At 55.2% G+C, this 69,913-nt stretch overlaps 2 protein-coding genes and 1 long non-coding RNA gene across 6 annotated transcripts in view; 1 reads left to right on the plus strand and 2 right to left on the minus strand.

The window, feature by feature from the left end:
* Window positions 1–7,380: 7,380 nt before the first annotated feature.
* Window positions 7,381–56,992, minus strand: LOC123353531 (cAMP-dependent protein kinase catalytic subunit alpha). Of its 4 annotated transcripts, none has more exons than XM_044994661.1 (10): window positions 56,869–56,992; window positions 18,483–18,544; window positions 16,883–17,011; window positions 16,605–16,703; window positions 12,967–13,049; window positions 12,210–12,336; window positions 11,870–11,965; window positions 11,629–11,751; window positions 10,288–10,452; window positions 7,381–9,523 (listed from the first exon to the last, which is right to left on the minus strand). In XM_044994661.1, exons 1-10 carry the CDS (start codon window positions 56,963–56,965, stop codon window positions 9,398–9,400), a joined length of 1,107 nt encoding a protein of 368 aa, XP_044850596.1. In that variant the 5' UTR covers window positions 56,966–56,992; the 3' UTR covers window positions 7,381–9,397. The 4 variants fall into 4 exon arrangements, with proteins under 4 accessions (XP_044850596.1, XP_044850597.1, XP_044850595.1 ...); XM_044994662.1 differs by lacking the exon at window positions 56,869–56,992 and adding an exon at window positions 56,540–56,748; XM_044994660.1 differs by lacking the exon at window positions 56,869–56,992 and adding an exon at window positions 33,909–34,430.
* On the plus strand, window positions 30,320–47,750 carry LOC123353533. Its single transcript, XR_006574523.1, has 3 exons — window positions 30,320–30,594; window positions 42,745–42,967; window positions 47,188–47,750. It is a non-coding gene; the product is annotated as an uncharacterized LOC123353533 (long non-coding RNA).
* A 9,328-nt stretch (window positions 56,993–66,320) lies between the features above and the next one.
* LOC123353341 (histone chaperone ASF1B-like) overlaps window positions 66,321–69,913 on the minus strand; it is a 6,972-nt gene continuing 3,379 nt past the window's right edge. Inside the window, exons 2-4 of the mRNA XM_044994347.1 lie at window positions 69,589–69,704; window positions 68,631–68,807; window positions 66,321–67,937 (exon numbers count right to left, since the gene is read on the minus strand). Coding sequence (XP_044850282.1) covers window positions 67,740–67,937; window positions 68,631–68,807; window positions 69,589–69,704 — 491 coding nt within the window. The 3' untranslated portion in view covers window positions 66,321–67,739. The remainder of the gene's footprint in view (window positions 67,938–68,630; window positions 68,808–69,588; window positions 69,705–69,913) is intronic.

Below are 69,913 nucleotides of genomic sequence, written 5' to 3' on the forward strand. Positions count from 1 at the left end.
CCCTGGGCTGAATAGGTGCCGCTCCATAGCCCAGTTATTACCATTTCAGAGACTGTCAGACAAGGGGGTTTCCATCTAAACCATCTCTCCACTGCCAGGGAAAGGGACCAGGGCTATTGTGGAAACAAAAACCCAGCTTAATACTTCACATCGCAAATGTGGTCACTGGTTTCCCTTCTCTTCTTTATCATTACAACTTGGTTCCTGGCCACTGGGAGCTGCAGGGGTGGTGCTTGGGACTGGGGCAGCATGCGGAGCCTCCTGGCTGCCCCTATGTGTAGGAGCCAGAAGGGAGACATGCCGCTGCTTCTGGGAGCCGTGCGGAGTGGGGCAAGCCCTGGACCCTGCTGCCCGGTGGGAGCTGAAGGACCAGATTAAAATGTCTGGAGGGCCCGATGCAGCCCCCGGGGCATAGTTTGCCCACCCCTGCTCTAGACCACCACAGTAAATGGGCTCATGGCTCTAGAATGCCATCCAGGCCTGTTTCTGTGACCTCCATCACCCTTTCCTGTCTCTGCCCTACAAACAGTCCCCCCCTTGAGTGTTCAATCCAGATTGGATGCTGTTTTAAGAGATCTGCTCCAGGAATCATTTGGGGGAAATCCTAGGGCTTGTGTTCTCCAGGAGGTCAGACCAGATGATCCCACCGGTCCCTTGGAAGCTTGGACTCTATTTTGTCCTGTTCTCACCATGCTGGCCTGTTCCGCGCCCTTCTCTCCCCGCCCTGCCCAACTGGCGCCCCGGAAGCCCTGACTCTCCCTTCACAGACGCCTGGCCTGACACACTGGGCTCTTTGATGCCAATTTTAGTTCTCCGATTTCCCTTAAAGGGCCTGTACAAGAGTTCACTGGGGCTCGACCCTCTCCGGGGCGGTGGGGAGCCACACCGGCTCGCTACACACTGTTGTTCCGAGGAATTAGTCTGGCCAGGGGGTCTCCCTCGGGAGCCGGCTGAAATGCGGTTAGCTCAGCCCTGGTTTGGGGAGGGGCAACACCGCTAAGTCGGGGTTCGGGCCCTCCATCAGGGCTGAGCAGTAACCATAGGCTCCAGCCTCCTCAGGCCAGGGAGAGGGGGAGTCTGCCAGGCATTGGGTGTCGGGGGGGGGGACGGGGACAGGCCCTCCCACTCCACTGCGTCCCAGCCCGGGGCCCTAGCAACGGCTGAAGATCCGCTAATTAGTCAGTGAGGATCCTGGCCGCAACATACCGACAGACTCTGGTAGTGCTGCGGCCAGACTGGGGTCGGCTGCCCCCGGGCTACTTCCACACTCCCCCTCAGGCCCTACCTGGGTCCTGGCATTGGCCTCTGGGGGATCCAGGAGCAGAGGTTCATAGGGACAGGGGTTGATCAGCCGGTCTGGCAACTCCTCCAGGTAGCAGGTGCAGGGCAGGCCTGGCCAGTCTGGGCGACCGCCTTGGGTCACAGGAGCTTCCCAGTCACGGGCTCCACTAGGGACATCTGCTCTCTCCAGCAGCTGAGCACCTACTGAGCTCTGAGGGCCGGCCTTTATAGTTCCGGGTCGCCGCCTGACCCTCTGAGGGGCGGGCTCAGAGCTCCCTAGCTCCACCCACTCCGGCCAGGCTCTTCCCCCTCCGGGGCCGCGGGGAGCCACACCGCCTCACTACAGTGCCATACATTGCTCCGAGGGTGACTCTTGGGGGAGCGTGGCAGCCAGGGCTCTCGGAAACAGGCAAAGGGAGGGGGAGGAATAGCTCCATTTGGAGTAGGAAAAATAATCACAGCTTCTGACAGGTGATCTGTTAGTGACGGGCAGTGTGAGCAGGGAGGGGCCCCTGGCCCTTTAAAACCACCACAGAGGCTGGTGAAATTCTGGGCTTGATTTTTGGTGCCTAGCTACTGACACAAGCCTGGGAATTAGCAGAGCTCTGAAACACTCCTGGGCTGCACAGCTCCCACCCACACACCCACACCGAAGGAGGAGCCTGCATCCTGTCCAAATGGCTGAATGGAGTCGTTCTGGATCAAGCTCCAGCCAGGACTGATGTGGTCCAGTGGGTAGCACCTGGGGTAGGAGTCAGGACATTGGGGTTCTGGCTGGGCCTGCTCTGGGCAAGCTGCCTCCTTTCTCTGTGCCTCAGTTTCCCCTCCCAAACAGGAGATTATAAGTTCTTTGGGGGCAGAGGCCATATCTCAGAATGTTTCTCTGCAGACAATGGGGCTCTGATCTCGGCTGGGGGCTGTGCAGCACCTGACACAATGGGGCCCTCCTCTGGGGCTTTCTGTACAACACTGGGGACAAGCAAGCCCTGATTTCAGCTAGGGCCTCTAGGTTCTGGTGTGTTATTAATAACTCACAGTTTGGGAACACGCGGCAGAGAGAGAATTATTCGGATGATGGTTTGGAATCATGATTGGCTTTCCGTGCTCTAGCTCAACCATCAGATATGGGCTGGAGGCAGGACTAGCTGGGCGGATTCTCTGGTGTCTGCTATACAGTGGGTCAGCCTGGAGGGCCTGAACATCTAGGAATCTATGAAAGTTGCAAACAGAAAGAGAAGGGAAATTCCTCCAGGACAATATTTGTTGCAAACTTTTGGCCCCGTTCTAGCCAGGACACTGTTATCCCCTCCCCCCCGACCGCCCCATTTCTGTGAGCAGGGTGTCAGTTTTACGATACACATAAAAGGCAGCACTGCTATTCCATGTAGGGTATTGGGGTCAGCGCTGACAGGTGGGGGGAGAGGGCTCCCTGCTGAGCCCACACCCGGCTCCCTGCAGCACAGCACCCCCTAGTGCTGCACTGGGGCATTGGGGTCAGTGTTAACAGAGAGGAGAGCGCCCCCTGCTGACCCCTCACCTCGCAACACAGCAGCCCTGGACCCCCCCACCCCCCAATTCTTTTCCCTCTCTGTGCGCCAGGCATCCCCTGTGAAATGGCGGATCACGCGGTGTCGGTGGCTCGGCTTGTTCGGTTCCCCTCCCCCACTCTTGCTCTGTCTCATTTTCCCCTTATTTATTCTTCTTTTTCCCCCCCTTGAGAGAAAAAACGTTGCTCTCAGCACGAGGAAAAATAAATAGCAGTGAGCAGCATCTGAGACAGATGCAGGGCTGGGGCGGCGGCAGAACATCCAGTGGAAGAGCTTAATGATATGATGCTTCCTCACTAATGAACTTCTCCTGTGTTCACATGCAGCCTGCTGTTCTAGCTCCCACTCCAGCCCCCCCAGCAAACAGCCAGCCCTGCTGAGGGGCTGAGCTAGTCCCCATCACCCCACTTCCCGCACGGGGGAGCTGGGCCCATGTCCCTGCTTGCAGCTGGCTTGGGTGGCGCTGCAGAGTGGCAGTGGTGGAGGCTTGGTCGCCCCTTTAGGGGATGGGGGAGGTCATGGGCTGCTTCCATCGCTCCCCCGACAACCCAGGGCTCAGGGTCCGGGCGAAGTAAATCTGGGTCCATCCAGAGGGGCGCAGCTAAGCAAGGGGGGAATAGAGCCCGGAGCCTTTCTCCTCTAGGGGGCGCCCGTCTGGCGGGGGATGGGAATGGGACAAGGCGCCTTTCTCCCCTAGGGGGCGCTGCTGGTAGCAATTGAACTCTTACCCGCTGCCCCCCATTCTGCTGCCTCAGGGGGCCCCTTGCTGCAGTTCATTCCCAGCAGATGGGCCGCCATAGCCTCGGCTGCAAGCAACTCACATTAGCGCTCTTGGCTGCAGCCTGGTTAGTCACACACAGGCTCAAATGACCCAGGGAGCCTGAACTCCTAAGGGCTTGGCTACACTTACAAATTTGCAGCGCTGCAGCAGGGTGTGAAAACACACCCTCTCCAGCGCTGCAAATTGCGGCACTGCAAAGCGCCAATGTGGTCAAAGCCCCAGCGCTGGGAGCGCGGCTCCCAGCGCTGTCCGTTATTCCCCACAGGGAGGTGGAGTACGGACAGTGCTTTGACTACACTTAGCGCTTCAAAGCGCTGCCGCGGCAGCGCTTTGAAATGTAAGTAGCCAAAGCCTTAGTGGGGCACGTGGGGGCAGCCTTCTGGTGAGACACAGGACCACAGGGCTCAAGTCCCAGCCAGCTGCCAGGGCCCAGGACTGTGGCAGCAAAACCCTGGAAGCCCTTGCAGGGCCCTTGCTGCTTGCCTGCTCCCCTGGCGGCAGGCGTTTGCAGCACAGCTGGCAGACCCGCATCAGCCGCTTTGCCTCTCTGCACGGCTGGTCGGCGCCAGCTGAAAATGCCACTGAGCCGTTCACCCTGAGTGGGCAGCCCCATGGCTGTTGGGTTGGATTTGCAGATTTGGAGCTACCTGGCAGTCAGACCTGGCTCTCAGATAGCCCAAGCCCAGATTCCCAATTGACATCATGCCATTGGCATCACCTGGTGTTAATCGGCACCACTCCCTTAGAGTCAAAGGAGAACAAAGACTGATGCCAGCTGAGGATCTAGTTTCTTATCTGGCTACCGGCCTCAACCCACGGGCCCTGGTCTGAGGGATGGTGCCAGGCACAGCTCTGTGCAGGACATCTTGGGGTATGAGGCTCCAGCCTGGCACAATGAAGGAAGTGGGGGGGGCTGGGGTGAGAACAGCAGCCTTGGTTATCATCACTTTATAGATGGGAAAATGAGGGAGGGAGAAGGGCTCAGGTCACACAGTTGGTGGCACAGAACCCAGGAGTCCTGACTTCCAAGCCCCACCCTAACTCCCAGAGCCCACTCCCCTCCCAGAGCCAGGACTAGAACCCAGGAGTCCTGACTCCCAGCCCCAGCTGCCCTGGCCTTAATCAGTAGATCCCATCCCAGAGCTAGGAATAGAATCCAGGAGTCCCAGCTCACAACCCCACCCCCACACTCATGCACCCCACTTTAACCACTAGAGCATGGTCCCTTGGCATTGCTGGCAACAGTAGCCAGTCACATGATCAGTCCTATGCCCTCTGACATGGGAGGTGGATTAAGGAGGGGCCATGCTTGAAGCCACCCTGCTGGGCTAATCATGGAAGGCATCCAAAATGGTGGACAGAGACCGTCTGCAGTGATGTAGCTGATGCAGACAGGGTGGAGAAAAGGACTTGGAGAATCCAGACTCCTGGGTTCTATTTCCAGCGGTGGGAGAGGAGTGGTGTCTAGTGGTTCGGGGAGGGGCTGGAAGCCAGGACGCCTGGGTTCTGTGTGTGCTCCATTCTGTAGGAGGGGGATAATACCTGACACACACAAAGACAGTCAATGTGCAATCTCTTGTGATTTTTTAAAAAAGGAACTAAAAGTAGTTTAGGGCCAATGCCCACTCCACCCCAAAATCCTCTGCCAATTTTACACCCATGTTTCCCTTTTTAGGCTCCCCACTCATTCAAGACCCACACCAAACAAACAGGGGGATCTGCCCATAGACAGACAGCAACAGAGACCAGAGAAATTGCTGCAAAGTGGAAACTGAGCAGCCTCTTTGCTTTGCTCCGGTAGCTGCAGTGATGCCAACCCCAACTGGTGAAAAATAATGATGGGCCTCAACCAAATCTTGAGATTGGCTTCAAAATCATGAGATTTTATAAATACCTGGCAGGGTGTTTTTATTCACTTTCTACTATGGGGACTTTTAAAAGGTCACCTGGTTCAAGCTTTTCTCTGCAGTGAAGAGGGCAAGACAGGGAGGGTTTTTCCACCTGAGGAAATTAACTGGAAGAGCTACAGTAGCACATAGCGACTCCAGTCAAATTTCCCCATGCAGACAAGGCTTGATTGCTTTTTAATTAAACTCGCATGATTTGGTGACTGGTACTTTAAGAAGAAAAAAATCCCCCCACACAAATAGTGTCAGCCTCATGCCCAAAGCACAAAGGTTGCTACAAGTAACAATATGAAGGTTACATTAAAAAATTGCAGCCTGTGTACAGGCAGTGGCAGCCAGAGGCAGAGCTGGGCGGGAGTTTTATTGCCAGAAAATGGGGATTTATACACAACAAAACTTTTCAAGGACAGATTGGTTTCAATGAAGGTTTCTCAGGTCAAAAGGAGACATCCTCCCTCCAGTAACCCAGTGGTTTGGGCACTCACCTCTGCTGTGGAAGACCCAGGTTCAAGGTCCTGCTCTGACTCACTCCAATGCAGAATGGGAACAAATTTTAAACCCTCCAATTCTTTCACAAAACACAATCAGTTTCCAGCCCGATCGCACTTGGAACCCCCTTGTGCAAGGGGCTGTACAGAAGGGCTCATCACTTACATTTTATTCCTTTCATTACCAGGGGTTTCCGCTCTCTCCCCCGACACCAGGAATTAGCTGGCGTCTCATTACCTGATCCCCTTTGGAAGCAGATTCACACACATGGAAGGAGTTTCCCTGCAATAAGGAAGGGGCGCACATATCCACATTTAGATGGAAATATTCTGCTTCTGGCAATCCCCCCGCTGCTAGCGCACTGCATTCCTGCACACCGGGGTCAGCCTGGCTGTTCACCTCTCCTGCCCCGGCCTCATAAGTAGCTAGATTATCAATTCAGACAGGACCATGGTGAGCACCTTGTCTGACCTGCGTAACACAGGCCACAGGACTTCCCTGAATTAACTCCTGTTGGAATTGGAGCAAATCGTTTAGAAAAACCTCCCATCTCAATTTAAACACTGTCAGTGATGAAGAATCCACCATGATGCTTGGTGAATTGTTCCAATGGCTAATCAAATCCCAGTTAAAAATCTGCCCTTTTTCCCCAGTCTGAATGTTTCTAGTTTCAGCTTCCAGCCACTGGCTTTTCTTAGACCCTTGTCTGCTAGCGGGACTAGCTCATTATTCCCCTAGGCACTTCGAGACAGGGATCACGGCACCCCTTAACCTTCGCTTGCGTCTCAACATAAGGCAGGTTTCTCCCCCCATTTAATTGTTCTCATGGCAGCTCTCTGCCCCTCTCCAATTTTTCACCTTCCTTATCAAATTGTGGGCACCAGCCCTGGCCATGGCATTCCAGCAGCTGTCGCCCCCCCCGCCCACCAGATACAGCGATAAAATAACTTCTCCGCTGCTGCTTGCGATGCCCGTTTATCCATCGACCAGATGCCACCTCCCCATTTAAGTGCGGACACTCGTCTCTTTGGGCTTTCAACTCCAGGCGAGTTCAGGTACCGTTTATGGCAGTCGCCGACCCCCCCGAACCCACATCCCTGAACTCCTTGGGCCTCCGGGGAGAGGAACAGCTCCCGACTCATCACAGCAACGACAACTGTCCCCTAGAGCTGAACAGCCACATGCCAGTCTGATTTTTTTTTTAAACAAAACTTTATTGGTAATTGTTTCAAATATGTTTACAACAAAGCACACTGTTAAAGAGGAAGTGGGGGTGGTGGGGGGGGTTGTTTTGTTTTTTCCAGTGAAACAAGTGTTGTTGGAGGACACAGATGTGTTTCCCGGGGCGGGGCAGATGATATCCTCACCCTCTAGATGGGACTCTCGCTTCTTTATGGAAAAGGGGGATTTGCGGGGAGGCCTAGCCACAGGGCTCCCCCTCTCCGCTCCGGACAGCGCTCATGTATTTATAATATATATAATTTATCTATGAAACCAAAAGAAGCTCACACACCTCCGCCCCCGAGAGAAACAGGAAATTCAACCGGCTGGTGAATACACACAGTGGGAGACAGGCTGCGGGGCTTAGAACAGGAGCACCACACGGATGCACTGCACTGGGGGTGGGGAGGATATGTTAAGAATCAGACAGGAGGAAGAGTAAATGAATAGAACAAGAGCCCCCCCCCCACGCACCTTCCCCCTTCAATAAAGCAGGATCATGGCTAGGTATCAGCCCCCACCCCAGCTGATCTCTCATTGGAGGGGCTAATCATGCTTTAACGCCCCTCCAACCTGACCACAGATCTAATGGGGTCGCTCCCTGGGGGGGCCGTTAGGAGTGTGGGGAGGGGGGAGATCAGGGCCTAGTTGGGATCCTGTGTTCCTGCCCGCCCTCCCCCACTTTCTGGTTTCTCCTCCTGCCTTGTCATCTTAAAATGTAAATCAAGAGCATAAAATCAGAGGTGCAGAATGGAGCCCCAGGAGGATTGTGGGTAAGGGGAACCCTTCCCCCCCCCCCACCAGAAAATTCTTTAAGGCTATTTCTGCAGGGCACCATTTGGCCTACGGGGGGAGGGAGAAGAGTGTATAAGCCCCCACTGACCTGGGGGAAAATAACCAAAGTGCCCCAGAACCAGAGCCTACCTGCAACCCCCGCCCCGACACACAAGAGGACAGGCCAAAGAAGGGGTGGGGGGGCTGCTCACATTCATAGCCCAGATTCGAAAGGCAGCATTTTATTTCCAAAGGGAGCTAAAAATCCAGAACCCACTGGGGACATTCCCTCTCCCAGCACCTCCATTCCAGCCCGTAACCGACCCCCAGATCTCCCCCCGCCAGTGTAAGATACCCCCAAACCAGACACCCCGCAGAGAGCTGCGGGGGTGGGGAAATACTGTCAGTTTCTACCTGAAAAAAACGGCTTTTTCCTTGCTAAAACCTGGACACATTCAAAGCTTGGAGAGTTAAAATTCCTGGCACCGTGGGGGGGGAGGGGAAGGGAGGTGTCACTGGGGATGGCAGGGGCTGATCTAGGGTAAATTAGCCCAGCCCAGCCCCACGCCTGGATCTTTAAAACCTCTTACCCCTCCCCCTCCGCGTTCCCTAACGGAAAATAAAGTTTATTTTACTTATTTATTTTTAATTAAAAAAAAAAAGGAGCCCCACCTCCAAGTTTATAAAATGAGACAAGATTTCCCTCCTTCCTCTTTCCAGAGTGGCGGGGGGGATTTTGTCTCCCCCTGGGGGAGGCTGGGGGGATTCAAAGCTATTCTGGATGCCAGGATATTGATCTGTCATGTCAGTGGGTATTGGGGCATCTTTGCTCCATACCCTGCTCCCAGAAGCCTTTGCAAATAGCCATGAAGATCTGGGGGGAATTTGATGGCAAAATACGCCCCACGCCCCCTCCTTCAAAAACTAAAAGCCACCACTAAAGCCGGCCAGGATTGTGGGGGTGCCGCACGTGTGGACTGAGAGGCAGTGTGGGGGTAACCGGATCAGTGAGGGGGTGGAAAGTAACCAGTGGGAGCTGAGTGTGTGTGTGTGGGGAAATCTGTTTAAACCCCAGGTGAGGGGGGGATGAGGAGAGCTGCTGGGGTGGGGCTGCAGGCTTGTGATGGCGGGGGGGGAAGCATGTGCAAGTGGGGGGGGATCAGGGGTGCGCATGGGAGAATTTAGACTCCTGCCCTTCTCTACTATCGTTTACTTAGTACAGGTTTAGAATAAGGGGTCTTCTGCTCCCCCCCCCAAACCAGATCCAGGCAAATCCCTACCCCCCCGCCCACAAAAATAAAACACACAGGCAAGGAACTCTGGTCTTTCTGCTGATCAAATCCAACCCCGCCCCCACCTGCTCTGCACGCGCCCTCCCGGTGGGGCGGCTGCTGGCCCTAGAACTCAGCAAACTCCTTGGCGCACTTCTCAGTGATCGAGACCCGGATCTCCTCCTCCTCATAGTCGTCGAAGTTACTCGTGTCGCCAGGGCCTTTGCACTTTGGTATAAAGGGAGCTTCCACCTGCAAAGGGAGGGGAGCGGGAGGTTGGGGACGAGGTGAGGGATCAACATTTGTATCCCCCCCACCCCACTCCTCGGTCTGCTAGGGGCGCACGATCAGGCCCCAACTTTGTAACAAGGCAGGCAAGGATCAGACCCCTCCCCCACATCCAGCCAGAAACCCTCACACTTTGCAATCATGGAAGGGGGAGACCGTGACCCCGCTTAGGAGCCCAGAATCAGGGCCCCCAGCACGCTTAAGGGATACAGGATCGGGCCCCTCAGCAACCAGGTGAGGGATGCAGGGTCAGCGCCTCCTCAAGCCCCCGTTTATCTACCCAGAACTCCCGCCTCTCACTTTGCAATCAGGGAAGGGCAGGGGGTCATGAGCCCCTTGGATCCCCCACTTGCATCATCAGTAGGGTTTTAATCAGGACCTTCAGCACAGCCCTCTCCCACCTGAGCTAGAGGAACAACGCCATTAGCTCGCAGCAGCAGTAGTAGGCTGTTATCCTCAGGGGGTGGGGACAGGACCATGCTTTTGCCACCATGTTACAAACAGGTAACTGAGGACTCCCTACTTTAAACCAATGCTGGGTGAGCATATCTCCCCCTAGTGGCTGGACCCAGCCACAACATCCTGCTACAGAGTCCCAGTAACCAATGCGCTTCTAGAGGCCTGGGCACTGATGATCCCAGGTTCAGTTCCTGATGACGGAGGCTGCACGCATGTGGAAGTTACCCAGGCTCTCCTCTGCCCGTAGCCACCCACCGCCGCCCTCCTACCTTCCTCTGGTAGACGGCGATCCAGTCGGTGGTAGCAAACCACTTGTGGTTCTTAATGTCGTTGACCCCGTTCTTGAGGTTGCCAAAGCGTTTGGTGAGGTCCACCTGCAGCAGGTTCCGGAGCAGGTCCTTCAGGTCTGAGCTGAAGTGAGACGGGAACCGGACCTGGGGTGTGGAGGAGAGACAGAGGTCTGGCTTTTACCTGCCCTGCCCTCGTGGCTAGATTCATAGATACACCTAATAATGTACAGCCCCTAGCACAGAGGGGTCCTGGGCTATGCCTGGCTGCTGAGGCACTACTGTAATACATCTAGTAATGTACAGTCCCTAGCAGAGGGGATCCTGGGCTATGCCTGGGGCGCCTAGGCATTACCATAATACACCTAATATGTACATCACCTAGCACAATGGGGTCCTGATCCATGACTGGGGCTTGTAGGCACTATCGTAATACATCTAATAATAAATAACAAGCCCTTTAAAAACACTCCAGGACAATGAGTGGATGAGAAGTGGGGGCACTACTGAGGACTGACACAGGAGCTGAAATGGTTAATTAGCAGCAGCCCGCCCAGCTCTTATTGAGCATTTTTCCTCCACAGATCTCAAAGCAGGGCTGCCGCACCCCCTTATTTTACATAAGGGGAAACCGAGGCACAGGGAGACATGACTTGCCCAAGGTCACTCAGGAGGCTGGTAGGAGAACCAGGAACAGAACCCAAGCCTGTTGAGTTCCCCACTAGGTTTAAAGCTGACCGTGTCCCACACGAGTGCTTGGAGATCCCTGGCGAGAAGGCGCTGGGGTGGGCAGAGGAATATTATGGGCTCTTGGTTACTATGGCGATGAGTGCTCTACCAGTGCCTGGAGATGACTGATGTGTTTAAGGAATGTTTAGTCTTGCAACATAGCAGGGTTGTGGAGGGTTTTGCAACTCAACAGTGTATACGAAAACCAAAGGCACCTGTTCCAGGAGTCCCCATGAGAGTTACAGGGGGCACAGTGGTGGTGGGGTCGGGGACGGAGTCCATGTGTTGGGGAAATAGGGGTATGTGGTGAGGGAGGGTCCATGTGTGGGGGACACAATGGGGACGATGTCCATGTGTTGGAGAACGGGTACGTGGCAAGGGAGGGTCTGTGTGTTGGGGTGCAGGGGGAATGGTGTACATGACAGCGAGGATGCCCACGTGTTGGGGATTGGGGGAGCATGGGAGGGCATGAGCATGTCAGGGGCGCAGCATGTGAGCATCACTCTGATCAGTCGTTGAGACTTGGCACCCCTCTTTAGCTGGGGAACCCCCCAAAAAATATCACACAAGTGTCCCCTCCCCCAGCCCAAATACCTTGCCAGAAACGATCTTCTCGTAGATCTGAATGGGCTGGTCTGCGAAGAACGGGGGGTAACCAGCTGCCATCTCGTAGATGAGGACGCCCAGGGCCCACCAGTCCACAGCCTTGTTATAACCCTGCCCGGGGAAAGCAGGCCCCAGGGTTACGCACCGAACATTTGGGGGGTGGGGGGAACCACCTGGTGGCCAGGGATCAGCTACAGATCAGGCAACGGACAGGACCTCCCTAGCTCACCTTGCTGAGGATGATCTCGGGGGCCAGGTATTCTGGGGTCCCACACAGAGTCCAGGTTCGGCCTTTCACCCGCTTGGCAAAACCAAAATCCGTCACCTGGAGCCAAAACACAGAGAGGGGAGAAGCTGGATCAGTCTGGAGGCTGTGACAGCAGGAAGGGAAGGGGGGGAGCAGATGATTGATGTATTCTGGCCGTGTCACGTTTCTGGGGGTGTCTTGGCTTTGGGAAGGGGATGGCAGCAGAGAGAGACTTGGGCAGGGAGGAGATCACCGCAGGGAGTCAGGAGCCAGCACTGGGATGGGGAAGGGAAGGAGTGTGGGGGAGGGGCGGCAGCCTCACCTCTATGTAGCCCTGCTGATCTATCAAGAGATTCTCTGGCTTCAGGTCTCGGTAGATGAGATCCAGCGAGTGCAGATACTCAAAGGTGAGGACGATCTGAGCAGCATAGAACCGGGCGTGAGGTTCACTGCAATGAGGTGGGAGGAGAACGTGGGCATCCCGGGCCAGATCCGCCCCCTCTCAGCCAGCCCAGCACCCTCGGCCCCCTGCCGCCCCCACCTTCACCTTCCTTATAGATCCCTAATTCCATCCAGCCTGGCAACCCAGGGCAAGCCCCTCCCAGACCAGCAGCTCTCCCCTATCCCCAACACACACACCCATGGCCCCATCTAGCCCTGGCATCCCTGGCCACTGACTGTGGCTAGTGCTGGCAGAAGACCTCAGCAGCCCTCCCCATGGGGATTCCCTTCCTGACCAGCCCAGCTGGGGATCAGGTCATGCCCTGCACCATGAGGATCAATGCCAGTGTCGCTGCAGATGCTGCTAGTGGATAAAAGGTCTAGTTCTCTACTGAACTAAATCCCAAATTTACAGCTGTGGAAACTGTGGCACAGAGTGATTCTCCCCACTTCCCACAAGGAGTGAATGGCAGAGGCAGGAATAGGACGCAGGAGTCCCGACTCCCACTCCCTCTGCTCTAAGGGCTAGATCCAACTGCCCTGCCTGAGCCAGGGATACATCCCAGGAGTCTAACCGTCACCCAGCTCTAACCATTAGGGACACTGGTCCCAACATCGGCTCCGGTGGCAATGCTCACCTGAACCTCCCGATCCGCCGTAGGTGGGAGAACATCTCCCCGCCCGGGATGTATTCCATCACCATGTACAGATTGGAGTTATCCTAGAAGGAAATGCAGCAGCAACGGAGTGCAAGGGGGCCCCCCCATCAGCGCCTGCAACACCAGGATGAAACTGCTCCCCACACCCATGCTCCATTATTAGCCCATCCCTTTCAGGGTGTTAACATGTCTCAAGGGAGCCTGATGCACTGGCCTGGCTTCCACACAGCACACAATGCAGTGCACCCGTTGTCTGGGAGATAACAGCCTACTACTGCCGCCAGCTGCTGCTGTTACTCCTTTAGCTCAAGGGCCAGAGGGGCTGCGCTGTGGTGCCGAAGGTCCCAAGCACACACCTGCAGTGGGAGTTGCTGCACAGACGCGCCTGGGGAAGAGACTCACTAATGAGAGGGCACGAGCTCTATTTGCTTGGAGTATTTAGTGCTAGAGCCCTAGAAGATCCAACCCCTCCCCACACCTCTGGCCTAGGGGCAGGGACGGGCAGGCCCAAGAGGGATTTCTCAGCTGCGACGTCTATGATCAAAGGGGAAACCCAACCTGCCGCCGGGTCGGACACCCCAAAAGAGCAGAAGCAGGAAGTGAAACGTCTCAAAAGCAGAGTGTGAAATGGACCAGGCTGGCTTCATCCTCCCTCGTGGCTGCAGAGTCAAAGAGCAGCCTCCAAACTAGCTGCGCTGAGCCCAACAAAGCCATTCCGCTAGGGAGACCCTACCCGGCTCAGTGATGAGACCATGAGCACTAAGCACCCGCACACGCGCCAGCAGAGACCACTGCCCCTGCCCTCGAGCCCAGGGTCAATTTCCAGCTAGCCCTGGAGAGAGGGTCCAGGCGGGGCAGGGCTGAGCACCCCATGCTGTACGGTCGGGGGCCTTTTTCTGCAGCCAGATTAGGAGAGCAGGAGCCAAGAAGCAGAAAGTCACATCCTCACATTCCACCTACATGATCTCAGGACAGTGTGATACCGGGCTGGTAAGAAGGCTCCTGTCCTAATAGTGCCCAGCATCACCAGGCAAAGAAACAGATCTTAGGATGCTCCAAGGAATCACTTAGTAGCAGTGCGGGTGTGAAATCTCTACTTCCTGATTGTTTTCCCTTGCTGGTCCCCACTTCTCGATTGTTTATCTGTCTGGGTCTTTGATTGTTTGTGTTACATAACTAATTTTGCCAGCTGCACATCAACAAAGGTCATGGGGTACGACTGGGTAAAGAATTGTTTCACACTATGTTCCGATTGGTCAGAGAATTAGTTTGTAATACTTCTGTAAAATGATTGGTTAAGGTGGAGCTAAGCAGGACTCAAGTTTCACTGTATAAACTGGGGTTCAAAAGGAAGTTTTGGGGAACCAACTCCAGGACACAGCCCAGCATCAGCCCTGCCAGACCTCAACACCCTGCCAATGACACCGTGCAGAAGCTGGAGTCCCAGGACAACCTGATCCTGATCCTGACTGGCCAGCAGGGAAAGTTCGTCTGCCTTACTGGGAATGATGGGCATTGTATGAGTAGCGCCTGTATTCTGTTCTGAATGAAGTGATGAAGTGGGGGGTTTCCTTGGTTTTTTCAATGGTTTGCATGCAGAGGGGGTGGGACACAGTTTCCCTGGGTGTTACTGGTTTAACAAGGTGATGGGAGAGGGAGTTTGTTGTTACAGAGGACCGGGGATGGAACTTGGGACCTCGGCCAATGACCTGGAGAATGGACACTCCAGCGACTGGTGACCTGCTGACCAGGAGGCCCAGCTCGGGCGTCACAGCTGGTTCTGGCCAGTGGGAGGACAATGGGCTGGGAAGAGAGGACCCTGGTGACCTGAACAGGTGGTTCCAGCCAGAGGCCAGAAGAGAGGAGAGGCGGCCCAGGCGACCCTGTTTACCTGGAGAGAAGACAATGGACAGAGGCGAGGCTTGGGGGAGGTGATATCGGAGGCCCAGCTGGGAAGCAGGGGGGCTCTGGGCTGGAGAGAGGAAGCAGGCAGAGCCCACCTGGATACAGGGGAGAACTGGATGTGTTGTGCTGAGGGAGGCCAGGCCTGAGGGCTCTGAGAGTTTCCTAGGCTGTGTTCAGACGCTCAATAAACCCTCCTGTTTTACGCTGGATGAGAGTTGCTCCGGTCTAGAGAACAGGGTTGCATTATTCCCTCTGGGAGTGGAGGCCCTGGGGGTCCACAGCGAGTGGACTCCCTAAGGGGACCAATGGCGAGAGACAGGTGTGCTATGCCTCAGAGAGGTGCGGTTCCAGGAGCTGGAGGGGCTTAACCCCCGAGAGAAAGTGGACCCCCGAGAAGGGCTGTCTCACTGAAGGGGGTTCCCCCCAGGGACTCCACGGGGCCAAGAGTGGGCATGACCTGTGAGTCCGTGACAGTAACTGTTAAGAAACAGAGGTTAAGGATATTTCTGTGTGAGGCTCTTTCACTAGGAAAAGACCCTGCAAACCCACAGACTGTGAGGTGATGCCCTGAGCCCACGAAGGGTGAGGCAGGCGCTTAAATTAAGAGGGTTACGCCTTGAGCCCCAGGAGCAGGGTAAAGGTGGGTGCCCTAGAGCGTAAGGGGAACGAAGCCTGAACCTTGCTGTCTCTAAGGGGATGAAGGGAGCTCAGCCCATCCTTGGTCTCCCTGCTCAGGCAGTTCCGGTCTGTGTGACATGGGCCTTCCTGACCCTCTACCAACTAAACAGGCCCCAACACCCTAGTGGTACCTTGATGGGGCCCAGTCAGCACGTACCAGGCCAGACTCCTGGCTCAGCGGGGTAAATCCAGACCAGTCGCATTGATTTCAACAAAGTTCTCCCACATTTACACCCATGGATTCAGGGATTTATTTTACACTGTCATAGGAGAATTGATTGGCTCAGCGAGCCAGCCTGTGTAACAGCAGCCGCTGGCCACACTGCTACTATGTCACCTGAGAGCTGCACGGCGCAGAGCAGGGGTGACATTTCCATTGCGATTTATCCTGCAGCCTCCTCTAAGCTGATAACTCTTCGTCACTACAACCCACTAACCTCAGGCTGACAGAGGAGGAGACAGGTCTCCCTTCAGAGCCAGCCCCTCTTTAATCAGGCCAGCCACAGGGGATGCTGTGGAGCTCAAAGGCACAACTATCTTTGCTCTCCCCACTACACACAGGGGCCTGAAATTTAGCTTTCATAGAAACTCCCATCAGGAGGAAACGATCCCACGTGATGGTTTCAAAGTCTCCACAAAGCCAACTGTGTATGAAGTTAGGACTTCCTCTGAGACTCCCCCGCAAGCCAGGCCTCATGCCCTAGGGTCAGCGCAAGGGAGCTGAAAACTGAAACTGACTAGGAACGAAAGCACAACTGACCGGGGAGGGAGAACCACTGTTCAAAACCTGGAGTTAAAAGCAGAACAGAAGAGACTGAAAAAGGGGAATGATCCAAACTGATTTTTCTTAGCTCCAAACCTGATCCCAGACCTCACGCCAGGAATGTTTGTTCTCAGCATATAAGAAACGCAGACTGTGCCCTTCCGCCCCTTCAGCACAGCTTTGGTTTTAAATAGGAAAAGAATCGAGGGGATTGTGGGAGTCAGAGGGGAGACACAGCCCAGGGCCGGGCTGGCAAGTGAAGGACACCTACCTTGAAAGAATACTCTAGTTTGACGAGGAATGGAAAGTTGACGGCCTGGAGGATCCGTTTCTCATTCAGGGTGTGCTCAATTTGTTTCAGCTTCACTACCTGGGAGGGAAAAGGAAATAGCAACATCAGATCTTCCTCTACTGGCGCAGCACCCCCTGCGCCTCCCACACACTCCCATCTCCTGCATCCCCACGCAGGATTCAGCTCCAAATCCCTCCCCCGCACTGGGGATTCCACGGCCCCAGGCCAGATCTCCATGGCAGCCCCCAGCGTCTCACCTTCTGTTTATCCAGGATCTTCATGGCATAGTGATTCCCGGTCTCTTTATGTTTCACCAGCATCACCCTCCCAAATGAGCCCGTGCCCAGGGTCTTGATTCGATCAAACTGATCCAAACTGGCCGTGTTCTGGAGGGGGGAAAACAAACCTGATGTGGGGCCAGACTGGTCCTGTGGGCATCAGGAAGGACCCTGCCCGGGACAGTAGGATTTGCACTGCACGACTGGAGGGGTCTTTAATGACCATGAAGGGGTCAGAGCTTCAGTTTTTATAGCTCACCAGAAAGGCAGCCCCTCCAGGGTCAGCACTGACTGTGATGGGAGAGCGCCCCCTACTGAACCCTCCACTCCCTAGCACTGCATTGGGGTTCTTCTTGAGAAGATTGATATGAAGAATTGGTCCTGTCAACACTGGTTCTCCACTTGGGAGATCCTCCCTTCTCTTCATGGGTCATTATATAATGCCTGCATCTGTAACTTTCACTCCATGCAGCTGAAGAAGTGAGGGGTTTTTTACCCATGAAAGCTTATGCCCAAATAAATGTTAGTCTTTAAGGTGCCACCGGACGCCATGTTGTTTTTGTGGATACAGACTAACACGGCTACCCCCTCATAATTGATATGAAGAAGTATTTCACATTTCACCACCAGAGGGCGGCAAAGGAAAACGCTACATTTAGAATGAGACACAGACTAGGGATTCCCTGCTCCTTGGGCAGAACCAAACTCCAGTTCCAGATGGGCGACCCGCCCAGCTCCATTCAGTGGGGGCTGGTGGGTTAGAGGTGGAGGAGGGGTTGGGAGTCAGGACTGCTGGGTTCTAGCCCTCGGTCTGTGAGGAGAGGGAGTGAAGTGTAGTGGTCAGAGGACAGGAGACTAGGAGTCAAAAGATCCCTTCCTAGTTCCGCCACCAGCTTCCTATACCCTTGACCAAGTCCCTTTCCCCTCTGGGCCTCCGTTTCCCATCTGTGCTATGGCATTAATGACACAGAGTGTGTGGGAGGACTGGCAAAGTGACAGTGCTGCAGAGGGACCAGCAGCTCTGCCTCAGGAATTACCCAGAACCAGCCCGGACGGGATTTCCAGTGAGGACAGACCCAGGGCTGACCCCAAAAGCTTTTCTGGCACCTACAAACTGAGGCACTGCACCCAAGCACAGGGCAGCAAATGGAGGCCCTTTGAACAGGGTCCCTGTTAGCACAACCCCCCGGGAGCCAATGTGGGGCTGGGCTGGACAACCACGCTGGAGCCTTGGGAGGAGGATGGGGGAGGGGGAGACGGGCTGGATCAGGAGAAGTCCCACATGGTTGGTGTCCCCCTCCCCCAGCAGAGAGGAGTTGAACCTCCATTGTTCTTGGCCCTCCAGTTACCAGAGGGCAGATTGGGGGATTGGGGTGGGGGGGGGAGAAGAGCACTCAGTCCTGCCCCCCAGGAACAAAAATAACCCCAGGCCCTCAGTGGAGGCTGTTTGGCAAGGAGGCTCAGCGATGGGGAAAGAGATCCAGGGGGTGATTGTAGAGTAATCAGCCTGGGGCTGCAGAGGCCTTGATTGTGGGGTGGGGGTGGGGGTGGGGGGGAGATCTGGGTTGGGACACAGTACCTGGGAGGGGTTCTCCCATTTCTTCAGGAAGTCTTCTTTGGCTTTGGCTAGGAACTCCTTCACTGTAAGGGGAACAGAAAGGCAGCAGCGTGAGGAGTCAGGAGAGGTGGGGCACCCAGCCTGGTGGACAGAGCTCCGCTTTCAGCCCGCCCGCCCCGCTCGGCGAAGAGGCATGCAGTCACAAAAGGGGACGGGGATTTTAAGCGTATCAGCAGGTTGGCGGTGCCTGATTGGCCACAAAGGGTGGCTCAGCTCGGGATTGGCTAGAGAGGTCCACACGACGGCGCTCCCGCCACACCCCCACCCCCGGGCCTGCCCCTGGACTCACCGAACAGCCCCTTCAGGGAGGGCTGATGCAGCTCCCAGAGCCTACCAAAGGGGGGGCACTTGTGCCTCTACCCCCCCGCTGAACATGCCACTCGGGGTGCCTGTACCACACCCCGCAAGACACAACCGGCCCCTCACAAGGAGACACTCATACACCCCCACTTAGAGCTGTTGGGTTCTAAAATGGGGACCTGCACTGGTTTCCCTGTAAACTAAAAATCCTAGTTTAGATCTAGTAAAAGCTGCCACCACCCAATCAGGAACGTGGATTGGGACACGGTCCTTCCCCAAAATCCTTGGGGATCCCAAGAGCCCCAGATCCATGGAGTTCTTACACCCAGGAGAAACAAACCATTCCCCCTGCTTCCTCCCCCCTCCCTTTTCCTAGGAGAGACACCGGGATCTAACTACAGAGGGATTCCTCCCCCTTCTCTTTCCCTGAGAATCCACCCAAGGAAAGACCAACCAAGTCCTTAATAGAAAAGAATTTATTAAAAATAAAAAAGAAAGTCACTGTCTCTGTAACCAAGGTGGAACAATATACAGGGTCTAAACTTATCAATCTCTGGAGGGAATTCCCCCTCCCGTCTTTCTCAGTAAAAGCAATCACAGTACAGACTTAAAGAAATTCTATAGCAAAACACAGAATTGCAAATACAGAAATAAAAGTATAAGAATACTAGTTCCTTGCTAATACTCACTAGCTTGAATAGAAGAATTTATTGCAGAAACCTGGGAGGACTTGATTAAGATGTCTGGACTCTCTTAATTCCCAAATGATGTTAAGAGAGGTGGATCACAGGATCTACTACTGCTGCCAGCAAAGCGGGTGAAGGGGGAGATTTCCCTTAGCTCAAAGGGCAGATGCCTGGGTGTAGCCCTCTCTCAGACATGCAGACAGCACGCGCCAATGACACCAACAGCCCACAAGGGGGTGCTCCGCACACACAGCTGCAGAAAGCAGCCGTGAAAGTCGCAAACCCCAGTTGGGCTTTGTCCACAGAGGGGTTAAAACAACCAGCCGCAGCCTCCACAGCAGCAGCCTGGGAACAGCAAGTGCCCTGCTCTCTGGCTCCCAACCAGGTGATCCTTCCTTCGCCAGCCGGGCTCCCGCTCCTTGCTGCCAGATCCCAGGACCATGGGAGGAGGGAGGGGGATTGGAGCAATCTGCAGCATCTGGAGGGATATTTGGTACCGAGAGCCCCTTGTATCTTTGCTGCTTCTCGCTGAGCCCAACAGGGACAAGTCCCACAGCTCTTAATAGTGCAAGAGATGCCCACGGGATTTGAATGGCTGCAGCAGCGAGGCCAAGCACAGAGCAGCAGCAGGGGGTGGCTTTGAACCCAGAGCTCACCCCTGCCCCCACCATCACAGGCAAGTCTCCCCCACACCAGAGGTGTATAAAGTTAATTTCCTCCCTCAGGGATCACTGGTGCTCAGACGCCAGGGAGGGGACAAGCTAAAAGCCTAGATCCAGATCCGGGCGCTGTGGTTCTTAGGGTCACGGATGCACAACCCAGGAGTCAGCTCCCTAACGCTCCACTCTCACCACTACAACCCACTCCCTCCCCAGCAGCCCTAGCTCCCAGCCCCCCACTTGAAACACTAAATAGCAACACTTCTGTGGAAACCCAGCACCACCGCAATCCAGTCCTGCCCGCCTTAAAGAAAGGGCTGAGAAATAGGCCAGGCGAGGGTCTGAAATGCACCAGCAAAGCAGCACAACATCCTACACACGTGACTGATTCACTGCCGGAGGGAAGGAGACCAAGATTATGGGGATTCCCCTGATCCCACAGGATAGGGCAGGGCAGCCCTGAAACGGTTCCGGGGACCAGCTATTTGCTGGCTACTTACCCCTGCCCACACCCCCTTCACCCACTCATCCCCACACCCCATCTCCCCTGGAACCCCACAGAGGGGGGTGAATTCACAACAGCTTCCCCCAGCCACGCGCAGGAGCCGCGGCTCAGTCTGTCTGACCGACTTTCACTTTGTCTCCTACTCTCTCTGGATTATTTATAGAAACAGGCTTGGCTCTCAAGCCCTGTCTCCCGCCATCAATCCCAGCCACCGGGGGTGGGGGGGGGGAAGGGGGATCCTTGCATGGACACAGGACAGATAAGACAATTTCCTGCACTATCCTGGCCAGATCTTACAGAACTAAGTTTAAGTAGCTTAGGAGTTCGTTGCATTACAAAGGCAGGCGGTTATGTTTTATTGCGGGACTGTATGCGACGTCTACAACGGAAACCCAGGGAAGGGTTATGGGCTTTGAGGGACCATCTGGAACTATGGGGCCTTTTAACGTTAAGTACCTTTCCCAGGAAATCTCTAGGGGGAGGGGTGTGCAAATGTAACGCCTCTGGTTATGCAAAACCTCAGCCGCTGGAAGCTGCTCCCCAAGGAGAAACCCTCTGCCTGTGAGTTACCTGGCTGGAAACGGGAGATCTCTGGAAAGCTTATTAGCAGGCGCGTTGGTTCTTTGCTGGGTTTTAAGAGGGTTTCCCTGCAATGCTTTTACCTTAAGACTCCATGTGCTTGCTAACAGTGGTACCTTATACCCGCAGGAGACTGGGCTGTTTGTAGCCTCTGAGGAAGGAGGGCAAAGCAGGCCGGCTGAGGGGGTCTGACTTGCTGGGGAACTCACAGTGTAGGCAGGGAGCTGTGCAGCCTGGAAATCCCCCGGGCAGGGAGGAGAGAGACGCAGGTCTCCGCCTAAGAGAGGTGATGACTGGGAGCCAGAAGCCTAAGTGGCTTCCCTGGCTGGACCATGAGGGGCAAATACAGGTGCAGTTGCCCTGACCTGCGACACCCCTCCCCCACTGTTCTTCCCTGGCAGCATCCACACCAGCTCAATGCCTTGGGAGGGGAGATCAGCCATTCTGCCTTCTTCTGGCGGTCAAGGACGACTTGTGAGGCTCTGCTCAATTACATGAACTGGGGGCAGCCCCAGACAGCGATGGAGGCATCTTCTCTGCACCACCAGCCTCAACACCAATAATTTGTTCCCTTTTTGGGCCTGTCTCATCTCAGAGTCTCGTTCTTTTTCTTCAAGGCCCTGGGCCCAGGACCCCTAGAGCTGAAAGCCCTGGGATGGGGATTGTGGCTGACAGCCCCACTCCTCCGGTCCCATGGCACTTTCTACCACCCGGGTGAAGCTCGTCTGTGAGAGAGATGACAGAGCTTCTTTGGGGGCCCGTCCAAGATGGTGGAACTGCCTGCCACAGGATCTAAGGATCATCTTGAACTTCCCCACCTCCTGCTCCCAGTGCTGTGTGCCCTCCTCTGACCAGCCTTCTCCACTATAAACACAGCACAGCACAGGCCTATAAAAACAGACCCTACCAAAACCAAACACCTCCACTGCAGACACAGCTCCCCCCCGGTGAGAGACTGAACTGCAGGGGACAGATGGGAGTCACCTTGCTTATGGCATGGTCTGAAAAGTGCCCAAACACTGTGGCAGTGAGGGGAGGTAGGAACGTACACAGTGCCTCTGCACTGGTCAGTTTCTCTCCTTCGCCAGCAGGGGTAAGATGCCATCCTGCAGGTTCTCAGCACTGTGGCAGGGCGAAGGCTTAACTGAGGCTCCAATCCCACAGTTGAGGTATGGACAGACCCCGGCACTAAGCCCCATTGATTTCTAGGGGATCCCCCCTGTATAATCAATTGCAAGCTCTGGGAGTTCCATTGTAAGCTCTTTGGGGCAGACACTGGCTCATTTCAGGTCTGTACAGAACCCAGACACCAGGAGTCCTCGGTTGCAACCAATATCTCTGGGGGTTACTGTAATTAAAAGACCATTCAATGAGCAGCCAATTCAAATTTGGCCTCCAAAAATGTAAGTTTGGTTAAGCCCCCCAATGCCTTCTAAAAACAAATCTTGAAATAGTCCCAATATTTTTAAACTATATCCCACTTGAAACAGACGAAGGGTCCCCCACCCCTCTTGCAGCTCAGAGAACCCTAGAGTGAAACCGACTATAAGCAGGAGTGACGCTGATACCTCTGGGATTTCCTTTGCTCAGCAGACAGACCTACCTATCTCAGGGTTTTGTATGGATGCCCAGCTCCCTAGTACCCAAGCACCTTCTATGCAAAAGCAATAGCGGGAACAGGATAACATTTCCCACAGGGCTTATAGGCTTTAGGCACCTGTACGCCATTGACAGTAACTCGTAAACAGTGAATGGCAAACTGGATTTTTAGAATCCTCTCGTTCTAATAACCCTGGGGGTTTGCAGCCGTTCCTTTCCAGCTCAGTGGCCTTTCAGCTGAGAGAGCCCCTTTAAAGACCCATGAACGCATTTCTATTCATGTCAGTTTTGTCAGATGGCATGAATCTGGCATATGAAACTAATTGACTGGGTCTAATTACACAATAGACTAACACACTGACCTGCGCCAGGATAAACACCAGAGGATAGCTGGCTAATGATGTTTTCATACCACTAATCTTTTGTACCACCTTTCAAAGAACTGAGCAAAACCTTAACCTCCTTAATCCTTCCAGGAGGCAGGTACTAATCCCTTTTTTATGGGCAGGGAAACTGAGGCAGGGAGCCATGACCTTGCCCACTGTTGCATAGGAAGTGGAAGAATTGAGAAGAGGACCAAGAATCCTGACTCTCAGCCTCCGCCCCCTCTAACCACTAGACCCCACTCCTCTCTCAGAGCTGGGAATAGAACCCAGGAGTTCTGATTCTCGGGCCCCTGCTCTAACCACTAGATCCCACTCTCCATCCCAGGGCCAGGAATCCCAACTCCCATCCCTTACTCTGACCGCTACACTGTGCTCTTGCTTATCACAATGCATCCAGTTCTCTTGCATCCGATGCAGCAGCACGAGGTATTATTCGAATACCTGGGACATGGATCAACCCCAGTAAACAGAAAGGAAAATGCATGAGAAGGTCCGACCACTTAGGACCACAGATCTGGTTAACAAAGCCATTCTCTGCGGAAGGGAAATCGGCGCCTGATTCAAAGCCCAGCAGGGCCCAGCACCAGCGCTCTAGGGACCTGTACTAGGAGAGATCAGAGTGATCTGGAAGAGAGCTGAGTCTCCTAATCAGAGGGCAGACTGCTCTTTAAGGGCTTGGCTACACTTACAAATTTGCAGCGCTGCAGCAGGGTGTGAAAACACACCCTCTGCAGCGCTGCAAATTGCGGCGCTACAAAGCGCCAGTGTAGTCAGAGCCCCAGCGCTGTCCGTTATTCCCCAAAGGGAGGTGGAGTACGGACAGCGCTGGGAGAGTTTTCTCCCAGCGCTGGTGCTTTGACTACACTTAGCGCTTCAAAGCGCTGCCGCGGCAGCGCTTTGAAGTGTAAGTGTAGCCAAAGCCTCAGAGACATGAGAAGTTTTAGACCAAACTTTTGTGATTACAGAAACCTAATGCATGCCAGCTTCTGGGTAGCAGTTTCCAACCTTATGCATCACCTTAGAGCCTCTGCCTTTCAAACCAAGTTCAAATTCTCGGTCCCCATTTTCAAGACACTCCCTGGCCTACGCCAAGAGGGATCTAAACGAGCGTACGACTTTGGCAGAAAGATAATGGCTGATAACTCTACTTCCTTGGTACAATGGCACCTACCACCATGGTGAAGTTCATCAGTGCAGAAGTTTTCTCAGGATCTGGTTGTAGACTGTGGAACTACCTGCCACATGAATCAGAGACCATCCCAAATCCAGACGCCTTTCTTTGACCTACCAGAACCTCTAAAACAACAAGACACTCCACTTCTTCCAGGGAGAAGAGGAGAGAACAAGCCACGTGACAGATGTGCAGTCACATCGCCTAATGAACGACTGGAAGGCATTCAGATACTGGGGTGATAAGAGCAGAATAAGAACCTAGAGAGAACAGAACAGCCTTGTTTCTGAAATCCCATTGCAGGATCAGGGCCAGGTCCATAAGAAAAACAACTGTGTTGCACGAAGGCCGGGGTTACAAAACGTAACACCATTTTCCCCCTATTTGGGGGAGGGGGGCTAGTCTGACAAATCTTTAAAGCCCCTGCTCTCAAAACCAGCCTTGGGACCCCAGCCTTGCAAATAAACACAGGAGAAATCAGAAACAAAGTGAAATCGACTAATCTAATTTCACCACGCCCCAGAGGCACAAAGGGCATTAATGGTGAAGAGCAGATTAGAGGTTTACAGGGACTGGTCACCTTGGAACGCAGCCAGAATTTAAAGGCAGGCTCATTCCTCCTGCCATTTGGAGTGTAACTGACAGCAAAAGCTTCCACAGCAGCCAATACTAAGTGCTTTAAAAATGGTCACTAAAAGGATCATTTCATCCACCACCAAAATGCAGCCACCTCTGAGGTGAAACAGGGCAGCTGTTTAAGGACACTGTACGACAGCAAAGACACCCTGAAGCTACAGGCGGAAACTCAGGGAGGGAGAATGGCACCAGGGTTAACACGCACACAGATCCCGTCCTTGCGTGCCCCATGCCCCAGCGACGATTGTCCGATAGGAACAAACGTGCTCACAGCTCCTCCATGAGCTTGTTCCACTCTCCTCCTTCCTCCCTCTTAGCCCAGCATCATCACCTGCCATCGTCAACTTAGATTTTAAGCCCTTTGAGGCCCATTCCCCCAGGCCATTAGACGCACCTTAGCAACCTGCCTCAGCCCCACTAGCGTTCTGCATTGGACGCCACTGCTGGCCATGGGAGGGTTTCCACTGGGATGACACCTGACCAGGATGGGCGGAGGGGCTAGTGCAGCCCCGGGCCTTATTCCGATTCCAGCTGCGTCCCGCCCATCTCATGCCCTCAGCTGCTCCAGACCCCGATTTCCTGCAGTGTAAACTCCATCTTCCCTGGATGGAACGGAGGAGAATCCACCTCCTCCCCCTCCCCATCCCTCCGGTGCTGGTGGCTGAAGGGTTAAATCCAGCTCTTCCCCGTCTCTCCCTGGTGAGCACCAAGCAGGTTTCCAAAACAAACTGTTTTATTTCCTTTAATGAGCCCAGTGGGGAAAGGCCCAAGGGGGCACGGGTTGGGGCTGGAGCGTAAGCGATCCAGGGCCGCTCCTGATGCGAAGGATCTAATGAAGATCTAATACAACCCGGTCTGGCGCCCGCGGCCCACGTTACACCCAGCACCCTGCTAACAATAGCAGGGGCCAGTGCACGACCGTCCTGCCTCTCGCACGGGCTGGGGAAGAGAGCTGAGTACTGAGACCTTCACTGCAGTGACCGGGGTGGACAGGCCAGGTGGCTGTGGGAGCCAGGGATACGGAGCCCTGAACCCTGACATCCTCCTGCTGGATGGCCGCCGGGCGCAGCGAGCTGCCAGGTTTTCACCTCCCATGGGGATTGGTTACAATGATGTCAAGCCTATGATTCGATGGCGTCGACAGGTCCCCACCAGGCCCCGCCCCATTGAGCTAGGCGCTGTACAGACAGAAGCCACGCTCCCTGCCCCAAAGAGACCACAGGCTGCTAGAAGAAACTGGCAGCACAGCCTAGTGGCTAGCGTTCTAACCTTGGGCAAGTCACTGCCTCACTCCAGGCCTCAGTTTCCCCTCCCCACTCAGGTCTATTTAGACTCTGCTCTTCAGGGTAAGGACTGTCTCTGACTAGCAGTAGTACAGCGCCCTGCACAATGGGGCCTTGAGCTCAGTCAGGGCCTAAGAGCTACCGTAATGTAACCAGATGCAGGTAGAGGTGAGGGTTCGGGTCTCGGAGGGTAAAACTCACAGATGGGTTAAGCAGATCTCAAAAGGAGCCGACCACTGACCAGAACTGGCTTGTGCCTTGCGATTTCCCCTGAGCCACAACCCAGGAGGGCAGGGAAAATCTGGGTGACAGGAGAATTCACCTCCTGCCTCTAAGAGACATGGGTTGAATTGTGTCTCAGGTCGCAGAGCAAGTGCGAAGCCCAGCACAAGCCACTGGTCTCTGCTGGGGAGAGGCCCTGGGCCCAGACTAGCAGGGGGACAGTGGTTTGGGAGGAAGGGAGCACGGCAGAGCTGAATGGGGGGGGTCAGGATCACCATGTGCCCCCCGGGAGCGATCAGCTCCCTTTTGCAGAGAGGAAGGAAGGGACGGACGCTGGCACTTCAAGCCATCAGGGATACTAAGGGAGGGGAGATGACCACACACCCTGCCTGGGATCCCCTCCCCAAAAGCCCCCCCCTTACCATCCATGCTGTGGCCCAGGGAGGCCGCCGGCTGTGGTTAGGAGGTCATGGCAGGTGGAGAGGGAGGTCTGGCCTGGCGCCTCGGGGGGGACTTTGTCCCAGGCAGCAGGAGCAAACACGACCTCTGCTTCGACCCCGGCTTCTCTGGCGAGCCGAGGAGAGACCCGAGCCAGCACAGGGCCCAGTGCAGCTCCAGGGCGTGTCTGTGGCGCCACCTCTCCCTCGGCTGCATCGGAGGGGCCGGGTTTATGCCAGGCTGGGGGGCCCCATCACGCTGCCCGGATCCTCTGGTGACAGCTGCCTTCAAGCTCCCTTGGCGCAGGGGATCTGTGCCGGACTCCTGGGTTCCTGTTTGCCGCTAGAGGTGGATCTGCCAGCGCCGCCAATCCCACCTGCCTGGGGACGGAGGCAGCAACGAGGCGACGGCAAATCCCCAAAGTGTCCCTTCACCGCCCTGGTAAGTGGGGCAGCTGGGTCCGGAAAGCAGCGCCTGCCACCAGCCCTTCCATGGGTTCTGGGCTCTCGACGCGAGGACGCGCACCCAGGGACGGGGTTGGGGAGGACAGGGACAGAGCCAATCATGTGGTGCAGTGCAAATAAAGCGAGACAATATTCACGCAGCGACGCTCCAGGGGTCTATTTATACACAACAACTGCAGCTCCCCCCCCCTCCTCCCCCCCGCTGCTCTAACTAGGTTCTTACCCCATCACCCACAACCCCTTGGGGCATCTGGACTCTGCCCTGATCCACTACTGGAGGAGGAAGAGAGGATCCCCCAACTCCTCTCCCCACCCATATTGTAACTCCTTATCCCCCCATGACCTATGGAAGCCCTTCTCTAGCCTCCCATCCTGAGGATCTCAAAGCATGTTAGAACACCCACGGCAAGCGACCAATCCCAGTTTACAGGTGGGAAAACAGGCAGAGAGGAGGAAAGGAATCTTGCTGAAGGTCCATGGCAGGACAGTGGCAAAAGGGGAACAGAACCCAGGAATCCTGGTTCTCTGCACCTCCTTTGCTAAGCAATACTCCACCCTCCCTGCCTTGTGCAGGGAAGAGAACCCAGGAGTCCTGTCTCCAAGCCACCTGCCCCTTTCCTGCTCTAACTCACCAGCTCATGCCCCTCTATAGGGCACCCCACAAAGCAGAGATGTTAAACAGGGATCCTCCATCCAGACACAGACACACCCTGGAGGGTTCTCTCTGGCTTGCCACTGCCAAGCCGGCAATACCTGGTGTCACCACTAGGGGTCTCCCCTAAGTTCTGGCCTGGAGTGGCATGGAAGGCACCGGACGTAACCCCGCTACTGTCCACACACAAACGCCTCTGACCCCGGTTGGGAGGTGCTAGCCGGCCTAGCTGGGGTTAGGCTCCACTGTTACTCAGGCTGGAACCCACCCACTTTGCAGAGGCGAAACCCGTGTGTGCCAACAGTCCCCCCAATGCCTTCCCACCATTCCCCTGCAGGGCAGACAAGTTCTCCCGCGATTGCCAGGGAAAGAATCTGAGCGTCTCAGCGCAAAGAGCCTGCGATTTCCCGCCGGAACAAGCACAGCGCCAGTGAGGACACAGTTACTCAAACGGGCGGCTGCTCAGACCCAGACTAGGCTACCAGGGGGCTGATCAGCCTGGCTAACTCTGGAGCAAAGACCCACCCCAAGGCTCCCAGGAGCTGGCTTAGCCCTGAGAAACCTGCCCTTGACCAGCGCAAGACCAAAGCTAGCCAGGTCCAGAGGGAATCCAAGGGGCTGTGACAGCCACTGTTTTGGTCAACACCAAGGATCGAACCGGGGATCTGTGGAGCTAAAGGACGGAGTCTTTAAAGCTTTTCATCACAGCCAGGCTCTGTAGCTGGGTGGAAACAGACTCGCAGTGTCTATGGGTCAGGGACACACAACGCACACTAGGTTACACTCCCCCCTCCTCCCCCAAGGGAGCATGGGCCAGGGTAGCTAAAACCTCCAGTGGCCTCCAAGAAAGCCAAATGCCTCCTTCTGCCTGGCCATCCCCGGGCATGTAACTGCACCCTCATGCCAAGAGAGAAGGTCAAAGACATGACTTGAAATCCCTTCCTGCCCCCTCTCCTTCATACGCTGGCTCATCCCTGAACATGTTCATTATAGACACATGGGACTCATGGCAGCCACCTCAGAGGCGGGTCGTGACAGCTGGTCAACAGCGCACAGCAATGCTGCATGGGGACTGCTCACCCAGCACCAAAATGCAGCTGCTTCTGGGGTGGGGACAGCAGCTGGTTAACAGGCACATTGCGATGCAGAACAGTGAAGGATCCAAGACGCTGGGAGATGGACTTCAGAGGAGGTGGCGTACCCTTAACCGCGCTGGGATTTGGTCAGGGTTATTGTGGGACCTGCTCCAATGCCCAGTTTGGTAATGGGGCATCTTGACATTGCTTTGCATAAGCCAGGAGCGCTCAGGAGGCCTGACTGACTGTGTGAGTTCAGCCAAGTAGGGTGACCAGATGTCCCAATTTTATAGGGACAGTCCTGATTTTTGGGTCTTTTTCTTATATAGGGTCTTATTACTCCCCACCCCCATCCCGATTTTCCACATTTGCTGTCTGGTCACCCTACAGCCAAGTCATTTTCCAGCTCTGTAAACTGGGGCTGAGGATTGTGCTGGGGGGCGGAGTTCATTCACAAAAGTGCTTACAAGTTCCTTGGCTAGAGGCTGGCGACATCACGAAGCATGAGCTGGCCACTGTGGCCACCTGGCCTAGTCAACCCAAGGGCTGGCAATCTCAGCGCTGGGCATCCCGCCCCCTCCCCCACTCCTGCATTTCTGAGGAGAAGCCCGACTTTCTCAACGCTGGGATATTGCCAGGATCTTTCCCTCCTTGGCAAACGCCGCCCGGATCCCCCATCCAGAGAGCGCCAGGCTACCGCCGGATCCTCTGCGGAGCTCCTGGAGTTTCCGATCCCGCTGCCCGCACGCTGCCCCACCCCCACTGCCCACCAGCAGAACAGATGAAGGACAGAACTTTTGCCCCAGGCCTGGAAAGCTGACGGAGCAGCAGCCCCGATCGATTTCCCAGTGGCCAGATTTAATGCCACACTCAATAAACACAGCTCTGGAGCCGATCCATGTGTGTGAGGGGAGGGGCCAAAGCTAAAAGCAGGAGAGAGCCCCGCCCTCTTTGAGCAATCCCTCACCCAGCTGTACCTCAGCTGCAGATCACGCTAAGAAATGTGTCAGGCTGGCTCAGTTTCCAAGGAGGGGAAGCTGCTTTCTGCTGCTCCGAGACAAGGGAAGCAGCAGCAACCGCTCTGGCAGGGGAAGGGGGGACTGGAATAGCATAAGGGGAAATTTGTCCGCCACCAGCCAGAGATCTGTTGGCCAGAAGGACCTTCGCCCGCAAGGGAAAGGCTGGACGCTCCCCCCGCATGGATGCTTAATACCAGAACAATCCTGTACTACCCCTCAGCACAGATACCCCTGCTCCGACCACTGGACTGTGCTCTCCCCGAGCTGGAACAGAACCCAGGAGTCCTGATTCCTTCAGCCCTGCACTAACCATTAGACAACACACCTCCCAGAGCCAGGGACAGAGCGCAGGAGCCCTGCCTCCCAGCCTCTCACCACTACGACCAATACAGGAGCAGGTGGGTGAAATTCTCTAGCTTTAGAATCCGGGCCAGCACTCCCCTTGCAGAGCTGGGAACGGAACCCAGGAGTCCTGGCTCTCAGGCTACGGCTCGAGGGAACACTCTCAATGTCCCTAGCCAGCTGTTGTGAGGACCCAATGTCACCTACATTGTGGGCCCCCTCCCCAACTCAGCGCCCCCGAGCTGCACGCTGGGGCATTAGCGTCAGCCCCCCACCTCTGCAGCACACCGCGGTTCCTAGGAGAGCTCCCAGGCATGACGGTTGGGAAACGGACCCCACTTCCGCCTCAACCCCCCACAGAGCATCCAGCTTCCTGGTGGCTTGAATATTCACCACCAAGGCAACAGAGCCGCATGCTCGGCCACCTGTGGGCGAGGAAAGAGGCGGTCGCAGGCAGCCAGGGGTTAAAGCCAAGAAGCAGAGTCTCAGTTACCCAAGGTCAGAGAGGAGCCAGCTCTGTTTCAGATGGTTAAATCTCCCCCCCCTCAGCTAGAGTCCTGTGAGCTTCCCCCGCACCACAGCGCCACCTAGCTACAGCGGGTAAACAGAGCACAGACCAGGAGCGTCAGCTCGTGGGGGGGGGCTGCACATCTTTGCTACCCGGATCCTAGGTGGGAATCAGGCTCCAGGTCGGCAGAGCAATTTATTCTAACTCCACAGCACTTTGAGATGCCAACTGGTTTCACGCAGGGGCTGCTGGCCCGGTTCCTAGTGCCAGTCCAGTAGCAGCCTCAGATGAGGAGGAAGCAGGGTCTGGCACCAGAGGCCCCTCGCCTCAGTCACCGGGAGGGTCCCTCCAGGGCAGACAGCGCACGGATGGCAGACGTGCTGGGGCTCTCAGCTGGGAGCGCCAGGGCTGCTGATCGAGTGCGAAATTACAATACCGAAACCTGGATGTCTGAGACAAAGAGGCGGGTGGGAACCAGCAGAGGGAGATTTGGTTGCTACTGGGCAGTGATCTAAGAGGAGTCTCCTCACCTCCAGGCAGTCAACAGTTACTCCAGACCGCAGCTGGATGGGCGGCTGTGGTGTCACTAACACACAGAGGGTCCGTCTCCTTTAAGAGGCAGCAGCTAGCAAAGAAGGCAACACCCCCATAGGGCCCCTCCTACTCCCTCCTGACAGTTTCCAGACCCAGCATGGGTTTGCTAACTGCTGATGCTCCACCCAGGAGCTTCTGCAGCGATGCCCCCAACATGAAGCAGAGCAAACCCCCGATGCCCTGCCTGGTATCAGTGCCTTGATCTGCTGGGTCAGAGAGGTGGGCAGAAGCAGTGTCAACCAGTGGATCAGACCCTGGCCTGGGAATCAGGAGACCTGGGTTCTAGTCCTGGCTCTGCCACTAACTTCCCATGAGACCTGGGAGATGTCGCTTTGTGCCTCAGTTTCCCCATTCGTACACTGGGGATGATAGCCCTGCCTCACAGGCAGGTTGTAAGGATAAATGCATGGACTGTAAGGTGCTCAGATGCTGCAGTGATGGGCCCTCAGAAGTACCTTAGACAAAGATCATAAACCCAGGAGTTCAGGCTCCCAGCCCCCCTGCTCTAACCACTAGACCCCACTCCCCTCCCAGAGCCAGGGAGAGAACCCAGGAGTCCCGACTCCGGGTGCTACCAAACTCTGGCGCGTGGTCCTCACTCACTAGGCTATCAAGAAGTCAAAGCCTCGCCCCCCACGCCATGCCCGCTGGATCTGGAGGCAGCGCTTGGAAGGCCGAGACAGCAGAGGGTTAAAGGTGCCGGAGAAGCTGCTGGCACCAGGTGCTTTACAATCTGCTATTTTAATCCTGGCTGCCCTGCCAAGGCACTATTGTTACAGCCTTGTTTGAACATCCAGCCTGGGGCCTGGGATTGGCGGGTGGGTCCGAGACAGCTCATCCTCCCCTCCTCCCCTCCCCCGCCCCCCAGCTAGCCCAGAGCCCCCAGGAGAGGGAGCAGAGCCGCTCAGGGTCCCCCATGGGAATCCCACCCACCCAAAACTACAGCCAGGGCCACCGAGTTGGGATGTGACCTCGACCCGAGCGGCTGTGCAGTTAGTTCAAGAGTACGAGCTGATGAGCACCCAGGTAACACTTGGCAGGCTGCAAACAGGGAGGGGGGGGGAGTTTTCATCTCTGATGAGTCACGGCTGGGGAGGGAAGGAAGAAGTGAAAGTGGATGAGAAGGAAAGTGAGGAAGTGTAAGTGACACATGAGAGGGCACAAATCTGACCCGGCAGCACAGGGAAGCAGCCATGACTCTCCCACGGAGGGGAGCCAGTGGGTCCTTGTGCCACTCAGGGTAGAGGGAGCCGAGCGCCCAGCCTCCCACCCACACCAAAGATCTGCAGCGATCAAGGATCAGGAGTTTGGCCTGCAGCTTCCCAGGTGCAGTGGGAGGAACGGGAGGTGCCACACGCCAGGGACTGGCCTTTGGAATGGAGGGAGGGTGGGACTAGAGAGGGGAAGAGACAGAGAGGGAGTAACGTTGAAGAAAAGAATCCATAGACCCCACTCCCTGCCCAGAGCTGGGGACAGAACCCAGGAGTCCTGACACCCAGCCCTTGCTCTAACCATTAAACCAGTATGAAGACTGGGAGTCAGGACTCCTGGGTTCCATAGCCAGCTCCACCCCCAATCTTGCGAGACTCTAGACACAGACACCCCCCTCTGTGCGCGCCAGTTTCCCCCATCACAAAACAAAGATAATCTCTCCCTTGGGGAGGGGTGGTGGTGGTGGTGGTGTGTGTGAGTGTGTGTATTAGCCACCATCTGCGGAACAGCGAGAGCCAATGGAGCAGCCCACGCCACACAAACTGGTTGGGACGCCCGGCGCAGACACTCAGCGAGGAGAGAAGTCGCACTCGGTGTGGCGGGTTCAGCCCTCCTGACATAAGAGCTGCCATCTCCAGACCCCACGTCCCACCCCGGCACCACCACCAGCTCCTCAGCATGGCAAGAGGCTCACGTGGCTGGCGCAACACGGCCGATGGATCAGGAGTGGCAGGAAGACGAGTCCCTGGACGTCAAGCTGCTGCCAGCGGTGACTGGGAACCGAGAGCTCCTAAGGCCTCATCCTCTGGGTGAGCTCCCCCCTCACCTCGACCCTGCCCCGCAGGGAACCTTTCCAGGGGGGAGCTGGGCAGACCAGACTCAAACCGTGGTCTCCCCACCGAAGCCACCACAAACTTCAATGGCGCCTGCATCACAGGAGACCCCTCCTGCCGCATCCCCACTAGGACTCAGACGCTGCATCTCTTTTCCCCAGCACCAAAACATGGCAGCCCGGCTGCACGTGGTCCTACCCCCAGGGCTCCCATCCCAACTCACTCTGCTCATTCCAGGCGGCAGTGTGCTCGGACACATGGGCCGTCCCGCTGCCGGCCGGGGCCCCCGCCTCGCTGCGTGGCCCCCAGTAGAAGATCCGCCCAGCCAGACTCTCCAGCTTCTGAAGCGGTGACATCTTAGCGCCTTTGTTCCTGCTGGGGTTGGGGCAGGTCATTTCTGCTCCATGGCTCAGGTTTCCCTTCATTTATTTATCTCCCTCTCTCCCCAGCCCTCACAACCAGAGTCGACGCAAAGCTCGGCCCCGATCCAGGAACCCTCGGGCCTTGGCCATTTCCCAGCGGCAGAGACAGCACGATCAGGGACTAGAGGAATGGCCCCAAGCCTCAGCAAAACTCCTCCACTCCCGACAGAGACGAGGGCTTGAGCTGATTGCTCCTGACTTCTGACCGGGAGAGAGAATTTCCATCCAACAGCTCCCCCGCCCTGCAGCAGCCCCAGAGCGTGGCTGTCAACTCAGAGACCGGCGCGCGACTCTTCAGGGCCGGCCAGTCACATCCATGCACACTCCTCCCTGCCTCTCGCTCCAGGCGGGGAAGACCCAGGGACTTGGAAACGGTTTCTTCTCTCCCCCTCTGGCCGGAGAGTTGGCTTCCCTGGTGGAGGGAAAGGAGCCGGAGTAGGGGAGTCTGGTCACTTTCGCAGCCAGCCAAGTCAGTTTCACTTCCTGGAGGGTGAGGGCAGGACAGATTCTGAACTGATGGGACGGGTTTGCCAGAACAATGGCCAGTGGCAATCCCCACACAGCAGGGGTGAAACAGCACCCTGGGTCCCCACTCCTCTCAAATCCTTGGGCCGAAAGCAGTGGGAGAGGCTCCCTCTGGCTTCACTGCCAATCCTGCATGCACTGGGGGGCAGACCCCTGGAAAAAACACCATCCTATAAGTCCAGTGCCCCCAGGCCAAGCCACTGGGGCTGCAAAGGAAATCTTGTGGCTCACGTGAGGCCTGAGTCAGAGGGGTGCAGGTCCTTAAATCCACTCCTGGGGGCCCCGCTCGCAGAGACGAACAGCAAGGGGCTGCAGCGCATCGAAGGTGACTCTCCAAGCGGCGTTCAAAGAGACCCACACTCAGAAACCCTCGGCGGCTCCCTGCAGCAGCACCGCAGGGAGGAGATCTCGAAGCACCACGGGGTTTGACTCTCGTGTCGTGCAGTCCCAGGCGGTACCGACCGCCGGCAGGGGAGGGACCCAGGACTAGTCGCCTGGAGATTTCTTTACTTTGCCTTTCCCAAACAAACGCTGCTGCGCTCCTTGACCTTGGGAGCGGGAAGCCACTTTCAGCGGAAACCAAGGAGAGCCGGAGAGCGCTCCGGGGGAGAAGCGAGAGGGTGGGATGGGGAAGGAGGAGGCCCTTCCTTACGAGTCTCAATTTCCAAACCGCTGGGGTCTGCAGAGACCAGGACTCTGCAGGCAGGAGGGAATCCAGAAAGGAATCTGCTCACTGTGGGTGCAACGGACGAGGGGGCTACTGTGTCAGCCCCCCATTGGCGCGGAGGAGGTAATGGACCAGCCGGCCAAACAAGTGCACCCAGAGGAAGAGCTGGATCCAGAACTGGAAGTCGAAATCTGAGCCTTCCTCAATCCCACGAAGGTCGCTGGGTCTGAGCTCCATGCCGCCACCCCCGGTGACGCAGACCTCGGCTCCTGGCCGCCGGGATCCTGATTCAGGCTGCCCTCCTTATCTACGCCACCCAAGGCTCCCCCATGGCTGCACAGCTTCCAACCAGACCTTCGGGACTCTTTGTGGGGGAGAGAGAGAGCAGGACCTCCAGAGGAGAAATGTCTGGACGGTAGCAGGGTCGGAAGCAGCCAGTTTTGCTCCTGTCCCTTCCCAGGCTCAGGGCTCAGCCTGAACCAGGGAGGAGTGCGCTAGGTATTGTTTCAGCAAGCGCCCCATGGGAGCAACCTCAAAGGGGGAGGGAGAGCCGGGGCTGGGCACGCCGCCAGGTTCACACGAAGCCCTTAAAGGCATCGGCTCCCTGCTCCACATCTGCTCTCAGCTGCTCCCGCAGCCAGCCACTGGGCGACAGGTGCTCCCCGGGGATCTCGGCACACGGGCCCATGCAGCAGACCGGGGGGGGGGGGGGGAATCCTAACATCCGCCCTGCATCCCATGGAACCTGGCCCGGCAGCTCAGAGCATCCCGGCCAACTCCCTCATCTCAGAAGTGGGGTGGGGTGGGGGTGATCTACAGCATCTCTAGACCAGCCGTTCAAACCCAGTCCAATGTGAAATTAATTTGGCAGGTCTCAGTCCAATACCCAGAGGGAGAGATCTCCCCATCACAGAATCATCCTAGACAGGCAAGACTCCTTGGTTCATTCTCACCATTAGACCATGCTGCCTCCCCAGGCAAGGACTGGAACCCAGGAGTCCTGACTCCCAGTCCCTATTCTAAACACAAACACACACACACACCCCAGCCCCCACTCACTGCATAAGAGGCAAGGCCATGTTAGCTGCTCCTATCCCTTTTGGAGAGAGAGGCTGGCGAGGGGCAGATTATCTTCTGGGCTCCCATTCAAGCCCCTTTCAGGCCTTACAGTCATGGGACTGGGGCTGGGGTGGGGGTCTCCCCACACAGTTTCCACATGGGAGGGAGATGGTTTTGTGATGGGGAGGCCCCTCCCTCTGGGAATTGGACTGACACCTGTCAAACACCTTTCACGTTGCAGTGGGTTTGAGAGGGGCTACTAGGAGTCAGGACTCCGGATTGGAGGGCTGAGAGTGATTTTACCGGCTCATCGGGTCTTTGTCAATATAGCCAGTCGGGGGCAGCTGAGGCCAGTGCTGCTCCCATGCACAACAGGATCGGCTTCTTTGAGCTGCGCCTGGGTGAACGGAAGCCTTGACGTTGACCAGCCAACAAGAGCAGATCAGCTGAACAGCTGGGTGGGAAGGTCTCCGTCAGCTGCTGCATGCTCAGCACCTCGGGGGTGGGTCTTGAGACAGCCCCTCCCATCTGGGACCTGTGCTGGAGCCCCCCCTCCATAAGGCCTAAAAGGGGGTTGATTGGAAGCCACTCCATGGAAGGGACTGGAGCAGGCCATCAGTGCCCTTCCTTCCAGAGCTGGAGCCTAAACCCCTTTCCATGTAACCCAGGGTGCTCAAACTGTCCAGGTCAGAACAATTCCATTGCCAGCCCTGTCTGAAGGCACCAGAAGAGGGAATTAACTGGCTGATCGGGGTGGGGGTAACAGATATGTAGCTGAGTCCACACCCCCGAGGGGCTGCCCTCCCCATGTGCCAATCTGACAGGCTGGCGAGAGCGACGCCCGAAGGGTTAACCTTGTGCAGGTGCAGCTTTGGCAGGACCAGGGGAATTTTCTGCCATCTCAGGTGGCGGGTCCCGCAGGCTCAGCACAAAAGGTTTAAACTATTCCAGCGAGCTCATTAAAAATCATCTACCTGCAGCCAGCAACGACCAGCAGCAGGAGGGACAAACAGACACAGCAGATGGCATTTTGGTCTCCTCGGCAATCAGAGCACCATGGACCGGCCTCAGATGGTGACCCCAGGGCAGTCAGCCTCAGAGTGCAGCCCCAGTGACAGCCCCACTTGGTACACCCGGTCTAACCAGGGGCTTGTCTGCTCTGGCAGCCTGAAGCTCATTAGTCCTTCATTTCAGCAGCAGAATCCCTGCTCCACCCCAGAAGTGGGTGCATCAGGGAAGTGTTGAATGTTCATTGCCTGAACAGCCCTTGCACCCAAGGAAGCACCACTGGGACTACAGGCCATTGAACCCAGACAGGTTCATTCTGGCCTAGCAGGCAAAGCCACCCCGCTTCAGAAGCCACCGCAGGGACTCATGATCTTTGAACAACCAAAGCCCACCCAAGCAGTTGCAGGTGTAGAACATACACATCTCACCCCCTTAACCCTGCTTCTGCCCCCCACCAGCAGCCAGCTGGGCCTGTGAACACGCCGGGAGAAGGGAAGATTAACACACCAAGGGGGGTGGGAGGCAAGAGACAGCAGGAAATATAGATCTAGGCTCTGCACAGAACCCTCCACTCCCTAAGTTACCGCAAGCTTTCGGTCGCAATTTACCAGGGGCTGGGGCCGATTCTCCAGCACAGGCAATTTTCAAAACAAATGTGGATGCTTTTCTAAGAGATCTGCTCCAAGGCAAATGGGCAAGTCCTATGGCCTGTGCCACGCTGGCGTCAGACTAGCATACGGGTTTTCAACCTTTTTTAGGGGTCTGCAAATAAACAATTTCAAATGGAGGTGCAGAGCCCTTGGAAATCTTAGACACTGTCTGCAGACCCCCCAGGAGTCTGCCGACTACGGGTTGAAACCCACCGGACGAGATGAACACGGTGGTCTCTGCTGGCTTTGGACTCTCTCACAGGCGGCCTTGTGGGAAAGGCAGGGGACTGGGATTCGGGAGATTTGGGTTCCATTCCCAGTTTGGACACTGACTTCATGCAAACTTGGGTGAGTCATTTCAACTCCGCTCCCTGTCTGTAAAATGGGGCTATGAATCCCTCTATTGTCTATCTGCTCTCTTTAGGGCAGAGACTCTTTCCAGGTGTCGGAGGGCCTGGGATCGGGTCATCACGTGCTACTGTAATACAAATATACAAACCCATCCAATTCTTAATCAGGTAAAGACTAAGCAGAAAGGACACAGGAAACCAGCTGGGATGCTCACATCACAAGCGTGCTGATCCAGGAGAGAATTGCACACATTTTCAGCCCCAAAACGATGTATATTTACAAAAAGTTCCTCAAAAACCAAATGCAGAGAGCAATTTTGCAGGATTTCAAAAAGAAAATTCAGTAAAAAAAACAACAAAGTTTGCTTGAGGATTTAGAGAGACGTTGCTGGTTTAAGGAAACATTACAACAAAAACGAGGTTTCCTTCTTGTGGTACCAGAACCCGGGAATATTAAACTTAAAGCTTGTTTTTAATATAAATCCCTCCGCACTTATTGCCTTTGCAGGTATTTCAGCATGGACAAATCGGGGGGGGGGGGGGGAGGGGGAGGGGGGAACCCACCAAAGCTGGTCAATTTCACTCCGGTTCAAGTCAGTTTAACTTCTGGTACTTAAGTAACTCCACATTGCTGCACTGAACTGTGGTCAATAGATGGAGATACCTCAACAACTGCTAATGCCGATTCCTTGTTTCCAGCTGCTAACTGCATCAACGCACTAAAGACTTTCTTAATCTGAATTTGAAATAACGGCTGCAGCACTGGTCACCCCAAATCAAAGAGGATATTGCAGAATTAGAAGGTTCAGAGAAGGGCAACGAGAATGATCTAGGGCCTGGACAAACTCTCCTATGAGGAGAGATTGAAAGGACTGTTTACCTTTAGAAGCAGCAAAGAATCCTGTGGCACCTTATAGACTAACAGACGTTTTGCAGCATGAGCTTTCGTGGGTGAATACCCACTTCTTCGGATGCAAGAAGAAGTGGGTATTCACTCACGAAAGCTCATGCTGCAAAACATCTGTTAGTCTATAAGGTGCCACAGGATTCTTTGCTGCTTTTACAGATCCAGACTAACACGGCTACCCCTCTGATACTTGATACCTTTAGAAGGGAGACCAGTAAGAGGGGCCATAATAAATATTCTTAAAATAATAATTGGGATGAAGAAGGGAGACCAGGAGCTTCTGTTCTTCCTGTCTCATCCCACAAGAGCCAAGGGACACTCATATAGAATTAAAAGGTAGGGAACTCAAAACCAATACGAGGAAACACTTTTCAATTAGCCTGTGGAACTCACCACCACATGAAGTTGAGACCAAAACCAGCCTGGACATTCACATGGATAAAGACTATCCAGGGCTATAATTTAAATTACAACAATAATTCTGGAATGGCTATTAAACCTTGTGCTTCAGGGTTTAAGCTGAACTACTAGACATCAGGATGAGACCTATGGCGGTGGAAAGTTGCCCCCCACCCCCACTGCTACTGTGGGTTCTTTACCCTTCCTCTGCAGCCTCTAGTGCTGATGTTACATGGACCTCAGGGCTGACCCAGTCTGGCAATTGCTACGTTCAGGTTATTTTTCCCACGTTGGCTGCCCCGAGACATTAGGGGATCATGAAGGAGGAGCTGCTTGATGGGATGGCACAATGGGAACAGAGGGCCCCATGGGGATCTCCTCAACCCCACACTATCAAAAGTCTGAGGTAACACCGAGCTCTTAATTAGCACTTTTCATCTGCAGATGTCAAAGTGCTTCATAAAGGAGGCTCAGTATCACAAGCCCCATTTTACAGATGGGGAAACTGAGGCACAGGGGGAAGGGGACTTGCCAAAGGTCACAGCTGGGAATAGAACCCAACTCCCCGTGCTCTATGCACTAGGCAGCACTGCCTGCCAAAGCAGCCTGCACTGTCACAATGCTGCACTGTTTGCTTTGCAGGGGAAGCTTTAAAAACCAAACTGTTCGCTTTGGAATTTCTTAATTTCCAGGGACTTTGGGGTATGTAACAGCCTTGTTTTTACAACCCCTAAATTCAAGGTCTAAATCAGGGGTCGGCGCCCCACGGCACGCGAGCCGATTTTGAGTGGGACGCTGCTGCCTGCCGCGGTCCCGGCTCCCAGCCCCACTCAGCCCCCTCCACCCACCGCTCTCCCCTGTGGGGGCAGGAGGCAGAAGCTTGGTCCTGCGGCAGCCAAGTTTCCCCCCTCCCCCACTTCTTCCCCCAGCTCCTGCTTTCCTGCCCCTCCTCCTCTCCTTCCCTGCACCGATCAGCTGATGGCCCTTGTGAGGGGGAGGGGGAAGAGTGGCGGCATCGCTGCACCTTAGAGGAGGCAGAGAAGAGGTAGGGACGGGGCCTGGGGGAAGGGGCTGGAACAGGGCACATCCCTTCCAGCCCCCTGCCATGAGCCGCTCAGGGCAGAGGCCTGGGAGCAACCCAGCCCTCTGCCCTGACCCCTGAACCAACCACCCCCCCACAGCCTTCTGTCCTGACCCCTGAACCAACCACCCCCCCACAGCCTTCTGCCCTGACCCCTGAACCCCCCCACACACCCCCAGCCCTCTGCCCTGACCCCTGAACCCCCCCACACACCCCCGTCCTCTGCCCTGACCCCTGAAACCCCCCCACACACACACCCAGCTTTCTGCCCTGCACCCCCATACAACGACAGCCCTCTGCCCTGACCCCTAAACCTACCACCCCCCCACAGCCCTCTGCCCTGACCCCTGAACCCCCCCACACACCCCCAGCCCTCTGCCCTGACCCCTGAACCAACCACCCCCCCACAGCCTTCTGTCCTGCACCCCCACACACCCAGCCCTCTGCCCTGACCTCTGAACCCCCCCCACACACACCCAGCCCTCTGCCCTGACCCCTGAACCAACCACCCCCCCACAGCCCTCTGCCCTGACCCCTGAACCCCCCCACACACCCCCAGCCCTCTGCCCTGACCCCTGAACCCCCCCCCACACCCCCAGCCCTCTGCCCTGACCCCTGAACCAACCACCCCCCCACAGCCTTCTGTCCTGCACCCCCCCACACCCCCAGCCCTCTGCCCTGACCTCTGAACCCCCCCCACACACACCCAGCCCTCTGCCCTGACCCCTGAACCAACCACCCCCCCACAGCCTTCTGTCCTGCACCCCCACACACCCCCAGCCCTCTGCCCTGACCCCTGAACCAACCACCCCCCCAGCCCTCTGCCCTGACCCCTGAACCCCCCCCACACACACCCAGCTTTCTGCCCTGCACCCCCACACACCCCCAGCCCTCTGCCCTGACCCCTGAACCCCCCCACACACCCAGCTTTCTGCCCTGCACCCCCAGACACCGCCAGCCCTCTGCCCTGACCCCTGAACCCCCCCCACACTCCCAGTCTTCTGCCCTGACCCCTGAACCCCCCCCACACACACCCAGCTTTCTGCCCTGCACCCCCACACACCCCCAGCCCTCTGCCCTGACCACTGAACCCCCCCCACACACACACCCAGCTTTCTGCCCTGCACCCCCAGACCCCGCCAGCCCTCTGCCCTGACCCCTGAACCAACCACCCCCCCACAGCCTTCTGTCCTGCACCCCCACACACCCCCAGCCCTCTGCCCTGACCCCTGAACCCCCCCACACCCCCAGCCTTCTGCCCTGACCCCTGAACCCCCCCACACCCCCAGTCTTCTGCCCTGCACCCCCACACCCCCGTCCTCTGCCCTGACCCCTGAAACCCCCCCACACACTCCCAGTCTTCTGCCCTGCATCCCCCACACACCCCCAGTCCTCTGCCCTGACCCCTGAACCCCCCCTCCCCAGGTCTGGGGTCCCAGCCGCAGGCCCCGCTTAGCCCACTGCCGACCGAGGTGAACAGAACCCCAGGCTGGCAGCGAGCTGAGCAGGCTGGCGGCATAAGATCAGCATTTTAATTTAATTTTAAATGAAGCTTCTTAAACATTTTGAAAACCTCGTTTACTTTACATACAACAGTAGTTTAGTTATATATTATACTTATAGAAAGAGACCTTCTAAAAAGATTAACATGCATTACTGGGACGCGAAACCTGAAATTAGAGTGAATGAACGAAGACTCGGCACATCACTTCTGAAAGTTGCCGACCCCTTGTCTAAATCAACCCCAGCCCTGTCTACATGGGGAAATGCCCCCTCCTCCACCCCTCCCAAAAAATTCTAACCAGTTTAAAACCAGCTGGAGCCAGAGCATTAACCAGGCTCCGACAGCTTCAACCATCAGTTAAGATGGGCCTGGGCAGCCTGGGCTGTGCCATGACTCCAGCCACTTTTCAGAACCACTGAGAAGTTTGGGGGAGAGGGGGGATTTTCAGTGGTCTTCAAATAAATCTCTCTAAAATCTTCCCTTGCAGCAAGACAATTCACAGGTGCACGGAGTTTAAGGCCAGAAGGGATCGCTGGTCATCATCATCATTCTAGACTGACCTCCTGCAGAACCCAGGCCAGGGCGCTCTACTCAGTCACACCCGCATCCAGCCCAACAAATGGTAGTGGAATAAGAGCAGATCTTTTAGAAAGAAACATCTAGCCTGGATTTAAAGACTCCAAGCGATGGAGGATTCACTGCATCCCTTGGTAAGCTGTATCCACGGTCAATTCCACTCCTTGTTAAACATTTGCTCTTTATTATTCCCAGTTTGAATTTCTCAAGCATCAACTTCCAACTGATGAACTGTCTTGCCTTAATCTAGGAGATGAAAGAGCCCCTGCTTTCTGAAACCTCCTCCTAGTGTATTTATAGACAGTGCTCAAGCCACCTTCTCTTTGTTAGACTGAACAGACTGAGCCTCTCACCTCTCTCACTCAGACCTGGTAGATCTTTTCTGAGCCCACTCTACTCCCCACCCACCATCTGATTTAAAGCACAGACACCAGAATGGGACACAGTTCGATGGTGAAAGGCTAGAAACAGATTATGCAACTGGCCAGGTGAATTTCCCTGTCCCACGCTCAGTCAGATGCAAGAGAACATTAACCAAACAGCATCAACTGTGAACATCAGTAACATTTTTAGACACTAGGACACATGTATATGAGTTTTATGTTGACAGCGTCCCTTGAATTTCCGCAGCCTGCCTGTCGCAAGTGACGGAGGAGCCAGAATCCTCTTACAGTGGGGCTGGAAAAACGATCTTAAGTAATAGCATAACATGCTTGTGAAAAGGGTATCACATCTAGCACGCGGCCCACGTAGAGGATGACAGCTTACTAGTGCTGCCAGCTACTAGAAATCACCCCTTTAGGTGGTATGGTAGAGGACCTCACTTGAACACTGAGAATCCTGGGTTCAAACCCTGTCAGGACAAGGTTTGCTGTAACATCTACCCCTGCTGAGAACTAAACGACCGTCCCAGATATCAGCACTCTCGCACAGGGGGCAGATTCTCCCACATGTCTGGCTGGTGTGACCCTCAAAGTGCCAGAGCAACGGGGGCACCCCCGGCAGAGTTACACACGTGCCACAAAAGAATTTGAACCCACAGTTTTGATATTTACTAACTGAGACCAGATCATGAAGCAAACCCCTCAGGGCAGCAACATAACTAAGAGCTGCACTCATCTCCTCTAGACAATTCGGTCCCTTGTCCCTTTTCCCCTTCCATCCCCCACCCATATCAGTCAGCTCCTTGGTCCCGCCCCTGACTCCACACATCTCATACACTTCCCCTCACATTCTGCTTCCCCCGAGGAGGAAGCTGCTGGGGGTGGTTGAGTCCCAGGGACGATGGGACCCAGATTATGACTCAAGAGACCAAAGTTCAATTCCCAACTCTGCCTACAGCTCCTTGTGTGACCTTGGGAGAGTCACTTCCCCTGCCCTGCTCCGTGCTTCTGTGAAATAGGGATAATACTCCCTTGCCTCACCGCGAGGATCAAGTCTGTTAATGACCGTGAGGGGCTCGGATCCTACATCAATGAGAGCCAGACAAACCCCTAGATCGGGCCACGTACATCTTCCCACCCCCCAATACAGATCACCGGCGCTTAACAATCCCATTGGAAGGGACTGCCCTCAAAAATCAAAGTTCAGATCACGGGAGGAAAGAAGAGACCATTCCTGGCCCACTCCAGCCATGTAACCGACACATCCCAAGCCACAAAATTCATTCGAAGACTCACCACCCTCCATCAAGAAATTCAGAGTCAAGGCCCCACCCCTTTCAGGAAGGCTCCTCCCACAGCCCTACGCCAGGACATCACAGGGATGAAAGCATGTTCCCATGGCAACCACCAGTTCCAATTTTTTTTTTAATTCAAATCCCTTAATTTTCCTTCTTTTAATTATTTAGTGGAGTTAGTGCTGGGATTGGGGCCTGACTCCCAGCACTGCAGAATGAGGCTTCTGAGTCCCCCGTAAAACAGGGGTAGGAGGAGGACACCCCATCACCCCCGCACACAGATGGAGGCTTGATCCCGAGGGCCCATTCAATCCTTGGTCTCTCTGCCAGCCAGGGGCCCAGTCAGTGCCGACGCGGTGCTGACACTGGACATCCACGCCACTCGGACCGACCCGAGCCCCAAACCCTTTCCAGGGGCCGGTGAACGGGGCATCACAGGGGACCTCAGGCCAGCCCTGACCTGCCACCACCGGGTACGAGTGACCCATATCCTATGGGGAGAACAGGGCCCGGGGCAGGGGAATAACCAGCACCCCCTAGAGGGGAAAGACCCTGTGTCCTCCTATGAGTCCCATTCCCCGTCCCGCCACGACCTTCACCCCCACCCTGGCTCCCCTCCGGCCTCCATCTTGCTGCCTCAGCCTGTGGCCTCCTCTGCGCTCGGCCTACGGCTCCTCGGCAGGGCCAATCCACCCGGGCCCTGTGCCTGCCACTGCAGGGGGCGAGAGAGGCACTCGCTCTGAGCCAGGGTCCCTGGCACTCTGCCAAGCGTGGGGCAGACTGACCCCACCAGGGAGCCGTAGCTGGGGGACGAGGGTGGGGGCCACCCAGGATCTGAGCCCTCTGGGACTCCACAGACAGGCGTGGGCAGGCCTGGGGAGCTAATGGGGGGTGGGGGTAAGGGTTTGGCCCCATGGGGGCTGGAGGGCCCAGGGCAGGGGATCTGCCCCTGCACAGGGCTGGGAGGGCGACAGATTTAAAACAGGAAAATCAGGGGCAAGAGGGGACAAGCAGACACCCCTTGGAAGCCACACAAACCTCACGGGCTGCAGTTCAGAGCAGGGGCAGCGTGTGACATAAAAAAACCCTTTCCCCTCCCCTCCAGACGGTGTGTTTGTATTTGTCCTACCAATGGCCGGGCCATTGCTGTCAGAGAGATGGCAGCAGCAATCTCAGGTGATGCGGGTTTGCCAGAGTGCGATCGCTGCTCTGTGCCTCAGGAAGATCAGTGCCAGGCTGGCATTCTTCAACTGCCTTTCAAACAAACTCCCTCCAAGAACCAAGTGTTTCACCCAAGCCGGCCAATTTCTCTCTAGCTTCCACCTACCCCATAAGTTTTATTTTACCAGATCTTCCGCGTCCTAGAGGGAGGCTGGTGCAATGGTTAGGGCGCTAGCCTGGGACTTGGGAGATCCTGGCTCAATTCCCTGCTCTGCCCCAGTAACCTTGGGCAAGTCACTTAGTCTGTGCCTCAGTTTCCCCATGCTACAGAGGGGGGTGATACCACTTTCCTGCCTCACTGGGAGGGTTGGAGGATAAATATATTACCAGTTGTGAGGCGCTCAGATACTATAATAACTGGAGCCAGATAAGGACCTTCGACAGAAAGATAATGCACTTCCTATTGTCCATACATTTTTTATCCCCTCATTTCTTGTTCAACAACATTAAAGAAAAAGCAGCTCAGCAGCTCTTAGTCATTTTAAGGTCATTAATTTTATCTCCCTTCCCATCAACGAGACTTAATGCACCTCTGCTACTTGCCTATTTTACTCCTGAGGTCTGCAAAAGCCCTGTTTTCCCTTAACCCTTTTTGTGATTTTCTGCTCCGGCTGCCTCTCCAGAGATCTCCTCCACCTTTCCTCATCGCCCAAGAGTCAGAGTTGAACCCTGGCGTGATTCCATTCTGCCTCCCTGAAATACCCACAAATCAGCTGGGATTTCTTCATCTTCACTTCCTGTCCCAAATTCCTAAGCCCACTGCCTCCCATCCCGTTATACTGTAGCTGCTACAGGGGATGCAGGTCAGCAGCTCACAGCGAGGAAGCGAGAGGGTGTAGGGGGAAGGTGCAGTGCAGGCAAAGGGGAGGGGTTGCCGGTTTGATCCCTCCTGGGCCTCACTCAGGCCTGTCCCAAGAGGTCAGAGGCCCTGGTGGCTCAGTTTGCCCAATGCCAGCAACCACCTCAAGGCTCACACAGACTCTGATTCATCCCAGTAGAGCCAGAGTAGGGTGAGCAGCCGTTTACATACTAATCCCACACCACACTCAGGGGGCAGATTCTCCAATTGCCACTCCAGGCAGAGTGACTTCCAGCTCAGCTGCACCCAAAGGCAGCCACTGCCCTTGCACTGTTGCTCAATGCAAGCATCTTTGATCTATACACAGTATGTCCCAGGTTGCCCAGCTGAAAGCAACTGCTCCAAGATGGGGAGAGCTTAGATACATGCTCAGGGCTGGTCTTCACTGAACGGTTAACTCAGGTGCAGCCCTTAACTCGAGTCGCCTCCAGTCCACCCCTAAGTCAGCTGGCCTGAGAGGGGCTATGGGCTACAGCGCGAGTTAGCCCAACTCGTCAGCTGCTAAGACAACTGCTCTGTAGGGTAGACACAGGCCAACCTGCCTCGAGTGCCACTAGTCCTCCAACAGCTTCCCATGATTCTTCCCTCCCCTCCAGGTGGCCAGAGAGGATGGACAAGCTCTCCCACAAGTCACTGGGAAAATCCAACTAGCGGCTCAGTTTACTGCAGCTCTAAGAGCCACGGGAGGTGCTCCCAGGAGGCCTAGCGACGCACACGAGCGGGGACGCAGAAGCTCGCGTGTTCGTCTGCAGCGGGGCCCCTCGCACTCGAGCTCGGCCAAATGAATGCTGTCACAGAGACACCCCTCGACGGGTCTGAGCCAGAGCACCCTCCCCATCCCACCAGCACACAGCCGAGCAGCGAGCCCAGCGGGTTTTCCATTACATACCGACGCTCCATCGAGAGCTGCGGACGGTCCCCATTTAACCCCAGAACGGGGACAATGCAGGCAGCGCAGACCTCCCCACACCCCAGCATCTTCCAACATACCTCAAACCCTGCCAAGGATTGCAGACCAGCGCCCCTCGAGGGCCCCAAGGCCTCCCCATGTGTGCCCAGAACACACTTCACTAGGAAAGAAGCTTCCCTCACACCCCCTTCTCAATCCTTAACAAAAGGCTCAGATGATCCTAGAAATTAGAGTAACTTAGTGCCAGATCTGCCCCCGCATCTGAGCTCCTAAGGTCTCCACTGATGTTTATAGTGTTGCTTATGGCCTATAAATCCCTCCATGGCCTGGAACCAGCCTTCCTGTGTGGTCTTCCCCCACTCCATTCTGCCCCAGCTGCCGGCAGTAGTGTACCCAAGCTATCAGGAAGGGGGTGGCTGGCAGGGAGTTCTGTTGTACATCACCAAGACTGTGGCACGTGCTCCCTACCCCCGCCACAGTGACTGTCTAGGAAAGTGAGAGACCCCCCCCCCCCCCAGATGAGAGGGTCTGGGGAGTGGGGTGGCCACCTCTGAGGTACAAGAAATGGGACACCCGGTATGACCCTGAGCCCATAAAACTGGCCAGCTGGCCCTGCACACTAGAACCCTGACCGATTTTCCAGGACAGCTACTTCAAAAAAGGGACAATCCTGAGGAAACCTGGACCAGTGGCAATCCCAGCAGGGAGAGGGCTGAGGGTTTGCTTCCTAGATGAAAGGGCAGAAGGGAGCCCCGGGTGGCAGCTGCTGGGCTCAGTTCCGGCTGGACTGATCATGTAACACTGCTGGGTTCGAAGCTGTAGTGTTGATGGTGTAATATGGCCTAGAACAAAGGTGGGCAAACTACGACCAGTGGGCTCCTCCTGCCCGGCCCCTGAGCTCCTGGCCCGGGTGACTAGCCCCCGGCCTCTCCCCCGCTGTTCCCCCTTTCCCACAGCCTCAGCTCACTGCGCCGTCGGTGCAATGCTCTGGGCAGCAGCGCAGCTGCAGAGCCGCGGCCTGACCCGGTGCTCTGTGCTGCACGGTGGCGTGGCTGGCTCCAGCCGGGCAGTGCGGCTGCCTGTCCTGGTACTCTGGGTGGCGCAGCTGTAGCACCACCATCCACCGTGCCCCAGATAGCACACTAAGGGGGCAGGGAGCAGTGAAGGTTGGGTAGAGGGCAAGGGAGTTTGGGGTGGTGGGCAGGGGTCAGAGGGCGGGGAATAGGGAGCTTGAATGGGGGCAGGGGTTCCGGGGAGGCAGTCAGGAAGGAGTAGGGGGGTTGGATGGGGTGGCGGCGGGGCAGTCAGGGGTGGAGGGTCTGGGGGAAGTCAGGGGACAGGGAGGGGTGGATGGGGCAGGGCTCCTGGGGTGGGCTGTCAGGGGGTGAGAAGCAGGGGGGGTTGGATAGGGGGTGGGGGCCAGGCCACGCCTGGCTGTTTGGGGAGGCACAGCCCTCCATACAATTTCAGAAACCTGATGCGGCCCTCAGGCCAAAACATTTTCCCACCCCGGGCCTAGAACCTTGGACAGGTGTCTTTTTAAAATCAAAATATGTAAGGGCGGTGCCGGCCCTGTCCCAAGCACATTTAATAATTAACTTGCAGGAGGAAATGCCCGTCTGCCCAGGGAATCTCTCGGTGGGAGCGAGCTGATGGCAGGAGCATGCGCACGCTGGGAGATCAGCTCCCTGGGCATCGCTCTATGGGTGATCGGGGGGTGAAAGTTCCACTGTGACAACCCCAGAGGCGGCTGCCTCAGGCGAGCCCAACACTGAGGCTCCAGCAGATTTCCCCATTTGTGAGTTTCTGATCCCAAAGCGCCCCCTACAGGCTAAAGCCTGCAACCAGCACAGCAAGGCACTCAGCAGGGTAAGCTGCTCCAGGCCGAAAGACATGGCCACATGGTAGATGCCTCCTGGGTTCACACTATGATGCGGCTGCCGAGAGCTTGTTTGCCATGGGAAGGACCCTGCCAGCCCTGTGGAGACGCCAAGGAGAAGAGCCTGGCGTGATGCAGGGGGCTCCACGGGGGAGGGGCACAGCAGCATCAGGGAAGGCAGTAGCCATTTCTCAGCTGTGGTGAGCAGTGCTGAACGCAAGGGGGGAAATTCAGGACTCCTGGGTTCTATCCCCAGCTCTGGATCTAGTGGGACAGAGCAGGGGGGACAAGGAGTCCCGACTCCTGAGTTCTCTTCCAAATCTGGGCAAGTCACTTCAGTTTCTCCATGGGTAAGCAGAGCCGGTCCTGGCTCATCTTTGGGAAGACGCTGTGTCCTTTCCATCCAAAGTTCCCAATCTAAGCACTAAACCGCATCGGTTAATATCTTCCCTTAAGGCCATCATCATCCCCTGCCTGACCCCGCACACCCAACAAAACAGGGCTCACCGGTCAGAAACCAGCCTGGGAACTGACCTCCAAGCCCAGTGCAAAGAGGCCCACAGGTGGCAGTGCCACAGCCCGTCTGCCCCAGCACAGGGCACCCCACAATCACCTCCTCACCACTGCGCACACCCTCCACCGGGAGCTGGTTAGAGCCAGGCTTCTGCTGCAGACCTGGCTGCCAGGCGAAACTGAGCAGTGGTGGCAGGAAACAGACATTTTCAACAGTTGCTGCTCAGTTCTCTCGGGACGCTGGCTGCCCCTGGTGGGGGAGACGGACAAATCACCTCCCTCCCCCAACCTGGCATCTCCATGGACACAGGCACCCCCTCCTCCCAGCCTGGCAGAGGCTAGACTCAGAGAAAGTCACTAAGGGGTTACTGCACCTGCCCCTGAGCCAGCTGGGAGATAGGCGACTGGCATGTGCACAGTGGTGTACTGGGCAATCCAGCATGGCACTGCCCGCAGCCCTGACTCTGCAAACCCTTATGCCACATGCGGAGCTTTACTCATGGGAGGAGAGTTACGCCCCTGGGTCCTTGCAGGATCGGAGCCCAAGTTCCTCACAGAAAAGGGATATAAAAACAACATAAAAAGCTCAGATGGTGCTTTCACCGAATCAATGGCGCAGAGGCGCGGCTAGCGTGAATCAGCATGGCTGTATTGACTAGAAAACTGCATTACACCAGCTGAGGATCTGGCCCCATTGACTCCAATGGACCGAGGGTGATTTGCACCAGCCGGGGAGCCGGCCCTGTATCACCAATGCTTAACTTTGTTTTCTTAAGTACCACCAGGCCCAAGGCAGCAGACGACTGTGGCCCAGCAGCCCTGGCACCGGCCATCGCCCAGGAGTGCTGAGGGGAGCATCCAGCTCGTGCCCAGGTCACCGTTCGCCGCACAGTAATCCCAGCATGCTCTGCCTTAGGGGGGAAACTCCAACCTGTCCAGGCCTTGTCCCAGCCCTTCTGCTTCTCAACTTCACCTTCTCTCTTTTGGCTGTCACAAGGAGGAAGCCAGGAACACCTGTGCTCACAGGGCAGGTTAGCGAGGCAGCCCAGGGATCGGCTCAGCCAGGGGAGAGGTTAATCAACCTTCATTACATGGAGAGTCTTTAAACCACAGGGACTGGGTCAGACCCAAGGTCCATCTAGCCCAGGATCTTCTGCCAGCAAGAGCTGCTTTGGAGACGGTGCAAGACCCCTGTCGAGATGAGATCACCTGCCATAGGGGAGATGCCTCCTTGCCTCTGTCAGAGGGCGGCTCATGCTCTGAAGAGGGAAGGAAGGTCAATAGCCTTTCCAGCCACCTTGGTTAGTTTTCTTACCCCTCACTGTTATCACTCTGTCCACCTAAATGTCTTATTGGGTTCGGAATCCTGGGCTCTCTCAAAGGGTATGTCTACACTACCCGCCGGATCGGTGGGTAGTGATCGATGTATCGGGGATCGATCCCCGAACGTGTTCCCCGTCGACTCTGGAACTCCACCAGGGCGAGAGGCGGAAGTGGAGTCGACGGGGAGCGGCGGCAGTTGATCCCACGCCGCGAGGACGCCAAGTAAGTCAATCTAAGATACGTCGACTTCAGCTACGCTATTCTCGTATCTCGTAAGTTGCGCATCTTAGATCGATCCCCCCCAGTGTAGACCAGGCCAGAAACACAACATGGTATGACAGTCAGGTGGCAGTGAGTTCCACAAGTTCCTAGCACTACAGGACATCCCCTTTGCTCAGTTTTCAATGCGCTGCCATTCTGGCAAATGTTTGTGCCTCACCAGGCAGGCTGAGCAGAGGAAGGGTGGTCCAGTGGTTAGAGCACTTACCCTGGCTGACCTGGGTTTGATTCTCAGCTCCTGCCAGACTCCCTAAGGGTGTGTCTACACTGCAATAAAAGACCTGTGGCTGAGCCGCAGCTGGTCTAGGGCAGCTGGCTCAGGGGCTAAAAACTGCACTGTAGACATTCGGGCTGGAGCCAGGCTCTGAACCTGAGCGACGAGGGAGAGGTTCAGGGAGGGAGGGAATTTTTGATGCAAATGTTTTTCCCTCAGAAAGTGCCGGTTTGCCAAAGCTGGAGCTGTTTGCAGGACAGGAGGGGTTGGACAATATCCCCATTTGGGACTCATTGGGAAACTGTTTCCAAGCTGCCCGAACGCCCTGCTCCATTTCTCAACGGCGCCACGTTAGTTCAAAACCATGTCATTTCACCATCCCAGGGAATTTATACTGAAAAGGTAACAAGAAAAATTAAAAGGTCAAAATGAAGGCCAAGCATTCCAGCTGACCTGCTACCAGGTCGGCTTTCGGATGGCCAGCGCGCAAAGAGTTTGACTTCTCACCCTCATTTAGGGACGGCACTTTTTTTAATATCTCCAAAATCCTCCTAGGACGGCTCTAATAAAGCAGGGAGAACAGCACTGCCCCTTCCACACAGATGCTGTGAAGGTAACTGTACTCACATGTGAGGTGCACAGATACTACAGTAATTAGAACCATATCAACACCCTATGCAGAAGCACCCCATATACTTTCTCTGTCCCATTCATAGAACGTCACCCGCGGGATTAGTCAAAGGCATTTTGATGGTGCTCCTTCAACCAGAGGCCAAGACACTGCTGAATCAAGGGTATGTCTCTCTCTCTCTCACAATCACGGTAGCTCCACAATGCACAGAACCACCGCTAGGCTACTGTAGTCAAGGCAGGAAAAGCCAGCAGAGCTTCTAATGCCAGTTAAAGGCATGGGAGGGTGGGTTTCAATCAAGCTACCCTGATCTGACCCTCCGCCACGCCATCAGAGGTTATTTTGTAGCTAAGGTGGAGGAACAGGAGTCAGGACCCTGGGGTCTCTCTCCAGTTCTGAGAGGGAGGTCTGGTGGTCGGAGCAGGAAGGGCTGGGAGCCAGGACGCCTGGGTTCTTTCCCCAGCTCTGAGAAGGGGGTGAGGTCTAGAGGGGAGAGGCTGGAGTCAGGACCTCTGGGTTGTATCCGTGCCTCAATTCCCCATCAGGAAAAGGCAAATGCTACTTCCTTTTTCTCAACCTTTTGCCAATCTTGGTCTATTCAGGCTGCAAGCTCCTGGCACAGGGACGGCCTCTCACTGCACCTGTGCAGTACCTGGGACTGATCTCAGCATGGTGCTACCACTGTTAAAAAATCACCGCTAGGCACAGAGTGGGGTCTACTGGGCTAGAGCAGGGGGTGAGGCAGAGGGTCAGAACTCCTGGGTTCTGTTCCCAACCACAGGAGGGCAGTGGGGTCCAAGGGTTAGAGAAGGGCACAACTAGGAACCAACTGGAACTGGCCTCTGCTACCAACTTGCTCTTTGACCTCAAGCAAATCACTGCACCTGGGAGCCTCAGTCTTCCCCAACCTCCTCCCCCGTTTGTGAACGGCCACTGACCCCCCACCACACTCCTACGCACGCTGGGGCCTAACACTGACAGACGCTGCCGGGTACGGGGACTGCTCCGGGTCTGATCGCAACAGACGCCCTCTTCCCCTCACAGGGGCTTGGCAAGATGCAACTGTTCCATGGCACCTCCAGCCTTCCGACCACCCCCATGCCTGGAAAATGGAGAAACCCGGTGAGCCTCAGGGAAGGTGGGTCCTGAAATCACCAGCCCCAAACCAAGGCTCACTGCAAAGGGAGACCCACCTTCCTGGCAAAGCAGAGCGCGTGTGGGACTGACAGCAAGGCATGGCAGGTGGGCGGCAGATTCCATCCCAGCTGCAGGACTGCTCTCTATTGGCCATTAACTGGGGCTCCACTCCAGCGCCCCAGTGTCTTGGCTACACCCAACGTGTGCGTTTGTACAGGATTCTCTGGTGTTATAGATACTGCCTAGCAGGTAGAGCACCGCACTGAGACTCAGGACATCTGGGGTCCTGGCTCTGCCACTGGCCGTCTGGGTCACCGTGGGCAAGTTGCCTCCCCTGCCTGTACCTCAGTTTCCCCATCTGACCTCCTTGTAAAGCGCACTGAGATCTGTGGATGGACAGAGCTGTTGAAGAGCCAGTGATTACGACGTGTGTGTGCAAAGCTCCGAACACAAAGGGGCCCTGATCAGGGCTGCTAGGTGCTACTGCCATACAAATATAGTTACTGGGGGCGGGGGGGAGAGAGTGATCTAGGGCGTATTTGCCTCCTCAGAGACATTACCTATTGGGCTCAATTGAAAGTTGGATATGGGGCTAGATGGACCCAATGGTCTGATCCGACACAGCAGGAGGGGGAGAGGGGAAAAGATGGTCTGACCCAGTGAGACAGGGATGCCAGTTAGATGGATTTGGTACAGCAGAGGGGGGCGGATACCAGGCTAGATGGGCCCTTTGGTTGGATCTGGCATGGCAGGAAGTGGGGGGGTGGGGTGGATGGAGGGAAGAATGGGACTGGTTCGATCTGGGATGGTGCAGGGGGGCATCGGGCTGGATGAGCCATTGGTTTGGTGCGGCAGGGAAGCCAGTGTTAGATGGGCCCATTGCTCAGATCCAGGGAGGCCACACTAGCCAACAGTCTCCTGGAAGAGCACACAACCAGACAGATCAATGACATGGCAAACCCTGTGTGCGTGAAAGGAGATTCCCCTGTGGCACAAACCTAGCAGGGAAGCTCTCAGACAAAGCCAACTGCCTAGTAAACGTCCCCGTGAGGCTCGATTTTAATTGATTATTTTTGTTCTTAGGAAAATCACGGCACCGACATTCATTTTTACAGAACCTTTTACTCTTTCCTGAGCTCCCTCCTGGCAGCAGCTCGGGCTGCCTCGGCTCTGGCTACGCGGCCTCGCAGGCTGGCGCCGGGATTCAGCTGCCGGCAAAGCGATGACTACCTGCCTCAGCACCAGCTCTCTGCCCTGCTGCTAGACAAGCTACCCCCGGGATCAGTCCGATCGGCTCCTCTCCTTATCCAGCCAAGGGTTCAGAAGAGTCTCTCTGAGCAAAGCAACTTTGAGTTCCACCCTGCATCTTCCACGGGGGCGCGTCTGTCTGTCTGTCCTGAGCTCTGGACCCTTCCTTTGTTTTGAAAAGAGCCAGCTCTCTATTGTCAGCGCCCGAGCGCAGCCTGTCACACCTGCCTAAGAGCGATCACAACAAAAGCACGTTAGTTTCAATGCACATTTGGTGATTGAGGCTCTTGGTGAAGTAACCAGCAACTAGACACCACGAGAAAACAAGACCTAACTCCTTTGTGCCCCTCTGGAGCCATCAACTCCCAGCCTTTTCCCTGCCAGGACCCTGCTCCCACTTCACATGGGAAGGGCAGGGAGATCATGACCCAGAGGCTCGGGGGGGGGGGGCATCCCCCCTTTAGACAAAATATTCTGAGACTCAGACCAGTTAGGTGTATTTTGAGGGCGGAAGCATATTCTCCAGCAGACAACAGAAGCATAGACCCAGCCAGCAGTCTATGGCTAATTCTCCCTCCCATCCCAAGCCCCATGCTTCTTCCCAGAGTGGAACAGACACAGAGATCTAGCAAGCGGAGCGGTGAGAGCACCCATAGAGGTGTTAGACACCACCGGATGGTCCCATTTCATACTGCCAGCCTGCTCCTCTCCCTTTACAGCACCAGCCCCCGATCAGCAAACATTCATTTACAAGCAAATCTGGGGGAGCCGAGACCCACGACCCCTAGGGCTGGTGCTCCCTGAACCAGCCAGACGGGTTGCAGGCAGCGCTACCAGTGGGACTTGCATCCAGGCAATGCAAAGGGAGAAGGGATCAGCTAACTGTTCTCAGCTTATGGCTAGAGAGGGGGTGAGGGGAAACAGCAATTAAGAGGGGATGTGTAGGAGTGGGAAGATGAGGGGACCCCAACAAAACCACCCCTGCAAATGCGTCCAACACCTGGTTGGAGAGATCAGGGTGCAATACCCCAGGGCGGTGGTCCTCAGCCTTTTTTCATTTGCAGACCCCTAAACATTTTTGAATGGTGGTGCAGGTCCCTTTAGAAATAGTAGACAGTCTGCGGAGCCCCAGGGGTCCGCAGACCACAGGTTGAGAACCACTGCCCTAGAGTCCCCACAGCCCCAACCTGCCCCACCCCCGGGGCATAGAGCCAGAAAGAGATACCTCAGGTGTGATTGGAGAGGGGTGTCCTAGACAGACCCCTCCAGACACACAATGAAGTGCGGTGGGTGGGGGCACAGGCAGCAGCAAAGTGCAGCAGTGTGGGACATGGAGGGACAGGGCAGGGGTGCACAGGGATGAAATGAGGCTCTAGGGCTACGGGCTCACGGGGCAGGGGGATGCAGCCAGGTCGGCACAGAGCTACTGGATGTCCCAGGTAGGGTGAAGACGGTGGGGGGGAGGCACCGCCCTGCAGCAGCCTGATCTCTCCGAACTCAGCCAACCCTTTCTCCAGAACTGCTAAGCCCCGCTCCCCCCGGCCCGGGCACACTGCTCCCCCCGGCTCCCACGACCCCTGGCCGGTAGCTCCTAACGCAGGGCGGGTCCCGTATTCAGCCCCCCCCCCGATCGCTGACCCCCCCCCCACACTCACCATTCCCCCCCCCCCCCGCGCTCTCTTTCCTCCCCGGGCTCCGAACTCTCCCCATCCCTCCCAGGGCCCGATCCCCCGCCAGGCCTCCCACTCCCTGCTCCCCCCCGGGGCCCGATCCCGCCGCCAGGCCCCGCGCTCTCCCCACCCCCCGGCACTCACCGCTCTCCAGCTCGCCGCCCTTCTTGGCCGTGGCCGCGTTGCCCATCGCGGCGCTGGGGCCCGGGCGGGGCCGGCTGCGGCTCCCGCTGCCCCCGCTGCTCCCTCCGGCGCCCGCTGCCCGCAGGAGGCTCGGCTGGGCCCGGCCAGGCCCCGATCCCCCCCCGCCGCCAGGCGGAGCCGCCGAGACCGGTATCGCCTCCCCTCCCCCCGCGGCGGCGGCTCCTCGGGCTCCGGACCCCGCCCCAGCCCCGCGCACCATTGGCCGCCGCCGCCGCCAGCCGCCCGCGCGAGCCCGGCGCCCATTGGCCGAGCAGGGCACCCCGCCGCACCATTGGCCGATTGCTGTGACGCGCGACGCTCCCCGCTGCTCCCTCGACGTAGCCCCGGCCCTGACTGGGCCCGTTCGCCTCGGCCGGCCGCTTTCATTGGCCGACGGCCACGTTTAGCTCCGCCTCTCGCCGCTGATTGGCCTCGGAGGGCTGAGGTCGCAGCGTTCTATATTTAGAACGTCGGGCGAGCCAGCGTTCGAAAGAATGTTCAACGTGAGGGGCGGGGCCGTGGGAGGAAAGGGGCGGGGCCTGGGAGCTAAAAGGGGAGAAGGCAAGGCGAGAGGGACAGAGATATAGACCCATGGGGTGGGAGTGGCGGTGGCATGGGGCCAGGGGTCTAGGAACTACCCTGGGGTGACATAGGGACAAAGGAGGCGGCCTAGGAACTACCCTGGGGTGGCATGGGGATGGGCAGCGGGTCAGGAATTATCCTGGGGTGGTATGGGGACAGGGAAGTGGGGCTAGGAGGCAGCGGGGGGGGGGGGGGGGTGGGTCATGAGGACAGGGAGTGTAGGCGTGACAGAGCCATGTCAGACTGACAGGGAGCCAGCAAAGGAGGGGTCCACGGGGTGACCCATTTGTGGGTGTTGCCAAGGGGCACCCTGGTAGCCCCTCCCCCTTCACTCAGCCTTTCTTGGTGGGGGTTGAGCAGCTGACATCTTAGGCCTGGGAAGAGGAACTGCTGTTAGCTTTACCTGCCCTGCTGAGATCTGCTGCCTCTGCGGCTCCTGCCCCTGGGATGTCTCTCCATGACCCTGCTGTTTTAATAAGCATCATTCCTCAAAGGACACACAACTGGGGGCCAGTCAGCATCTGGGCTTCTGCTGTGGTGCAGCCCCAGGAGGAGCGGGGGGCAAGGTTCTCCTCCCTGGACCTGTTCCCCCACCCTGTCTATTCAGACTGTGAGCCCCTCACAGCAGCACCCAGCACACTGGAGCCCCAATCTGTCAGGGGCTCATAGGTGCTATTCTAGTACAAATAAATAGTTTGGAGGGGCCTCAGTCCCAGACTCAGAGCCTAAGTCCCACTTGGTGGGAGCTGCAACAGATTCTAATGCACTGAGGATTGGATGGGGGGCAGGGGGAGACCCAACACATAGGAAAGAGGGGCTCTCCATCCACACACCACACTGCACCATCAGGGTGATCAGCGGGGGGGGGGGGATCAGGAGGGGGGAGAGATTTCCCTAGCCCTGTCCCCCCTGCCTGACTCTACCGAGCAATTTGTGTCTTTCACATGATGTGGATGGCATCCACTGGCAGGTATTTCCCAGGGCAGGATCACCATTTCAGATCACACTAGACATATGCTCCCCACACCATGAACCAAATATAAACATAGTTAACTTCATCAAGGAGCCTTTGCCCAGGAGCTGCTGCCACCTGTCTCTTTTGAGAAAGCATCTGTTTAAACAGAAATAGGATTTCTGCCCCCTTGGAGTCCCTGCCCCATCTCTGCAGCACACCCTCCCTGGCATGGGGATTTAACACATCCAAAGGAAAGAACACTTGCGGGATTCCCTTAATAAGACATTGGCAACATAGCAAGTTGCTGGTCAAGTCACATAGGTGTCACTGAGGACAGAAATTTGCCCTGCTGATCCTGATCCAGATACAGCAAGCTGATGGCATGGGCAGAGCCTCACAGTAGCAGCTGCTACAACTGAGATTGGGGCCCCACTGTGCCAGGTGCTGTACTTCCACATACACCCCAGAAAGGTCTATATAGGCTGCTGCTGGGAGCCACAATAGAATCCAGCTCCCCCTTTCCATCAAGAAAGGCTGGTCCCATAGTTAAAGCACTGGGCAGGGACTGTATGTTTCTCACTGCCAGTGCAGCACCCCTGTTGATTCCAGCTACAGCCTGGAGTTGCTCCTGCCATATTAAATTAATTGCTTAAGATGTATTATTTTAGTGTCACCAACTCTTGTAATTTTAGCATGACAAGCGGAGTTGATGTTTAAAGCCCCTGCTTATGGACTCATGGGATTATGCAAAAAGATCAGCTTTTAGTTTCTAGCCTCCATTGCTGCACAGAGAAGGTTGAAAAACATGACCGCTAAAGCCTCAAAAAAACAGTAGGAAAAACAATAAACATCACACTCTTTATTTTAAAGAAGCTCATAGTTGTTTTTTTTAAGCTAAGCTCACCCTTTTGAATGCTGGCAGTTAGCAATACTTTTCCCTTGACACTGCTTAGTGCTCCAGGCTTTCTAAAAGCAACTCCTCTGTTTAACAGAAGCTGCATCTTCCCAATGAGGGGGCTGGTCACTCTCCCGCTCAGGAGAAAGGAAAGAGACAGGCACAAAATAATAATTGAAAAGCAAAGTCAGACCACCAAAACATTGTGCTTGATGGTAGACGGGACCTGCAGCCAGCAGTCGTGGTGAAGTTATGTCCACGTGGCTCTCTCCCTCACTCCTTCCCTTGCTCGCAGCCTGGGAAAACCGTGCCCTGATCTAAAGTAAAATTGATTGCACACAAAATGACCTAGGAGGCAAATCGACTTTTAGATCAAGATAGCAAACCAGAGCAGCTGCTGTAAGGCTGCACAGGTCCATTGACTTCAGTAGAGCTGCAGCAGTTGAAGATCTGGTCCAAAGGTTCCAGTGGAGCCAGGTCTGATTTACAGCAGCCTGGGATTTGGCCCAGACTTTAATAGGAAACGAAGGTCAAAATCAGGTAGTTTAACCTCAAAAGGGGATTTTGCAAAAGCTCTGAATTGATTCAGTTTTGAAACATTAAATCAATACAAGATGGGTTTTTAGGAAGCCTGCTGGAATGAAAGCAAACTCGCTGGTTTCAGCTTATCCCTGCAGCCAAACACAGCCTGGGCTGGGGGAAGGAAGCGAAACTGACAAAAAAGGGTGACCTTGTGGGGTAGGTTGAGGGACAAAAGAGTGTCGCAAACAGCACCACCTCTGAGAAGAAAGTTTGATCTAAGAGAGACAGGTGCGATAAGCTGAGGGCAGGCCAGGGGGGTTTTAAAGATGGGCTGCAGAACTTGAAGTACATATTGGTTATGCTTCAGGGGCCTAAATCTCCCTCTTCAACAGAGCCCTTCCCATCATTACCTGTAGTGGGGTAATGCCTAGGAGGCTAGGCACAAAAGACCATCCCTACCACAAGCAGCTTAGTCTAGTATTACCATCATACAAATGACAACATTGATCCCCCTCTGCAAAAAAATTATACACACACACACACCAAATCACCTCCAAAGAACCCCCTAGCCCTGAGTTTTGCCCCCACACTGGAGAACTAGAGCTCCCACGAAGCCCACTAGGGACTTTACATGGAAGATGCTCAGACCTTACGGGACTGGGTGGCTGTTTATGTGGTGTGAGATAGAGACGGCAATTTCCTGCAATATCCTTGAGAAATGTGTTTATTGGTGGGGGCTGGGGTTGTATATAATCTCTCTGGGAGCAGATGGGACAGAGATGAGACTGGGGAGTTCAAAAGACTATTAAAAATATGCCAGACAAATATGGACTGTTGGGACAATACATTTAAAGTGGATTTTCTGAAGAATTCCTAGAAGGGAACGTTAATGCGAATTTCCCCAACTCCACTTATTCAAAAACTCACCTTTGTGTGGAAAAGGGCAGCGTCTGCTGATTACCTGTCACAGAAGACCAAGAGCAAAGGCCAAAGCGTAAAAAAAAAATCAGCTGATCAGCCCAGCCTGGGTTCCTGATCTAAGATGAAGTTGTAACCACTGGAAAAAAACTGTTGTGGGGCTTTGAAGGACTAAAACCTGCCAGAGCCCCATGGTGGAGTTCGGGAGACCTTTGGTGAGCTTTTTAGCATGTGTGCAGATGCTTTTTTTTGTTTTAATGTTTTCTCTGTAATGCTTTTCCCTTAAGAATAAACATGCTTGCTTAGGAAGTGGTGAGTGGCAACTTGCACCTGTAGACAAGGCACTCGTCTCAGGCCTGAGAGAAAGCAAAGCAGAGGCACTGGCCTTCTTGGGCTGTCTGTGTTGCTGAGGACCTCACTGCATAACGCAGGGAGCTGTGAAGCCTTGAAACCTCGGGTCAGGAGGGAGATTGACGTGGGTGTCCTCCAAAGAGGGGTGACAGCTGGGAGCCAGAAACCTAAAGTAGGGGCCCTTGGTGGGCCATGAAGAGGGAATACAGGTGCAGTTGCCCTGAAACTGTGACTTGGTGTATGGAGGACTTGTTGGAATTACAAGCTGTCCTTTTAATGGGGTGGGTTTCCTGGTCCTGCTTGCAGGGTTTAAGGCTCCAAAGGGAAGTGTTTTTTTTTATAATTGGAGATATACCTATCTCCTAGAACTGGAAGGGATCTCGAAAGGTCATCGAGTCCAGCCCCCTGCCTTCACTAGCAGGATCAAGTACTGATTTTTGCCCCAGATCCCTAAGTGGCCCCCCTCAAGGATTGAATTCTCAACCCTGGGTTTAAAAGGCCAATGCTAAAACCACTGAGCTACTATCCCTCCCCCATGCAAGCAGTCAGTCTAGAATGAACCAGCCTAGAATGAGGTGGGGTGAGTTATGCCTTGCTGCCTCGGGGAGCAGCCTGCTTCATCTCTCTATTTGTAGAGTTCTGAATTCTAAGAAACAAAGTCACATTATGTTAGAACCTGGTCGCAAGACAATTTAGGTTTTTATCTAATCTGTGGGTAAGATAGGAACATAAATGGAAAATTCCAAAGGTAGATTCAGACATCTATCTATCACCTACATAAAATACCACCATCTAACTCTTATATAGCACCTTTCAGCCATAGATCTCAAAGCACTTTGCAAAGGAAGTTTTCCCCATTTTACAGATGGGAAAACTGAGACACAGAAAGGCAGTGACTTGCCCAAGGTCACCCAGACGGCCAGCAGCAGTGCTGAGAATGGTAGTCAGGTCTCCTGTGTGGTCAGAAAACCACCACACTGCTGACTAAGAAGCAAGTCAGTTTCCATTATTCCTAAAATAAGAGGTGATCTGTCATCAGGCTCACAGCACCTGCACAGCAGTGTCTGATTTTTATAGGGCTGGAGCTGCTCCGTGTTTTTAGACTCACCCACTAACAGCGAGCTGCCTACCAGAAAGACTGGGGTGCTCTTTCTTTACAATGGAGGAAGGAAGTCTGAAAAGTTGGGGTACCCAGACGCTGTTAAATGAGGGAGTTTTCCTGCTTGATTTTCTTCTTGGGAATATCATTAGTGATCCGTCAGGAACAGCTTGAGGCCTCAACTGAGATCAGCACCTCATTGTGCTAGGTGCGGCGCATGCACCTAGTGAGCAAGAATCCCTGACCCTAAAAGCTTCCCATCTAGAAAGGATAGAGGGCGGGTGGGGAACCAGGAACGCAGAAATGACGTGACCAAGATCACACAGCAGATCAGTGTCAGAGCTGGGAACAGTCCCCAGCTCTCCCCTTCTAGTGGCTGCTTGCTACTGCTGAGATAAGTTCTCCAGCGTGAGTGTGGTGATTTCACAGCCTTTAATGGAACTGTGTGTCAAATTCTAACAGAGACGTCTCTTCCCCCCCCCCCCCCAAGTGTCTATACGGCCATAGAGTCAAAGAGGCATTACAAAGTTTTGAGCAAATGGGGAAAAAGTCACTTCCTCTTCTAACTTGTCTGGTTGCCCCAGCATGGCTTCTGCGATCTGACATTCTTGGCAGTTCTCTAGTTGCCCATACAGCTTTTCAGGAAAAATACATTACACAAAACCCACATTCCTCATGTAAAAAGAAAAAGATCCTTCTGGCTGTCTGATGATCAGGAAGCAAAAACAAAAGTAGAAATAGAAGGGGCAGTAAACCCATTCACCCCTGCTGTGTGGTTCACCTTTCGCGCAGCAAAGGGTGAGATTAAACACCATGTTCTGTAGTACTGAAAGGCGACAAGTTCACAGCTGATCAAAGGAAATACTCCATTCCTCCCCACCCTGCCCACGTGATCTGGGGAACCTGCTGCCACTGGATACTGAGCACAAGAGCTTAGCAGGATTATTATTACTTTAAAGATCAGACATTTATGTGGCTAATGAGACCATCCAGAGCGAGAACAAAAGAAGATTTAAGCAGCAAACAAGAGATCTAAATCCTCCCAGGGTCATGAGCTAGCCTCTAAGTCTTGCAACTTCAGAGGATGCTTTGGTTATGCCATCAGTGCAGGGTATGTCCACCTTCCTCTTAAGCAGCTTGATGCTGGCCTGTCAGACAGGAAAATGGGCTGTATAGACCATGGGTCTGATCCCACGAATGGAGTCAGGGAAGGAAGAGATGGAAGCAGAGATCTTGCCAAGAAGGGGAAGTGCACTTTCCCTGCCTTGCTGGGAGTTCCTGGCTGCTGCTTGCCTGCCAAGGCACAGACAAAGGAAATTGCAGTGTTGGGGACTAGGCTCAGATTGGTAAATAAGCATTTGATTAAGGGCTCAGGCCGCTCCTCCTGTGCTGGAGGGCTGGTTTGGCGCCACCGGCATGATTCCCATTAGACAAGATCAAAACAAACCGCAAACACAACAAAAGGCAGCAATTTTCCTCCTCTGTCAGGGCTTGGTAGCTCCTGGCGGCTGCTCACTGAAGGCCTGATGCAAAGCACAGTGGAGGGCGTTTGCTCCCCATGCTGCCATCAACTCAGGCCCTTTCTTCATTCGTGAATGTTCTAGGGGCCTGGCTCAAGTGAACGACTGGTGCATGGAGAGGGAGGCAGAGATTGGTGGGTAGGGCAGGGTGCCCTGCCAGCCTACATCCCTCACAATCATGTGAAGCGAACCAAGCAGAGATTGGTGGCTAAGGATTTGCAGGCAGGGGCTCCCCGGCCACCTAGATCATCCCTCAACCTCAGCTGGGAGAACGACAGCCCAAGTTGCAGTCTCACGAGCCATCAGCGTTCAAGTCTCCACCGGCCTTGGCAGAGTCCTCTGGCAAAGCGAGGAGCTGCTGTTTCACATTCCCGCCCCCACTCCCAGGGCACAAGAGGGCAGAGGTATAATATGGTGCCTCCAGCAGAGATGGCCTGTTAATACTTGTTTTCCCCTTTGCAATTCACCTTTCACTGTAAACTACACTGTGCCATGCTCAAAATTAGCCAGGCAGGGGGGTAGCCCACTCCAGCTTCTTAAATGTTAGTCTATCTTTCCTCAGTCCTCGCACACACCTCCCTAGGACACCATCTGGGCAGAATGGATACGTAGGATCAAGGCCTTCTTTCGGTCCACAGCCACTGTTTGTCATTAGCCAGAGTGATTCGTTAGTTCCTATAGTAGAGTAGATAATTAAGACCATCTCAGCTCCTGCTGTGATATCGGATGCTTCAGAGGAAGCCGACTAACCTTTTTAATACACTCAGCTAGTGGTCTGTTGTTGCGTAGATGGTGGTATCAGTCCTCTCCCTTGCTGGAAAACAAGCTTGTTAATTGCAACAGGAAATCCCTGGGGGTGGCGAGGGGGGGGGGTGATTGGAAAGATGTGCAAAGGGAAAAAAAAAAAAAAGGAACGGGGAAAAATGGATGCTTGTCCCTAAATCCTCCCTCGGGCACCCAAAAACGGTTTCTTGTACAGCTTTGGGGCTAAAACAAAGTGTCAGAGAAAGTTCCAAAACTCCTCAAGCACAGAGTTTAGTCACGTTTACTGGACTCAGCCAGAGCTTTAATACAAAGGTGACCTTGAAAGGATCCATATAAAATCAGGCGCGTTTCTTTTTTTGATGGAGAAGTCAGGCTTGAAAAGTTGGAAGTTTTACTGCTTGTTTTTTTAAGCCTTAGAAATAATCAGAAACACTCAGCTGGGGCTTCCCCCTGGTTTTGATTGAAGATCAGAGGAAAGTTTGTGACGGAGCCTCTTGAGAAGGAGGCTTTAAAGAGGAATGCTTCCACACTGGAGCTGTCCTTGATGTTCAGTAGGTGTTTCCAAAACTCCAAAGGGTCTGACACAGTTTAAGGTTTTGTCTAGGCTGGGATCACATATCCAGGATGGGATGTTGTCTGACCATGCACTAGAAAGCTGCAGCTGTTTACTGCTCAATTGTGCCAGGTGCTGTACAAACACTGAACAAGATTTTAAGATGTTCAGACACAGACCACCTAGATTTAAAAGTGATCTGTTTAAACTGATGCAAACCCCTACTGTAGACACACACAAACCAGTTTAAGCCTCACTCAGACAGATTTAGCCGGCACCGGAACGTTGGCAAATTAAGCCGTGCATTTCCATTAGGGGTATGCCCTGGTTTAATGACAGAGTTCAAATCTCGATAAGCTGGTGCACCTTTCTAGCATGCACCTGGCAGTCATGTACACCAGCGAGAGCTGGGGACGGTCACTGCCATTTTAATTTAGTGAGATAAGGTAGGTAGGTGAAGTAATATCTTGTAGTGGGCCAACTTCTGTTCGAGAGACAAGCTTCCGAGCCACAGAGCTCTAGATGCCATGTGACTCAAAGGCTTGTCTCTCTCACCAACAGTAGTTGATCTAATAAAAGATATTACCACACCCACCTTGTCTCTCTAATATCCCTGGACCAACATGGCTACGCCACCACTGCATGTTAATTTAGTAGCATTTTTACACTCCCCGTGCACTAGCGACTGCACAAAGCACAGCTTTAAGGGAGAATCCGCGCCCCCCCCCTCCCCCGAGACATGATTTGCACAACAGCTTTAAACCCCTGGACTTGAGGTTTTCCCCGGCCGCAACACCAGTGTGGACACAGCTCGCCAGCTCACCTTTCTCTCTTGTGATGATCCTTTCACTAGTTCTCCCACCTAGGCAGGACCTGAAACATAACCTGGGAGACACAGGCAGAACACGCTTGGGAGCTGATGGATAAAGCATATAAGAGGGCACATGCCCAGGCCTCTTTAGGCTGCATTATTGTGGAGCCTCCAAGTGTCAACTGAGAGGCTACACAGAGAGTGTGTGACAGCCCCTGCCCCATAGAGCTCACAGTCTAAATAGACAAAGAGTGGGAGGGGAAACTGAGGCACAGAGGGGTAAGGGACTTGCCGAAGTTTACAGAGTCAGTGGCAGGACTAGAAATAGACCCCGGGACTTGTGTCCCATCCACTACACCCATTTCTCAAACTTTGCAGGTTGGCAACCCATTACCTGAAGTAAAAAATGTTCACGACTCCCTCCCTCTCTCATGTTGACTATAAAGAATAAAAGAAGCTCTGGTGATGATAATGCTAAGCCTGCATGTGCATGGAGAGGCTGGCAGGATACTTACCTTGAAGAGGACAGGTACATAGGTTGTCAGGGGGGTGAGATTTCCTTTGCGTTAGATGGCAATAAGATTTTTCAGTCTCAGGACCCCCACCCTCAGGGTCACGACTCACCGGCTGACACACCATATCGGACCGTGCTGCCTCTGAAGAATGCTGCTGGCACAGCCCCAAACAGAAGCACCGTGACTATGAAGGAAGCGGGTGAGGCTGTGCTGCCAGGCCCTGCGCTGACGCCACGCGGTTTACTCCAGTGCATGAGACAGCAAATCGTTCCAAGAGCTTTATTCCTACGTTGACTTAAGATACTTTCAATAGTTAAAATAAAAAATAAACAAAAAAACCCCATGTATGCAAAGAAGACTCCTACCACATCAGAGAAGGAAATGGACAAGGTCAGAACAGGGCACTTCGGAACAGAACTGAACTAGCGATTCCCCCAAATAATCTCTCTTTTCCCCCATGGAGGCTGGTGGAGGCCTGAAGATCCCAGCTGGGTTTGTAACTGGCCAGTTACTCTAGAGAGCGACTAGGATCTTCATCCCACAGCCGGCTAAGCAGGGGCATGCTCCATTCTGGATCAGGCTGCAGACGTTGCTCTAAGAGCGATGGATCAGTCTAGTAGAACAGAGGCAGGTTTCCTAGCGCAACACACCAGACCAGTAGGCGTTGTCAGAGACTCTTCTTGAGGGTGAAGGAAGGAAGTCGATCCATCAGGAGGCTCTGATTCTAATGCACCCTAATGCGGATCAGACGGCTCTTTGCCATGCGGGGTGCACACCTCCACCCCTGAGGTCGAGCTATGTGATCACAAGGGCTCTGTACATTGGTTCCCCTTCACCCCAGGAAGGGCTGTATACTGGAGAGGCCAGGAGAGATGCTGGAGCAAGTTGTGCCCCAGAGGAGCTGGTAGAATCATGATGTGCCATGGCTAGGATGAAACGCTGTCTGACGCCCTCCCCTCCCCGGGAAGAGGGGGGGAGGATTCAGTCCTCCAGCTGGAGGGAGCTGCTCTAGAGTTATTGAGATGCGACCAGGAGGAGGAACCCCAGGCAGCAGCGCTGCAAAGCCACTGTGGACAGCATGGGGCTAGAGGGGAGAGCATACGACTGCCCAGCTAGACACAGCGAAGGAGAGGTCTGACGGGGAGTCCAGGATCCCAGGCAGGTGCATGCCATGGCTGCAGCAGCCCTGGAAGGAACAGAGCTGGGTCACTGCAGGGGTGGGGATGGTTCCCGAGGGAGCTGGCTCACATTCCTGGCAAGCCACCCAAGCCCCAGGGGCTCCCTGAGCTGATGGCCTGATGCAGGGTGGGTGGGACTAAGTGCTTGTCTAGGGTGATTCCTGCGGAGCCAGCAGTGATTGGTGCAGATACAGAGAACGTAGGGGAGGAGCCAGCAGACCTACAGCTCCCATTCCTCCCTAGCCCAGCTGCAAAGCAGGTGCCCCCAGTCTCCTCACGCAGGCTAAGGGGAAGGGCCAGTCAGACACCACATTGGTTAGGGAGAGGCATTAACCCTTTAGTTACCCCACTAGAACATGTCCAGGTTTCCCCGCTGATACTTGGTACCACTTCCCCGCGGTACTTGGATGCAGCCCCCGTGAAGCCAGTCCGATCCCCTTCCCCACGCAGTGGCTGTATCCTTGGGCTCCCGTGTCCAGGTCTGGCCGTGCCCCGGATCACATGCAGTCCATGGAATTCTCAGGTAGGATGCAGAGGGCAGTGCCCGGTCCCTTGGCTGAGGTGCAGCTGGCAGACAGCACACCCTCAGGCTCTGGGTCCACGTTCTCGATGTCCTCCATCTGGTCGCTGGGGCCGTCCCAGTTGATGTGGAAGCGGGTAACACGGGGGTTGGAGGCCAGAATGTTCCTCTGCAGCTAAGCAGGGGGAGGAGGAGGAGGAGTCAGACAGCTGCAGGGCTTGTTATACAGCAATCTGGAGCCTAGAGACACCTAGCAGACCCCAGCCTGGGTAGGAGAACCCTATGGGGAGAGAGACGCTGGAGAATTTCCAGTCAACCAGCTGGATGTAGTGGCCCTTGCTGGGATTTCATGTTAAGGGGTAAGAAGTGGGGCCTTCCCCCACAGGGCATACCCTGACCTTTGCCAGTTGAGATGGGAGGGTAGGACAGCGCTGGGATATAACCAGGAGTCAAGGCTTTTCTTCCTTAGCTTAGTAAACATCTAAAGTACCAGCAGCCTCGCTCTACAGAGGGGAAAACTGAGGCACAGTGTAGCAGGGAAGTGACTTGGGCAGGGGCATACAAGTCAGTCAGTGGCAGAGCCAGGAAGGGAACCCAGGTGCCCTGACTCCCAGTCCCCTAGCCAGGGACCTCAAGCCCACCTTTTCCCTAGCCAGCATGGCCCAAGAGTTTGTAATGCCGCACTAGGGCTCAGAGTGTCAGAGAGCTCCCTGATCCCAGCCTCCCCACCCCGTGAGGAGCTGGGTCAGACCAGGGCTCTGCAGTGGCAAGAGCCTCCTTGCCCAGAAGGCCCGAAGTGCCCCTTACAAAGACCCCATGGACAAGGCAGGGCCTGAGTCAAGAGCCCCCCTCTGCCAGCTGCTCGTACCTGGGAGAAGTCTGGCTTGAGGGGGGGGTTCTCCCGCAGCTCGGGGTCCGTGTACTCGTTGTTGACGTAGTAGCCCACACGGATGAACTCCTGGCCCAGGTAGGTGCAGGTGATGAGCACCACAGTCACCCCCACTGCGTCGCTCTCAGGGATCAGGCTGGGGTTGGGGGCTTCGGCCTGGAAAGGAAGCGACATCCCCACCCCGGGGGGAGATCAGAGAGCACGTCAGAGGGGAACCAGAGCCAGTCACATTGGTGAGTTTTTAAGGCCAGAAGGGACGACCAGATCACCCTGTATGACCTTCTCTCCATCATCAAGCCCAACTGCCCGGATCAGACCAAACTATGGGAGACCCAACAGCTGAATGCCACAGGAAGAAAACAGGAGGGACTGAAGGGCTGGCGATGCCAAGGCCCCTGAAATGACTGGGAACTGATCTAGTGAGATCTAACCAGACGAGCCGAGCAGGGACCCCTGCTCCACACTGAAGAGGAAGGCGAATAACCACCAAGGTCCCTGCCAATCTGCTGGGTGGGGAAGAGAGATTTCTTCCCAACCCCAAACCTGAAGATCAGTGTGACCCTGAGCATGGGAGCAAGACCCACCAGCCGAGCTTCTGAGAAAGAGTTATCTGTACCCTCTCAGGGTACCAGCCCACTCTGTCCACAGTCCGTCTCCAGCTGTGGTCAATCCCTGACGCTTAAGACAAAAGGACAAAAATAACCCTGAACACTCTAGGGGAAAAAAATTCACTTATTGATTCCCACAGGTTAACATTGCTCTCTGCAGACATCACACTCGGAAGGGTCTTCACCACCATAACAAGGTGTTGCCCATTTCCCCCACCTCCCCACCCAAAAATACTGTTTCAGATTAAGGGTCCCCATCTGCTTTGGTTGCATTTCACCCATCCAGTCACTTCCTAGCCCCACCCATGTCTCCTGCAGCTGCCTCTTACCTCAAACACAAACATGTGCCTCCCAGCTGGGACAGGCCCCACCAGAACAGAGTCGAGCACCTGGTCATACTCCTCACTCTCCGCAGAGCCCACATAGATGATCTTCCACTCCAGGTCTGAAAGGGAAGGGGAGCACAGTGAGAATCGGCAGCAGCCCTTGAGTAATGCTGGGGAACCGATTCTGCTCTGGATTTATGCCAGCATAACTGAGCACAACACCCACATTTACACCAACATGACTGTCTGACTCTGACTCTTGTGTTTCCCGTCGGTTCCCCATCCAGAACTTAATTATCAGTGTCCCACAACCACCTACAAACTCCAA

The sequence above is a fragment of the Mauremys mutica genome, chromosome 20 (assembly GCF_020497125.1).
Source record: "Mauremys mutica isolate MM-2020 ecotype Southern chromosome 20, ASM2049712v1, whole genome shotgun sequence".
Taxonomy (NCBI): domain Eukaryota; kingdom Metazoa; phylum Chordata; order Testudines; family Geoemydidae; genus Mauremys; species Mauremys mutica.

Bases quoted from the DNA above. Each gene is read 5' to 3' on its own strand.
- LOC123353531 (XM_044994660.1), bottom strand. From the start codon at position 34,110: ATGAAGGGAAACCTGAGCCATGGAGCAGAAATGACCTGCCCCAACCCC. The intron at 18,545-33,908 runs GTGAGTTGGGAT...TTCCCCTTACAG, and splicing joins TGCCGCCTGGAATGAGCAGA to TGAAGGAGTTCCTAGCCAAA. The intron at 16,704-16,882 runs GTGAGACGCTGG...TTTCCCTCCCAG, and splicing joins AGATCCTGGATAAACAGAAG to GTAGTGAAGCTGAAACAAAT.